Source organism: Mercenaria mercenaria, chromosome 12 (assembly GCF_021730395.1).
Source record: "Mercenaria mercenaria strain notata chromosome 12, MADL_Memer_1, whole genome shotgun sequence".
NCBI classification, from domain to species: Eukaryota; Metazoa; Mollusca; class Bivalvia; order Venerida; family Veneridae; genus Mercenaria; species Mercenaria mercenaria.
The window spans coordinates 35,256,254-35,328,342 of NC_069372.1; the positions used below are offsets into that span (position 1 = coordinate 35,256,254).

The 72,089-nt window shown below is 32.9% G+C and overlaps 2 protein-coding genes and 1 pseudogene across 2 annotated transcripts; 2 read left to right on the top strand and 1 right to left on the bottom strand.

Annotated features, from left to right (window-relative positions):
• Positions 1-5,965: 5,965 nt before the first annotated feature.
• On the top strand, positions 5,966-51,615 carry LOC128547535 (sphingomyelin phosphodiesterase-like; annotated as a pseudogene).
• Positions 42,692-43,210, top strand: LOC123540143 (uncharacterized). The gene has a single exon (XM_045324940.2). The coding sequence runs from the start codon at positions 42,692-42,694 to the stop codon at positions 43,208-43,210; it is 519 nt and encodes a 172-aa protein (XP_045180875.2).
• Positions 51,616-55,966: 4,351 nt separating the features above from the next.
• LOC123540144 (uncharacterized) lies at positions 55,967-56,479 on the bottom strand. Its single transcript, XM_053519630.1, has 2 exons — positions 56,164-56,479; positions 55,967-56,031 (listed from the first exon to the last, which is right to left on the bottom strand). The coding sequence occupies exons 1-2, from the start codon at positions 56,450-56,452 to the stop codon at positions 55,979-55,981; spliced, it is 342 nt and encodes a 113-aa protein (XP_053375605.1). The 5' UTR covers positions 56,453-56,479; the 3' UTR covers positions 55,967-55,978.
• Positions 56,480-72,089: the final 15,610 nt, after the last annotated feature.

A 72,089-nucleotide genomic window follows, 5' to 3' on the forward strand; every position in this document is an offset into this window, starting at 1 on the left:
TTTCACCAAAAGTTGAGTTTAGTGTCCGTTTAATCCACCCTAGTGTAGAAGTTGTTTTTGTTTAAGAAGAGAAGAACTTTCTTCATTCATTACACATAAACCAAACCTTTTTACCCCATACAAGCATTACTTTCCCTGCTGCCTTTGACCTAAATGACGATAATTAAATTTCTCAAAAACAATATTCTCTTTCACATTTTTAATTGAACAAATCATTTGATAATAAATGTAAACAAAAAGAAGTAAGGTTTAATTTTGCATACTGCAGCGCCCCCATAGGACATCGCTAAGCCGATACCGTAACACCAAACGCAGAATAGTGTCACTTGACTGGACGTTATTATTCGCAATGAGAAGCTGTCTATTTTTATGGGTATCAATTTCATTATTTTTTCTAAACAATTTTGAAGGAATATACGTAACTATCGAAAGGCGTCCTACACAGCGGACACCGTACTAGGCGAAGACAACAGTCTTTGCATGTATGATGTAAACATGTATACATCACATTTACGTCCTTTATTGTAAGGCATACGCAGCAACGTGTATCGTGTTCGTACTTTTTCCGATCTTCCTTGGCTTTGCTTTGTACGTCCCAGCATTTTTGGGCGATTGTTAACTATTCTCCTTGGGAATTCGCGTCCGCTAAAGCGACCGATGTATCGTCTACATATACAAATTCTGGTACATGTGGTTCGTTTGCCTATCGGCCCGAATAGTCAAATTTAGATAACAAGTATGATCTTCTTCTTTATATCTGCTTTGTATCCACCGCGTATAGTCTCGTCTCGTTGCAGGTTTGGGAGATCGCAATATTTCTTTACCTATTCTATTTAACATGTAACTTTCGCTGAGGATTCGGAAATGTCAATTTATTGGTTTGCCATCCTGTAGCATTGTAGCACTCAATACCATTTCGACAAACGGCGCTCAAGAGTGACACACTTTACATATGAATAATGTTGAATTTCACCAAATGTTGAGTTTAATGTCCATTTAATCCACCCTAGTGAAGAAGTTATTTTTTTTTAAAAATCAGAAGAACTTTCTTCATTCATTACACGTAAACCACATCTTTTTACCCCATACAACCATTATTTTCCCTGCTTTCTTTTAGCTAAATGACGATAATTAAAAGACTCAAAAACGATTTTCTTTTTCACATTTTTAATTGAACAAATCATTTGATAATAAATGTCAACAAATAAAAGCAAGATTTAACTTGGCATACTGCAGCGCCATTAAAGGACATCGCTAAGCCGCTACCGTAACACCAACCGCAGAATCGTGTCACTTGACTGGACGTAATTATTCGCAATGAGATGTTGTATATATTTATAAGTATAAATTTCATTATTTCTTTCTAAACAATTTTGAAGGAATATACGTAACGACCGAAAGGCGTCCTGCAAAGCGGACACCTTACTAGGCGAAGACAACAGTCTTTGCATGTATGATGTAAACATGTATACATCACATTAAAGTCCTTTATTGTAAGGCATACGCAGCAACGTGTATCGTGTTCGTACTTTTTTCCGATCTTCCTTGGCTTTGCTCTGTACGTCCCAGCATTTTTGCGCGACTCTTAACTGTTCTTCTTGGACATTCGCGACGGCTAAAGCGACCGATGCATCGTCTACCTGTACTAATTCTGGTGCATGTGGTTCGTTTTCGTATCGACCCGATAAGTCGTAGTTCTCTGTTTCAATTTCTGGCATGTCCATCACAAAGTCAGGAAGTGTTGCTCTGTAGTTCGTCATTTTATGAAGTTCGTTTATTTCACTTGTTACTTTAATAGTCAAATTTAGATAACAAGTATGATCTTCTTCTTTATATCTGCTTTGTATCCACCGCGTATAGTCTCGTCTCGTTGCAGGTTTGGGAGATCGCAATATTTCTTTACCTATTCTATTTAACATGTAACTTTCGCTGAGGATTCGGAAATGTCAATTTATTGGTTTGCCATCCTGTAGCATTGTAGCACTCAATACCATTTCGACAAACGGCGCTCAAGAGTGACACACTTTACATATGAATAATGTTGAATTTCACCAAATGTTGAGTTTAATGTCCATTTAATCCACCCTAGTGAAGAAGTTATTTTTTTTTAAAAATCAGAAGAACTTTCTTCATTCATTACACGTAAACCACATCTTTTTACCCCATACAACCATTATTTTCCCTGCTTTCTTTTAGCTAAATGACGATAATTAAAAGACTCAAAAACGATTTTCTTTTTCACATTTTTAATTGAACAAATCATTTGATAATAAATGTCAACAAATAAAAGCAAGATTTAACTTGGCATACTGCAGCGCCATTAAAGGACATCGCTAAGCCGCTACCGTAACACCAACCGCAGAATCGTGTCACTTGACTGGACGTAATTATTCGCAGTGAGATGTTGTATATATTTATAAGTATAAATTTCATTATTTCTTTCTAAACAATTTTGAAGGAATATACGTAACGACCGAAAGGCGTCCTGCAAAGCGGACACCTTACTAGGCGAAGACAACAGTCTTTGCATGTATGATGTAAACATGTATACATCACATTTACGTCCTTTATTGTAAGGCATACGCAGCAACGTGTATCGTGTTCGTACTTTTTCCGATCTTCCTTGGATTTGCTCTGTATGTCCCAGCATTTTTGGGCGATTGTTAACTCTTCTCCTTGGACATTCGCGTCCGCTAAAGCGACCGATGGTTCGTCTACCTGTACAAATTCTGGTACATGTGGTTCGTTTTCGTATCGACCCGATAAGTCGTAGTTCTCTGTTTCAATTTCTGGCATGTCCATCACAAAGTCAGGAAGTGTTGCTCTGTAGTTCGTCATTTTATGAAGTTCGTTTATTTCACTTGTTACTTTAATAGTCAAATTTAGATAACAAGTATGATCTTCTTCTTTATATCTGCTTTGTATCCACCGCGTATAGTCTCGTTGCAGGTTTGGGAGATCGCAATATTTCACAGAGCCCCAAGTGCAGATATAGTGTAACATTAATATTGGAAAGTTGGATCATTTTATAAACTGTATTTTGTTATAATTTTTATATATTAATATTATACTTTTTTCAGAATATTGTTGATGTCATATGGTGACTTACTAGCTTTTCGTGCAGGACGAAGACCCCAGGTGCCACTCCAGGCATTATTTCATTACCGACGGCCACCTGGGTAGGACCAGCGGCCTCCCGTTAGCCTCAAGAAGAACAGTTATTCAATTATTTTCTCTTAAGATGTTATATATAGTGTAGCACAAGCGAATCGGCAAAACACAATGATTGGTCATTTTCACATTTTGTTTCTTTCAAGGTTCTTTTATCTTATAAATGATTTAATTTTCGGGAATAATCAGATAAACGTTGATAATATCGAGGCGTTTGCCTTAATACATTAAATGTTCATTTGAATGACTTCCCTTTTAAAAGAATCCGAGAGAATAAACCCTACAGTAATAAGGTAATATTGAAAGTTGTTTACACTTTGATATGAAATTTGCTTACTAATAGTATACATTAAAGGAAATTTTAGTCTGAACTAGGTCTACATACCTATTCAATTATAGTAATTCACCTTTGTCGACTTAAACTTTTATAATTTAAATGTTTAATCAAACTAGCAGACGGTTTTAATACGCTGATTAAACTTATCTGGGAAAATTCCCACCTCCGAGACAAAGATGGTGGCTTTATATAGAACATATAAGGAAAATGATGACGTCACACTCCCTGAAGATAGGCACATGACTACTACTGTTTAATTAAGGAAAACGAGAAAACGCTAATTGACATTCCACCCGCAATGTGAAAATAACTTTTTCTTGTAACTTAGCACCGATAGTTTAACTCGCAATTAGTCAATAATGTAAACATACTTCAGCTATAAAGCGATTGACAAACTCTAAGAAACCGAGAACGAAACTGTTCGCCAATTTAGTTTCTACATATTAAACTTTCCATTTGTAAGTCAATTTTACTATTAAACTAATTTGACCGATATCATAACAAAAGTAAAAATATTATTTCTTCTTGATATACATGTAGTTTTAAGTCGTTATTTTTGTGTTTTTGGTGGCTGCAAGCTGCCACCAGTGTCAAAAAGAATACTCCGTTTGAAAAATCTTGTCAGTTCTTAAGACCATCCTAACAACACAACCAAAAATAGTTCCAAGCTTTCCAGGTAAACAATCATCTACACAACGTGCAGAATATGCAAAGCTACAATATATGCCTTAATACCATTTTTAATGTAAATTCGGCGACTTAAATCAATAAAAACTGAAGTCAACGTTTTAATTAAAACTACCACGTGTATGAATACAAATATGCAAATTTATGGTCACGTGAATAAACGATGACCTCATGCCACCTGAACTGGAGCGATGATATCGATTAGCTATTGCATAGTATACTGCCCCAGAGGTCACGTAGCTTATAACGTAGAAAAGGTAGCTGATGTATATAGAAACCTAGCCTGGGAATCCAGACTGACAATTCAAAAACGTTTCCTAACCGCAGTGTCACATGTATAACTCCCGAAATTTAAGGCTTTATTTGATTAAGAACAATGACTTCTGCTAGCAATAATCCGCGGCTAAAAATAGAAACGGAATTTCAACGGAAAAGTTTCCAAACATTTCCGGTCCATAGACAATACCAGTTTGTACCTCTGATAGCTTTTCCAGCTAGTTGTAACACTTTTCAAATATGTCAGAACAAACTTAAATGTTCGTTATAGCTATCAAATTGTAAGATATTATATTAATGCAACCCTAGTGATCTAAGAATATTACTGAATTTTCGACTGCATTGTCTCGTTTTCCGGTGTTTCAAGCACGCAAAAATATGACCACATGTTAATTACGCTATTCATAGAAAATCGATAATGATATGGATTTCCTCAGGCGTTGATACTGCCAATTAACACTAATTAGCGCAAATTTAGTGAGATGATTTATGAACAGGACAGTACTTTATTGATATAACTTGGACATGTACAGTTCATCGTTATATCAAGAACAAAATATAATTAAACATGCTTAGCAACCCGGGAGTGAAAAAAATTAAAGAACATTCAGTTAATACCACAGTCACACATACGGCGCAAATAGCTACGTCTAGCTACGGATAGAAACGTAGTAATCCGTTTCGATCCGTAACTGAGTCGTACGGATTGGTACGAAATGATACAGATTACTACTTTAAGGTACGTCTCAGGTACGTTTCAATACGGATAGATACGGATTACTACGTTTTTATCCGTGGCTAGACGTAGCTTTCCGCGCCGTATGTGTGACTGAGTTATAAAATTCATGAATTCGATATGGTTTGCAATGTGACCTGCCGTGAGAATCAAAGACATGTATGTTTTCTAAATAATATTCCCTCACGGATAATCTTCCTTCAGCAAATGTACAATATAAGATACTATATGTATGCATAGATATACATGTATTCGGTATAATTTCGTCTGACGAAACACGAATTATCAACGTGGAAACCTACAGGTCGCCCAAGCTGAGAAGTGTTGCAAGCTCGCTTTGACTAAGTGGTGCTACTGTATCACGATTTCATCAACTTGTAAGCCCGTGAAAGTGGGCGCAGCGATGATACTAATACTCGCCTTTTTGAAACGGCAATCTGTCAGACTATAGCAAGTCGTCGGATAACAGATTTGACCAACTAAAAGATTGAATTGTTTCAAGACAGATTCTGCTCACTTCAGCTAAATTCATTCGAGTCGCACCATGAGAAAAACAGCATAGTGCATTTGTGACCAGCATGGACCCAGATCAAACTGCGGATCCGCACACCACTCTGGTCAGGATCCTTGCTGTTCGCTAACGGTTTCTCTAGTTGCAATAGGCTATGAAAGCTAACAGCATGGATTCTGACCAGACTGCGCGGATGCACAGGCTGGTCTGGATCCATGCTGGTCGCAAACGCACTACACTGGTTTTCTCATGGTGCGTCTCAATATATCTGGATACAAATATATGTATAAAAGTTAAAACGGTTTCGTTTCGCCAGTTACATATTTTCGACTTTTTTCTCGGTCTGACTAAAGTTGTATGTTTGTCTAACTTAATGTCCAGCATTTTTGCGAAGCCTGCTGTTATGTCTAGCGAACTTTTGAGTATAACAGATGGAGTGATAATTAATACACATCTAAAATACACTGACTGCACAACTGACATTCTGAGGTACATTTGTGGTGCATGTTTGTGTTGTTTTCTTTCACAAAAGTCTCATGAAAACCACAGCTATCTGATACGGACTAAGTCAGTGTGTATAATAATTCATGACAGACACTGCCCAAAAGCTTTAAAAAGAAATCTTAAAAGCTGAATGATTTGAAGAAAAGGCTTATTATATTATTTATTCATAGTAAATATGTAGTTTAATAGTGTTCCGATTTTATCCCATGTCCACGAGAGCATTAATCTACATGTGAATGTGACAGTATTTATGCACACTGCCATTTCACAACCGAATATTAAGTAAGATTCATGGAAATGAGATGATTTTCAAGTATTGAGATCAATTTAAAAAATCACACACACCTATCAAATGTGAAATTAAACTATATTTTTGTTGTGTTCCTTTTTTTATTCTTTTAAGACAAAATGCTGTGAATATAGCAAGATTTCAAGAAAATAAGATAACAAAATGGTAATTTTTTTACCGTTTTTATGTCTGAAAAGCAAGCAAATACCATTTTCCAAAAAAGTGACGAAAATATGCCAATAGACTATGTACTAGATTATGGCCAGGTATAACTCAAAATTTCCTACCGTTTAATTAATTAACGTTTTCGCTCGTTCATAAATGATAGACATTTAATTCTTTCATTTTTTTTTTCAGATTCAGAATGTGTTGAGGTCGAACGATGAATAAAATCATACGATGGCATATTTTGAAATGTAAGAAAATTGTATTGATTTTTTCAAAAAGTAAAAAGTTAAGTAAAGACGGTTATCCAGTGTTAGTTTAAACCATTGATTTGTACACTTGGATGAGTGGGTTGAGTTAAGATGTATAATAAAACGTAGTTTCATATAAATGTTGTCCTATTTAGTAACAGTAAATAACATCCTTATATAATACAGCATGTTAAGCTGGAGATATGTTGTTTTTTTTGTAGTAAATAACCGGTGATAAGTGTAATGTTTATTAGCATATTTTCATTTAGGGTTGTGGAAACTATTTATTGTGTTATATTTATTTAAATATATGATCAACCTTTCACCGAATTTTATAGATCTTAACATATTATGTTTACAATATAGATAGCGGTTTTGATTATCACGTCGTATGATCAAACATCCGATAGTGAAATACTCAACAACGTTGTATGTAAACTTTATAGGCGACTGAGGAAGTTTACAAAGTGAAATTTTGAGTGTGTCATATCATACATTGCTCGTCAGACTTTGGTTGAAATGAACTTTACATTTACACAGTCAGTTATGGCGGTATCTTTAGCAACGATTTTAACAGTTCTCGCGTCGGCGGGGTTTCTGTACACACGGTCAGAGGCCAGTCCTAGTGTATCAAGACAGGTCATCGACATTAATACAAAAGTAAAAGAACAAAGGGTGGACGACGTTACCGAGTTTTACAGACAAACGGAACTTGCTAGCTTCGCTCGAAAACATCAGAATGAACTGAGGGCAGCTAGGAAAGACAGAAAAAGAGAGTGTGGATCTATAGTGAGTGTTAGTGCGATAGATTGTGATATATGTGTACTGTTCGTTATCGGACTTAGCGCTCTGGTGGATCAAAGAAAAACGCAGGAGGATGTGGTGAAGTTCTCGACAATGGCGTGTATATATCTCCAGATAGAAGATGAACGGGTCTGTCGAGCTGTGGTACAAGAATTTAAGGTAGGTCAGCTTGTATATTGACGCTATTAATCGGGGTTTGTTTTGCTTTGTATTTCAGAAGTTTCTCGAGTTTGCACCGGTGAGAGGAAGCATCGTCATCCACTGTAAGATCTAAACAACTATATACGATGTAATTACATTCGTTTATAAGAGCAGAGATCTTTGAGAGTGGGGGCAGTATTATGTTTTGCCGCCCCTCTTCCCAACCCCGCAAACTGATTTTTCCAAAGAAATAACAGTAAATAAAAGGGAAAGCATTTAGATGTTCCGGTAAGGATTTGATGCAATATCTATTTTTATTAAAGGGTAGAGCTTTTCGTTCTTTGTTGTTGTTTTTTTTGCGGGGATGAGTTGGGTGGGGGGGGGGGGGGGGTTGTTGTTGTTTTCCACAATTTTTCAGGGAAAATGTGAGTAGGTCTAACTTGCTAGTGCCATTTGGCTTTTCGCCGGCGCTGGAAAGTTAATTCGTGTATTAATATGTTAAATATGTAACAAAGCAAATATCTTGATACATGTGCATTTTTCCCTATAGTACAGTTTTCGTTGCACACACACTCACACATAACTTAATCCCTTGCATACCAAAAATATTCCCTTGCACACCTATTATTCCCTTACACACCTAAGTTATTCCCTTGCACACCTTACTTATTCCCATGCACACACACATTACTTATTCCCTTGCACATATACTTATTCCTTTGCAAATCATATTTATTCCCATAAACAATAATTATTCCCTTGCACACCTTACTGATTCCCTTGCACAGCATACGCATACTCTTACATACCATGAATTTCCCCTTGCACACCTTACTGATTCCCTTGCACAGCATACGCATACCCTTACATACCATGAATTTCCCCTTGTACACCTTACTGATTCCCTTGCACAGCATACGCATACTCTTACATACCATGAATTTCCCCTTGCACACCTTACTGATTCCCTTGCACAGCATACGCATACCCTTACGTACGATGAATTTCCCCTTGTACACCTTACTTATTCCCTTGCACAACATACACTTACCTATTCCCTTGCATACCATACATATTCCCTTTAACATCTTAGTTATTCCTTTGCATACCTTAGGTCTTCCCTTGCACACCTTACTTCTTGCCTTGCATACCTTATCTATTCCCCTGCACACCATATTTATTCCCTTGCACACACACTTTACTTATTTTATTGCATATCATACTTATTCCCTTGTACATTTTAGTTATTCCTTTTTCCACTTTAGTTATTCCCTTGCACACCTTAGTTATTCCTTTTCCCACTTTAGTTATTCCCTTGCACACCTTAGTTATTCCCCTTGCACACCTTAAACTTACTTATTTCCTTGCGCACCATACTTATTTCTTTGCACACATGAGTTATTCGTTTGCACACCATATTTATTCCTTTGCACACCATAAACTTAACTTATTCCCTTGCACAACGTACTTATTCCCTTGCGCACCTTATTTTTCCCTTGCACACCACACTTATTCCCATGCACACCTTAGTTATTCCTTTTCACACCTTAGTTATTCCCTTGCACACCTTATTTATTCCCTTGCACGGCTTACACTTACTTATTCCCTTGCACACCATACTTATTCCTTTGCACACCTTACTTATTCCCTTGCACACCATTGTGTTTTTTTTGCCCACCTTAGGTATTCCTTTGCACAACTTAATTATTCCCTTTCGCACTTTACACTTACTTATTCCCTTGCACATTATTCTTATTCCCTTGCACACCTTAGTTATCCCCTTGCACATCATAGCAATTCTCTTACACACCTTAAACTTACTTCTTTTCTTGTTAAAGTATAATTTGATCTTGTCAAGCTTTCTCACATAATAACACGCTCTGATGACAAGATCACACTGTACTTTGACGTAATAATACACTATTTAAACAAGTTAACACATGATAACATGGTATGTTAACATAATAAGACACTGTTTGATAAGTTAACACCAGACATTGAGAAGATGACATGATTGGTTTACATAATAAGATACTGTTTTGACAAGTTAACACCATACTCTGACATGATTACATGAAATTTCCCATCATAAGACAGCTGCTGCGTTCCATATTATGTACATCCTGCGAACCAGTACAACAAACGCAGTGTTCTACATTCAGCAATGTTCGTGCGTTTGGGTTTCAGTGACCTGACCCTCACATCATTCAGATATTACTCAGGCAGAAGCATGTACTTAAAACCATCCACCAAACATATTTTTGAATTTGTCAAAATCTTTGAAGCTAGTGGGATGTTAATGTTGTTTTAGGTAAGCGATTTAGGTATTCGTGGAATTGAAAAAAATCAGATCAATAGTTTCTGATTAGGTTTCCTACAAATCCTGCTTGCTAACCTAGGAAAACGATAAGTGTTCGAAGGAAACCTCATCGGAAGCACTTAACTCTTATCATGCTGGACACGACTGATACTGCCATTGCGACCAGTGTAGATCATGATCAGCCTGCACATCCGTGCAGTCGTCTGATCATGATCTGCACTGTTCGCCTTTCAGTCAGTATCTTTTGGTAAACACCCCTTTTAACAGTTAATGGTTCTATCCTTGATTGAAAGACGGACAAGTTCATGATAGAAATCTAGCAGGGTAAGAGTTAATTAAATCAAATAAAAGCGCTTCCGATTACATGGATTAGGTGTAATCGTCCTTGCTTACCGACTAGAACGACAGTATTTAACATATATCTGCCAAAGATGATGAAGATTCGCGGGAAAACTCATCGGAAATACTTTTATTATTCAATTAAAATTACCATTCAAACTGATTTCTACAAAACGCGGAGACTGGCATACTTCTATAATTTCAGTTAATATTACATGCATTATATACGATAAAATCCTAATCTTGGCGTGTTTTTGGGTCAACAGATCAGTTAAACAGTTTTATAATACATCATTCATCATATCATTAAAATTACTTGCTATTTTAGATTTATTTTTCTTGTTAATGGTTTATCTGTAGGTTTTGCATCATTTCAGCACATACTCTAATATGTGATTTTTATGCAAAATACCGTAGTCCGTAGCCAAATGTATGCATTCATAATGCACGTAATGTACTTTTTATTGGATGAAGTCATATTGTAAAAAAAAAACATATCATTTTATTCGTTGACCTTCAAAACACATTTTTATTGTTGACCTTCAGAATGACCTTGACACTTTCTATGCCCAGCAACTTTGAAAAAGGGTAATTGTTTAAACAACTAAAATTATTATTGTATTTCTTAAATAAAAGATACAAATACCAACCCCCGTCCCCTCCCCCCTTGTACAAGGCGTTGTCATTTGAAATAGTTTATGAACCAACCAAATCATATCGATATGATTGACTATAATAGTGAATTTAGTTCCATTGGGGCAAACTATTTCAGAAAACATGAAAATAGTCCAGAAAAAGAAGTGTTTTACTACGTCTTTTAACATACCACTAGTAGTGAGGAATATAAACTTGTTCAGGAATGTTGAAATACACTTTTTGCGGCCATCTTGGATTTTGGAAATTCGCAAGAAAGATTTTTGTAACAACAACTTTATTCATAAAAATGTTGGCAATTTCCCTACAGACCCAAACAAAATTATTTGTATGTCATGGGGGTACGCAAAACAAGCCATATTTGAGATAGTTGGGTCCAGTTTTCTTATATTAACATAATGTATCTATATTGATAACAAGGCAGTGTATCAGTGTATAATATTTCAAACATATTTTAACAGCTTGTGAAAATTGGTAAAAATGTATTTTGATATTAATCTTTTATTATTTTTTTTGTCTTTATAGGCTGAACTATTTGGAGTGGTGTTGCGGCTGGCCCATACCCCGAAGGAAGTATGCAGTTACATACTGAGCGCTGACTGTGGAGCACCATACAACCCGTATGCAATGTGGAATGTTACACTACCTGATGTTCCTAAACCACCAGTAGTCCCTCCGGTGTTACCGAAGGTAAATAATCGAATTCTCTAGGTAGGCTAAGCCATCACTTGTCCCTCCGGGGTTACCAAAGGTAAATTACCGATTTTTCGGTGGGGCAACCAAACCACCAGTGGTACCTCCGATGTAACCGAAGGTAAATTACTGATTCTCCGGATAAACCAAACCGCCAGTGTTACCGAAGGTTGTTTTTTTTTCATCTGTTCTCGGGACATTTTTTATAAGCAAATTTAATTAAGCAAGACAATTCAGGAAGTCAGCAAGGTAGATTTTGTTTTGTACACTGAACTTTCCCGTAATGTCCGTTACCTGTGTTGGTAGCAGTTTTCATGCTTCGCTCACCTAAATTTGATAAAGGGAGATAATTTTGTAAAATCCTTGGAGTTATAGTTCCTGTATTTTATGCGTTTTTCTTTAACAAATCCTTAAACACTTTGATAGTTATACCATGGACAAGAAGGTGTCCGGATACGGACAACAGACAGAAGAACAGACGTACGAACATCAAGTGATTACTTTATAGTACTTCTGCCTAAAAGGAGGGGTCTTATTACCGAATTCTGACAGTCAGATATAGTATTGTTATCTTTTTGCGATAGAAGTCCGTCGATTTTGTCCATTTCAGCCTGGTTCTCCAACGATGCGTATTTTACATCTCACAGACTTTCACATGGATCGTGATTATAAGGAAGGAACAAACGCTGTATGCGGAGAACCTCTGTGCTGTAGAGCAAACGATTGGTCGCCATGTAATATATTTGACACATTTCTAATTATTACATACGTATTGAGCAATGTGCTGGTCAACTGTCAGAACTGTTACCCGAGGTTCGAAGGACCTAGGGTCAATAGTTTCTGGACAATTGACTGGAAAGCTTTTCATTGAGTGATTTATTATAGGGCATCAGAATAATTTAATTATACCCCCACAAAACAAAGTTTGGGGGATATATAGGAGTGAGTTTGTCGGTCTGTTGGTCGGTCTGTCGGTCCGTTGGTTTTAATGTTTTCCGGACAATAACTCATGAAAGACTTGACAGATTTAAATAATTTTTGGTACACAGGTGTAACATCATAAAATACAGGTGAAGTTTGACTTTGAGGTCAGTAGGTTTAAGGTCAAGGTCACAATGACCCGGAACAGTTAAACGGTTTCCGGATGATAACTTGAGAACGCTTGTGCCTAGAATCATAAATCTGGTACACAGGTGTAACATAAAATACAGGTCCAGTTTGACGTTGAGGTCAGTAGAACAAAGGTCAAGGTCACAATGACTCGGAACAGTTTAGCGGTTTCTGGATGATAACTTGAGAATGCTTGGGCCTATGATCATAAAGTTTGGTACACAGGTGTAAGTAACATCATAAAATACATGTCAAGTTCGACTTTGAGGTTAGTAGGTCAAACGTCAAGGTTACAAGTACCTGGAACAGTTCAACGGTTTCCGGATGGTAACTTGAGAACGCTTGGGCATATGATCATGAAAGTTTATAGGGATGATAGGGAGGTTGGTCATCACCAGCAGATGACCCCTATCGATTTTGAGATCAGTAGGTCAAAGGTCAAGGTCACAATGACCCGGAATAGTGAAACTGTTTCCGGACGATAAATGTAGAACGCTTGGGCCTATGATCACGACACTTAATAGGGAGGTTGATCATGACCAGCAGATAACCCCTATTGATTTTGAGGTCAATAGGTCAAAGGTCAAGGTCACATTGACCCATAACAGTAGAACTTTTTTTGCAGGATTAACAGATTTCAATCATTTTTGATACACAGGTGTAACATCATCATATAGGACACGTTCGACTTTGACATTTGTTTACTTCTGTGACAAAGCCCTATTGTGTGGGTATAATTCGTCACTCCAGTGACAGCTCTAGTTTTCACAGTTTTATCTTCAAGTAAACATGTGTTGAATATGGATCAGTATGATAATTATTGCACAAACTATGGACGTTAATTTATATAGGGGAAACATGTAAAAATATGTTTTTATTATAGCGGTGCTGGCCACTGACTACTTCGAAGCATATATACATGTACCAATATTCATTATTCATGTGATATAGCTTTCCCAAATCTTGACAGTTTATTAGCTGGTGGTCATTTCCGTTTTTCGCTTCACGTTCATGTTTCGGCACAGCTACAGCAAGTAAATATGGAAACTGCAGAAATTGTAACCATACGCCAGTAATGTTTTTGTGAGTTATATATTGCTTTGCCACACCAGGTGTAATATAGAGACTATAAATGAGCCGCGCCATGAGAAAACCAGTATAGTGCATTTGCGACCAGCATGGATCCAGAACAGCCTGCGCATCCGCGCAGTCTGGTCAGGATCCATGATGTTCGTTTTCAAAGCCTATTGCAAGTAGAGAAACGCATGCGCAGGCTGTTCTGGATCCATGCTGGTCGCAAATGCACTATATTGGTTTTCTCATGGCGCGGCTCAAATAATGTAGCCGTGTTCAGTTAATGATTTGGTTAGTTATGTTTTGTTTTACAGCTGCGGGCGTACCTGGAGCTGGTAAATATGGAGACTACAGAAATTGTGACAGTGCTCCTGTGATGGTTGACAGTTTGTTCCAGCACCTCCAGTCCATTCAAGACGAAGTAAGAAGTTTAAATCGTACATTCCATTGTTCTCATATACCTTAAGCAATTTTGATTCAAACAGAAAAAAACACATTGTTTTATTTTGTATTATTCCTGTTCTGTCAAATGCTATAGAACGATACCAAAGACTATGTTGCTTTTGTAGCCTGGTTCATTTTTTAAACTGTTTCTATTACATTTTTGTATTTGTTTTCACCGTGTAGGTCAAATAAATATCACGGATTTGCACTCTAAAGAACAAGGAAAGCTTCCGGAACATAATAAACAATACTCACACTGGTGGCCATAGAAGGAACAGTTACTATAAAATCTGATGTTCACAAGTTACTGTAATAAAATACTATTCTAGATCGTTATCAAAAATGCGAATATAAAATCGTTAAAACTATCATAGAACATAAACGCCACAGTTTCGCACTTATAATAATAATAATAATAATAATAATAATAATAATTTCTTTATTTTACGAAGGTAAATGCAATCACATAAGCAGATACAAATGAAATCACATATTTACAATGAGGCCTTCAACAAGGTACAAATTATTTCTAAAAAAATGCATATTAAAACAATACAATATAAAAAAAGGTAAAAACGCATTTGATCTGAGCACCTGTAGCTGCATTTCTGATAATAACTGGTATAGAATTCCAAACTTTCATTGATAAAAATTTGAAAGATTGTTTCATATAATCTTAATTGAGTCTGAAATGAGCAATTAAACCTTGGGAATTTGATCTTAGGTTGTATGACTTGTTGTCGGAAACAGTAATCAACTGAGTAATATATTCCGGGGTGGAACCATGTAGAGCCTTTAACGTCATTACAGCTATATGTAATTTATGTCTGTTTTCGACAGAAAGCCATTTCAGTTCTTTAAACATAGCAACAGAAGAAGTTAAGAAAGGTTTTGCTAACACCCATCTAGCAATACTTTTCTGAAACACCGAGACTTTTGAAAAGTAAGTTTTTGGAACATTACACCAAATTATCGCACCGTAGTCAATAATCGGAATGATGTAGGCATTATAAAACATTTGTTTTCGTTTCTAGTGTAAGAACTTTTGAGATCTTTCGTAGAAGATGTAAATTGTTAAATATTTTTTGCAGACATTTTCTATGTGAACATCACACTTTAAATGCTGATCGATCTAAAACTTTTTGATTTGTGACAAAATATATACGACAGTTATTCACTGTTAGATTCAGAGAGGCAGAATGTCTTTATTTTATACTGGGAACCTATCAGCATCGAAGTAGTTTTTACAGGATTAAGTACCATATTGTTTGCAACGCACCATTTATCTATGATATTTAAGTCAGATTGTAAATTGGTCTCAATAAAAGAGAGTGCCCGATCAGCCACATATAAAATTGAATCATCAGCAAACATGTCAAGGTTAGAATTTTTCAAATGTAAAGGCAAATCGCTAACGTATAAGAGAAATAATAAAGGACCTAAAATTGAACCTTGAGGCACTTCTGTTTTTATGAATGATTCATTAGAAACACTAGTGTTTAATTTAACAGACTGCGTTCTGTTTGAAAGATAAGATCGAAACCAGCCAACAGAGGAGGGAAAAAATGGTACAATTTCAATTTTTGATGCAAAATTCCGTGATCGACCAAATCAAATGCTTTACGGAAGTCAAGAAAAAGACTGCCGACTACATTACCCGAATCTATTTCTTTCAACCATTTATTTACAAGGTGAATTAAGGCATTGTGACACAATTGTTTTTTTTTCTGAAACCTGACTGAGCCGCATGCAAAATATTAGTTGACTGAAAAAAGTTTTGTAATTGTAAAGCAACATGCCTTTCAAATATTTTTGATAAAGTCGGTAAATTAGAAATTGGTCTATAATGATTTGGGTCGTCTGGAGGACCAGTTTTATGTAAAGGTAGTACACAGGCTCTTTTAAGCTTTTCTGGAAAAACACTCTGGTCAATACATTTATTTATTAAACTGGTTATACAATTTATTTAGTAGTCAGAGGACATTTTTATAATACGAGGTCCTATACCATCAACACCAATACTTTAGTTGTGTTTAAAGTGTTAATAAGATTTTTAACTTCATGAACTGTTATGTGTTCAATGTTAAAAGTCACATTATTCAATTTCACATCGCAAAATGATTTAAGATCAGAGAAATTACCTTCATTAAAAGGAACCCTACCTATAATATTCGCGATAATTTCAAAGTGAACATTCATCGCATTTGCAATATTCATGTCGCCTTCTATGACTAATTGATTTTGAGAACTGAAGGGAGTTTCACTGAAGCTGAAGACTGACCAGAAAGAGTTTTAAGATTAGACCATAGATGCTTTGAATCCATCTTAGACTTAATGGCATTATCAAAGAACTGCTTTTTACTTTTTGTAATTAAACATTTAGTTATTACGCCATTTTTGTAGGAATCCCAGTCTTTCATTTGATGAAACTTATCTCTCATTCTACGTGTTTCCTTTATAGAATCTATATACCATTCTGGTTGTTTAAGACGCTTAACCCTTTTAAGTTTGAGTGGGTCATGTTTGTTTAAGACGCCATTTAATTTATAGTAAATTATATCTAGACATTTATTAGGATCTGCTACAGTTTAGCATCATCTATACCGTACAAAGCTAAGTCATTTAGGTAGTTTTCTTCGGAAAATTTACTAAACGATCTATAAGTGATGGTTTTATGCTTTACAATTTTAATGTGTTTACTGACTTTACGTATAAAACTTACAGGATAATGGTCACTTAAACTTAATTCTGAGACATTGAACTGAATATGTGTATGTGTAGTATAACTATGATCAGTAGTTCTTGTACTAGTTTTAGTAACTCTTGTTGGCAAAGTAAAGCCCATGCTTTAAAACAAAAAATTCCCTCTTCTTATTTTCAAATCCATAAGCATTTGAATAATAAATATTTATATCACCCAACATGTATATTTCATCACAGTAGTCTATAGCTTTACAGTATTGCTTTTCAAATTTATCAATCCAAGACTGCGTTCAATTGATTCATAATTCGTTAGAAAATGTGAAAGAGGCCCGGAAGCTCATTATGTAGAGTATCGGAACGGTATATCTGATGCACTAGGATAGATTCCATACTTGATATCATTTTTTACTTGTTTTGTGACAAAGATATATTTCAGTAATCCAAAGAGAAATTATAGATGCCTTTCTAATAGATTTTACTTATTGCAGTTTGATTATGTCATTTTCACCGGAGATATCCCGGCTCACAATGTCTGGAACCAGTCAAGATCGGACCAAACTTCCGCTTTGGACATGTTCACAAAATACATGAAAACCTACCTTCCAAACAAACTTGTGTTTAACGCCCTGTAGATAGGTAAGTTTTATTTGTTACTTAGGGCGCCGACGCAGTGGTCAAGTGGAAACGCATCCGACTACGAAACCAGGGATCGTGAGTTCGATCCACCGCTCCTCTAATTCAGTATCAACAACTTCCGGATTTATAAAGAGTTTAATAGGTGATATACATATATAGTAAATTTAGCTTACTTAAAACAATTGAATAGATGGAGATCTGTAAAGAATATGGAAAGGTATTTACTTGTATTTTCAGTTTTCCTCCACCGTATGTAACTGGTAACAATAGTGAAACATGGCTTTATAATGCTGCAGCAAAGAGCTGGTTAAACTGGCTTCCCTCACAAACAGAAACAACCATTAGAAAGTAAGCTACATAATCTCTTATAGGGATAAGTCGTATATTTTCTCTGTATTCGAGTTTACAAAGATTTCAGTCAAATTTTCTTCCTAACTTTGGTTAATTATAAACTAGTAGGCCATATTGAAAGACTTGTTACATAGGAAAGATTTTTAGTTACAATAATCAAACTTTTCGTAATATTTCACTTTTTGAGTTTTCAGAAAAACTGTCATCTTCTGCTTTTTTTAAATTTGTGTCGTGACAGATTTCCCGCATCAAACAAATTCATGCTTATACTCATACAGCTATAGTGTTTGTTGCGTCTGTTTTGAAAATCGGTCACAACTTTGATTAGATTTTTGTTATATTGACTACATAAAAAAATCATTGTATGACTTGTTTTCAATCCCCTTTGTATTTTTTGTTTATAACTATTTAAATGTACGTCTGTTTAACAGGGCTGGTTATTATTCAACGAAACCTTTTCTTGGCCTGCGAATTATCTCCCTCAATATGAACATGTGTAACAATGGAAACTGGTAAGTGGTGAATCTTGACATAAGTAATATTGATTTTAAACGTCAGAAAACTGTCCAACAACATGATAAAATACATAAAAAGTTTTATTAATGAAGAAATTGATATATACAAATGCAGTTCATTGAGCGCAAGTCGAAACGGCGGCACGTATGGAGTACTGTTTGAATCATAAGTCTGAAATCGCACGAGCCGTGTATAAAATATGCTATCATATGCATATATGGGATGTCTTTTTGATAATGTTGTGTTACATGCTGCACCATTATTTCAGCATGTCAATCGCATATTCAGTTGAACTGTCTATGTTGTGTTATGCTGTGATGAAAAGTATCTTTGAATATTATCTGAAGTCATAATTTACATAATGTGGTCAGTTTTAATTTCGTGGGGGGGGGGGGGGGGGGGGCGGGGGGAAGATATTCGTTTATATGGAAGCGATTTCAAAGTTTGGGAGGGCAAAGTGGGGAGGGATTGGAGGGTTGGGGCGACCCACTAAAACTACACATAACGATCTTCCTCTTTTCGACAATAGACGTGCATCAAATTCTTACCATTTAATCTAAATGCTCAAATTTACTTTTCTCCTTTTGTCTACTGTTTTATTTTCGTATAAAAAGGTTTTTGCGGGGTCAAAAGTTTGCGGGGGGTCAAAGAATGGTCTGTCTGTATATAACCATGTCTAAATATTAAATCATTCTTTGGTACAAAGTGGTTAATGGTAAAGTTTGAATTAAACATATATTTAAAAAAAAAGATTTCAAAACAGAGAGATGCTGACAGAGCGTGTTGTATTCTTGAACCTGATATTTTCAATTTTCTGTTGCTTTTCTTTAAGTTACGGCTATGCCTAGGGGACATTGGTTCATTACTAAGTACATGCAAAATGCCGAAGGAGTTTGATTACTTGACAATTGTTTTGAATATTTAATATGTACATTATAGGGAGAATATTAAATTTTCGAATTTTTTTTTTGCAAATATAGAACGGTTCCAAGTAAAATACAAAATAAACGTCCAGTTTCAAAATTGTTTTCTTATTCCTCTTTTATTTCTAGGTGGTTATATATCAACAACACGGACCCAGCCGGAATGTTGCAGTGGTTCATTTCCGAGCTTCAAGACGCAGAAAACGCGGGCGACAAGGTATGGTAGGGGGTTTTGTAGCGTAGCTTTTGAAATACTAAGAGAAAAAGTAAAAAAAATATATATATTTACGTATGTTTCAACACATTTCAGAAGTAGTATAAGAATTGTTTGTGCGAAGCCCAATTTAACCTCATTTGACCTTTTGACCCTTGGTTAGGACTGGTCAATGCCGGACAATTTAAAATCCACAGGTTTTAAACCCAGTTAAAACCAACTAAGAAGTTTTAAATACATATGATATAGATGAGTTTACAAAATAAAATATATTGTTTGAAAGAAAGAAGATTTACTGATAATATAAACCCCCATTATGTTATAACAAAAAATGGGAGAAAAATGATAAAAGCTACCTGTTCGTCTTGGGGAAAAATGAAAGCAAAATTTGTTAAAAATACTATCAAAGCAGGTAATTTAGATATTCATAAAGCAATGTTACCTTTATTACCTAAAAAAGGTTTAACACTTCCAGGATATAACTATTGTGGACCAGGAAGTCCTTTAGATAACGGACCTCCTGTCAACGAACTAGATGCAGTATGTATGAATCATGACTTTTGCTACGACTCAAGACTAAGTAAAAGTGAACGTGATAAACAAATGCTTTCCAATTTAAAGAACACTAAGTCAAAAACATTTGGAGAAAAGATTGCAAAACATTTAGTTGTAAAACCAACTATCAAAACGAAATACAAACTTGGGTTGGGACAAAAATCAAAAAACGGGAAAAGGGGGTAGAGTATACCCCCGGAATCACATGGAGTGATGAATTAGCAGAAGAATTACACAAACCAATTAAACGAAAATTTCAAAAACGAAGGGTAATAGTTAATGACATTGATGATACTTGGTCAGCTGATTTAGTTGACATGCAAGCTTTTTCAAAATATAATAAAGGAGTAAAGTACTTGTTAACCGTTATTGATATATTTAGTAAATATGCTTGGGTTATTCCATTAAAGAATAAAACCGGAGAATCTGTTACAGAAGCATTTGAAAAAATAATTTTAAAAGGGAAATTCCCAATAAATTTAGGGGTGGATGAAAAAAGTTTTTTAAAAATTAAAAAGTTTAACCCTTTTTGGGGAATAAAAAAAGATTAATATGTATCATACTTTTAATAAGGCAAAGCTGTGGGAATTGAAAGTTTCCCAATAAACTTTAAAAAAATAATGGGGAAATATTTTCCAACAAATAATACTATATTTAATTTAGAAAATTTTCCCGGGATTGGTTGATAAATTTAACAAAAAAAACATTCTAGTAAAAAAATACACCAACCAAAGCCATAAAAACTTAAATAAAGGGCTTTTTACTTTAATTTATATGGTGTTTTAAAAAGATCCCAAAAGCAAAAAAAATTTTAAAAAAATTGGGTGATCTTTTTCCCTTTAAAAGAAAAATTTAAAAGACTTTTTCGAAAAAGGAATACCCCCAAAAACGGGACAAGGAAATATTTAAAATTTAAATAAAATTAATAATACAAACCCCCAGAACAAACACTTTTAAAAGTTTTAAAAATGATGAAAAAATTAAAGGTTTCTTTTTACGGCAAAAATTTTTAAACCCCTACTCCCAAAGAATTTTTTTAGAATTGAAAAAGTTATTAAAGAATTTTTAAGAAAAAAAAAGTTTTAGTAAAATGGAAGGGGTTTAATAGCAAAAAATTTTAATAGTTGGGTTCCTTTTAGGACCCTTGAAAAAATTTTTAATTTAGAAAAAAAAATTTTTAATTTTTAAAATGAAAATTTAAAAAATCTAATTTCTAATAAAAATTTGGAATGAAACAATAGATCAATTAATTTTTTCACTTAACTAAACTAGCTGCGCTTACAAAAAAATTTTATAAATTTTGGGGGAAGTAAGTACGGGGTTAAAAATTTCCCAGCGGGTTCTTTGGTTGTTCCCCTGCTTTAAAGCACTTTTTTCCCAGCTTTTCCCCTGAATTTTTTACATTTCTGGGCTTTTTCCATCATAATTACCATATTTACTAACAAACTAAAACTTGACGACAAAAATTTTTTTTAAAAACAAAATAAATCAAAAAAATAAAACAACTTAAAAAACAAAAGCCAGTTTTGGAAAAGTAAAAAAAAGAAGATCCAAATAAAGTTTTTCAGGATTTTTTTTACAAAAATATTAAAATGCAAAAGAAAAAAATTATTCACCCCTCTTAAATGCATATAAAGGGTTTTTTAAAACTTAACGGTAAAAAAGTAAAAAAGAAAAAAGGGCTGTTTAATTTTAAAACTTTAATTACAGTTTTTTTTCTATAATTTTTTTAAATAAATTAGAAAAATTATATTTTTTAAAGGGTAATATTGCATCGGGAAAAAGTACTTTTTTAGATATTATTAAAAAATATAATCCAAATTTTAATATAATTCCGAACCAATTTCACGAAGCAAAATGTTATCCCTCTGAAAAATAATTCATAAAACCTTTTTGAATTTTCTGCTCAAAATTTCCCAAAATATTTTTTTCCTTTTTAAACAAAAACAATTTTAAATAGTAAAATAAAAATTTTTCTTCTGCTAAACAGTTTTATGGGGGTTTTCTGTTCTTGAACGTTGTTTTTTAAACAAACAGAAAACTTTTTTAAAAAAACAAAATCACGAAAACAGTTATAAATGACCCCGAGTGGGCAAAATAAAATTTTTTCCCAAACTGATCATTTTTATAAAACCAAAAACGGGAAAAAACCCAATTTGGATTTGTTTAGGGTTAAAAACCCGATCCAAAAATATTTTTTAAAAGACTTCAAAAAGAAACAAAACGGAAGAAAAAAAAGGGTTGGTTTTTAGTTTATTTAAAAAAAATTTACAAAAATTACACGAAAAAAGGGTTAAACAGAATGTCCCCAAAAAGGGTTTTAAAATTTTTTAAAAACAGTTGATAAAAATTTTGAAAAAATGCTTTAAAATCTTATTAAAAAATATAGATAATAAAAAACCCAAATTTCTCAAATCAATATAATTTTCATTAGGGGGTTTTTTAAAAAGTTTTTTTTCTATAATAATTTTTATATAGGGTTTAATAAAAGGGTGAAATGATTAGCCAAAATTATCCCCCTTTTTAAAAATCGGGAATCCAGACAAAATTCTAAAAAAAAAGTTCTTAAAAAAAGAAATTTTAATTTAAATCAAAATTTAAAATCAAAATTTAGCGTTTGAATAAAAATCAGGTCATTAAATAAATTCCAAAAATGTTAAAAGACCCTTTATTTTTTAAAAAAATTTTTTAAATTTGAATGGAACTGGGGTTTTCTTTTAAACTGAAGAAGAAAATCCCTGAAAGTTTAAAGTGATTGTCCCAACCAAAAATATTCGAAACAATCCAAAAAAATTTAAATTGAAAACCGCCTGTGATACAATAAGAAAAACATATAAAAAAATTATGCACGCTAAAGACCTTTTTATTAATTCGGGTTTAATAACAATGTGCAGAAAAAGGAGAAACCCGAGAAAAATTTTGAAATATCAAAAACAAGGGAAAAAGTTTAAAAAATTTAAATATTTTTTTTTCCTTTTAAAAAAATTTTTAAAACTTTATTTTTAAATTTTTTTTTTTTGAAATTTTTTTTTTAATTTCCTTTTTTGCTTAACGAATTTTATTTTTTTAAATATAATATATAAATGGAAATTCGGGGAAAATCTAAAAAAAAATAAATAAAAAATTTTTAAAATTTTAAAATTAAAAATATAACAAGACCCAAAAAAATAAATTATTTTTAATTTAAAAACGACTGTTATAAATTACTTTAAATTGAATTTAAAAAACAAAAAAAAGGTATAAATTAAACTTTTTTTTAAAAAAATAATTTTTTTAAAAAAGGGGATAAAACGATCCCAATATAAAACCCACTTTTTTTAAATAAAAGGTTTTTTAAAAATTTATTAACAAAAAAAGAAAAAAAAAAAAATTTACATCAACTTTTTGATGAAATATAAATAAAATTGGAAATTTGGGTTTTCAAAGGGAAAATTGGGCTGGAGAATAGAGTCTTTTATCCCCCTTATATAAATAATATAAGTAAAACCCTTTGGGCAGCTTAAAGTTTTTAAAATTTTCCCAAAAAACCATTAAAAAAATTCAAAAAAAAGGATTAAAAAATATAAAGAACGATAAAATAAAATTTTTTTAATGGGTCATTTAGCTTAAAAATTTTCCCCTGTAAAAAAACATTCTGAAAGATTTTAAAATTTATAAAAAAACATATAAACATCTTGTTATACGGGAATTTAAAATTTTCCTGTTAAAAAAAAAATCAAATCCCAAAAAATTTGAATTTTTAAAAATGAAATATCTTTTTTTTAATTTTTTTTTTTTAATTTTTGGTTTAGAAAAACCGGGGGGAATTTATCCTTGTCCCTATCAAAATTAAATACGAAGAAAAACCTGGGGACATGTTGCAAATTCTAATGAAAAAATAAATGATAAAAAAACCTGATGATGACTGTAAGGGGTTTTAAAACCACTGTAGCCCAAACCCTTCGTTTGGAAAAAAAGATTTTAAAAAATGAGAATAAAAACCCCAAAAAAAAAAATAAAAAAAGAAACTTTTTTTAAGATTTGCTTACAAAAAATTTACTAAAGAAAAATTTTAAAATTTAACACAAAACCAAATTTTTTAAGCTATTAATGGTACCCAAGGCGTAAAATTGCCAAAAGGGGGAAATAAAGTAAAATTTTAAAAATTTAATTAAATAAAGGTTTGGGCATTCCCTTTTTAATTTTCCCTAAATTTTTAATCAATAACAAAAAAATTTTTAAAAACTGCTTTACCATCAACTGAATTTTTTTTTTAAACTGAACCATATCAAAATCATATAGATTGGGGTTACGGCTAAAAAAGTTTTTTGTTCTAGGGACGTTTAAAATTACTAAACCAACCCAGTTTTTATAGAGGTCCAAAATGCAGTTTATAATTTTTAATTAAAAAAAATCCCTTGGGGAAGAGGAAAAAAAAAATTGTAAAGAAATATTTAAAGAACATTTTAACAAAGAACTAAAAATTTGTCAAAAAAAGATGAAAAAAAATTTTAAAAACAAAAGTTTTGTCCTTCTGTAAAAAAGAATAATAAAGGTGAAGTGTCAGCCCCGGGATAAATTTCATAAACGGGAAAATTCAGGGAAGGGTCCCCTCAAAAAGTAAAATTAATTTAGACTACACACAAAATTCCTGTTTTTTTTCACAATTTAAGGGGGTTATGACGGTCATTTTATTTGCAAAAAATGGGGAAAATTCAAAAAAAAATTAATTTTATTCCTAACAAAGGGAAAATAAAAGGGCCCTTTTATTTTTCTGCCCTTGGGGTTTTTAAATTAAATTCCCCTTTTTTATGCCCAAATCATTGGATAACCTAGTAAAAAATTTTCCCAAAATTTTAAAAAACTTATCTCAAAAATTTTTGATTACATAGAATTTTTAAAAACAAAAGGGGGTTTATCCATAATAAAATGATTCTTTTAAAAAAATTTCCCAAAGAAAAAAAATTACCTTCAAAAGAAGATTTTTTTTAAATTTTTAAAAAAATGAAACACCCCATACCCCTGACAACAAATATAAACTCAAAAAATATCGGGAAAAAAATTTGAAATTAAAACAAGGGGAGAATATCATGATTTTTTATTTAAAAACTACGTATTACTTTAGCTGAGGGTTTTTCGAAAATTTTAAAAAACTATTTTTGGGTATAAAAATTTTTTCCTGAAAATTATTTTAGAGCCCTGGCTAGCTTGGGATGAAATTTTTAAAAAATACGGGAATTTTAAGTTAGTTTTAATAACTGAAAATTAAATATGTACTTTTTTTAAAAAGGGGTTTGAAGGGAATAAGTTATTTTTCCCAAACAAATACAGAAAAAGAAACAAAAAATATTTTAAAGATTATGACCTAAATTTGAAAAACAAATACATTAGTACCTCGAGGGCCAAAAACCTTTACTTTGGGGGCCATGTGTAAAACCTTTTACCCTCGGAAAATTTTTAAATTTTTTGAAAAAAAATTAAAGTTTTTAAATTGCAAAAGGAAAAACAAAACTTTAAAAGTTGAATGTGACTTGTTTCCCAAAAAGGGAATTACATAAAAACCCAACACTTTTCCCCCTTTTCCCCTTTTTAAAAAATTTTGAAAAATAAAGAGGGAAGGGTTTTCCAAATTTAGAAAAAAATTTTTAAAAAAAAAAATTTGAAATAGGAAAAAGAAATGAAAAAAAATTAGTTCCAATTTTAAATGAAAAAAAAAAAAATTGAAAAAAAAAATTCTTTTAAAAATCTTTGAACATATACCCCAATTAGGGTTAAAAGTAAAAAAAATCCCCAAAAAATTTTAATTTTTGGACAAAAGTCCTTGGTTAAAAAATTATTGATTTTAATACTCCAAAAAAAATCAAAAGGAAAAAAATTTTCATTTGAAAAAGACTTTTTTAAAAAAAATTAAAAATTTCCCGTTTTCGGTAAGACGATGGGAATTTAGGGCAAGAGGATTAATTTAAAATTAACTCATGATGAAAACCTTTTTTTAAATTTTCGCCAAACCTTCATTTGGTAATTTTCAAACATTTTAAACCTCTAACCTTTTTGGGGGAATTAATAGGAAATAAAGAAATTTTGTTATTAAACAGCCCTTTTGTTATTTTTGGGAATTGCATTTTAGATTTATAAAAATTTTAAATGTAGGATTTTCATAAAATTACATTAAGGGAAAATTTACGAGGGAAATTGTAAATTATTATTACCTGACACGTTCATTATTTTTATAAAAATTAAAAAACCAAAGTTTGCATATGAGGTTTTTTTTAAAAGGGGAAAAAGTTTTTATTTGATAATATTGATTACGAAACAATTTTAAAATTTTTAATTTCGAAAAATAAAAAAAATTTTTGGAAAATTTAAAGATGAAGCCCCGGGCATTCCCCTTGTTGAATTTGCCCGGATTAAGAAGAAAAATGTTTTTCATATTTTTTTAGAAAACGAAGTTAATTTTAAAAAAATGAAAAGGGAAATTAAAAAACTTTTTTGTTAAAAAAACCCAAGTTCTTTAAAAATTACATAATACTTTGTTTAATTAAACCCCCAAAGTAATCCCCTTTTTAAATTTTTTCTTTCAAATAATCTTTCCATTTTATGTTATAAAAAAAACATTTTTTTATCATTTTATGATAAAAAAAAGGGATATTTTCTTGAAAGGGAAATTAAATACATTACTTTTAAAAAAATTAATTTTTAAAATTTAAACTCTTAAATTATAAAACCCATAAACTTTTTAACTAAAATTTTTTTAAACGTTTAAAGAATTAATAAAAAACCATTTTTTTAAAATTTTTTAAAGCATAATTAATGAAATAGATTTTTTTTTTTTTCGTTTTTTTTTCCCCCTCGTAATTTTGGGAAAAAATTTACATTTCTTTTTTTTTATTTGGGTAATTTACTTCTTCTTTATCTTTTTTAAAATTGCATCAAAAAGAATAAAAAAATGCAATTAAAACTAATTCTTACATTTTTTCCATTTGAACAAAAACCAGGACTAGCATTTACATTTTTTCCATTAAAATTTAATCCACTAGGGTACCCGGGTAAAAATTTTTTAAGAAAAATGGGGGTTTTTCTTATTAATTTTTTTTCTATTTGTCTTTCAAATTTTTTTTATTTTTTTAAATTATATTATTAATATTCCCTTTTTATTAATTATTCCATTTAAAATAAAAACAAAGTTTTAAAAATTTTTTTAATTAAAACAATTTTTTTAAAAAATTTTTTTTTATTAAAATAATTTAAAAATTTTTTTGTTCATTTACTTTTTGATTTTTAATTTTTAGTTTTTTAAATACAAAAAATCATACAACGGAAACTTTTTTTCCTGTAACTTTTTAATGAAAAATAAACAATAATAACCAAAATTTAAACTTGTTTTGCCCTTTGATGGGGGAACCTTGTTGTTTTTTCCCCTTTTGGTATAAACTTTTTCTTTCTTCCCCCTTTCGGCGGGGGAAAGGGCCAAAGGGGATCGAAAATCCAAATTATTTAAAAACCGACCCAAAAGTTTTCCGGGGCCCCCCCAACAGAAGTTTTTTCTTTTAATTTTTTAAAAAACTTTCCACACCTCGTTTTTTAATTTTTAAATTTTTGGTAAATTTTTCTAAAAACCCCTCCCCAAAAATTTTTTAAAATTTTTTTTTGGGTTTAAAACCCCTTTTTTAAATTTTAAAATTTAGATTTTTTTTGGTTTTTTTAAATTTTTAAAATTTTATTTTTTTTTACTTTTTTCTTCTTTAAATTTCTCCTTTAAAAAACCCCCTGAAAACCCCCCTTCCCATGCCCCTTTCCCACTTTAAAAAAAGTTTTGGTTTAATCAAAATTTATCCCTAACACGCACCAAACAAACCAAAAAAGCCCCCCAAATTTTTTTTTTTTTTGGGGTTTTTTTTAATTTAATCAAATCCCGGATCCTCCCCTATTTCTTTCTTTATTGGGTTTTAAGATTTTTGGTTTTACCCCAAGATTTCCTCCTTTCATTAGCTTTTAAATCAAAAACCATTTCCCAAATTAACTTCTAACACCATACGGGCCCCAGTCCAAAAGGGGGGGGGGGGGGCCAATCCCTTTGAGGGCAAATATTTTTGGAGCTATTTTTCCTGCCATTGGAAGAATTTTTTTTTTTTTCCCCAAAAAACCACCAAAAGCTCCTAAAAATCCGCCTTTTTAAACCTTGACGGGAAACATTTTTTTTTTTTAAAATTTTTTAATTTCTAACCCCTTTTCTTATTTGCAACGGGGTTTTTTTTAATTTTTAAATTAATTTTGTTTTTTTTAAAAAAGTAAAGGAAATTTTCCCCATTAATTGTTCATGTTTAATCTGAATTATTGGAATTTTATTATTAAACCCTTGTGGAAATTTTTCTTTTCCCCAAACTGTTGGTTAACTTTATATTCAATAAAAATTTTGATACCATTATTTTAAAATTTTAATTTTTTTATTTAAACAATAACAAGTTTAAATTTCCAATAGTTTATTTCAATAAATTCCCTTTCATTAATAAAAATTGCGTAAACCCCGAATATAAGCGCTGGTGGAATTTTAATTTAGCTGTTAATGAAAAAAGCTTGGGATCTTCTGTTATTATTTTCTTTTTTATATTCCAATTAAAATAAATAAACCCAAAATAATCTAAAAAATTTAAATCTATTTAGAAAGTTTCCCCGTAGCCTTATTTTTTGTTTTAAAATAAAAATTTAAATTACATCATCATATATTCTGATATCTTGTGTATTCTGTTTCTGGATAAAAAACACCATTAAAACCAAATTCAAACGACAAGGGGGCCCAAAATGCAATTTTTATTTTTCTGCATTAACTTTAAATGTTCTAAAAATGTGGGTTATGTTCTTGTGAATTACTTTTTCAGGGCGTTTTAAATAAATACATGTTGTGGTTTTTTTTAAAACCAGCTGGTTTTTCTAAAGGTTTTAATTTTTTTTTGTTTACAGTTGATTTCGTCACCATTTCCCCTAGGTATGACCATCTTTTCTTTTGTAAAAACTTTTTAGAAATTAAATTTAATCCAAATTCATTGAAAATTTAAAAGGGAAAACCCCTAGAAATTTAAATTTTTTCCCAAAACCTACCAGCATCACACATTAGCTCTAAAATTTAAATTCATCATCACTGTCACTGCAGTGTTATTTGAATTTGACTTGGGGGTATAATATTAGTTTCTAAAAACCCCGAAAAAATGAATAATTATTTTGGAATTTTAGCATTTACCTCCCCATTACCACCTTTGGGTTAATAACTTCCTATAGCAAAAAACCCTTTTTTATATCAGCTTGGCTCCCTACTTTCAGCAACGCAGTAGTAAACTAAAGAATAAAAATTTATTTGTTTCCAGTTTATTTTGCCTAAACTTCAGATAGTTCAACCAACCTTTTCTTTTCCCACCTTATATAAATTTTTTACAATCATAAACAATTTTTTTTCCCTTTTGTTTAAAACCCCCAATTTTTTTAATTAATGAAACTGCATTATTTAATTTAAAACAATTTGAACATTACCATCATAAATTTTTACCATTAGCAAACCCTTTTTTTACTTTTAAAAATTCTTCAAAATAACCATTAAACCAATCAAAAAAAGCTTCTCCTTTTAATTTTAAAGTGAATCCGTTTTTTTGTTGCTTAAAAATTTTCCCCCGACAGTTTTTAAGGCTGTATCTAATTGAAAAGGGGTTAAATTTATACTTTCACAATATTGGTTTTTTTTCTAAAAAAGTTATATTAAATTTTAATTTTTTTTTTTTATTTTTTTTTATTTTTATTTTTTTTTAAAGTTAAAACTTTTTGTTTTATTTTAGTTTTTTAAATTTTTTTTAAATTTAAACTGTTAATACTTTTTGGTTTAGCTGAAGTTCCCGATCCGACAAATTCATTTTTTCTCATTAATATCCTCCTCCTTAAAAAATTTTTAAATTTTTTTTTCCCGTTTTTCTTTTCTTGGGAATTCCTTAGCAATTAAATTACCAACCCGCTGGGCCCGGGGTTTTTTTTTTAAATTTTTTTAAAAATTTTCGCTGGGGCTAAATTTTTCCCAAATTCTTTTCCAAAACCTTTTTTTTTCCACTTTTTAGTGCGCTTTTTCCCGCTGTTTCCAAAACTTTTTTTTTCCCCTGTGCTAATTTTAAGATCCTCCTTTGAAAAAAATTTGGGTTTAAAATTTCCCAAAAATACCTGTTCCGGTATTTTCTTCTTTTGGTCTGACATCAACATAAAAAATATTCCTTTTTTTTTGTCATAAACTTTTTTTTGTACATTTTAAAACAAAAATTTAAAAATTTTTTATAAATTTAAATTAAATTTTTTTTTTAAATTATGTAAAACTTGTTTTTTAAACCCCCATTAAAAAATTTAATTTTTTCTACCAAATACACTTTAATAAATATTCTAATTGATTTTTAAATATTTAAATTTAAAAATCAAATATCCCAAATCCCTTTGGGGGGTTCATTGTAAATGGGTAAGCCCTTTTTAAACGGGAGTCTTAAAGCATAGATAATATCACGAAATTACCATCAAAAAGTTTAAAAAATCAATAAATCACAATGAATAAAATTGTAAACCACAAGTTGGTTTTTTTGGTTTTTGTATTCCCCATTCATTTTTTTTCCATTTTTTTTTTCCCCCTTTAAAACCAAGCAAAGTCTGAAAATTGACATTCTTAAATAAAAATAAAATTTTCATGAATTGAAATCAAAAACTTTAAAAATACTTAAATCAAATTCCAAACTTTTTGGAGGGAATGTCTGATTGAACCCAAACCCAAAACACCATTACTTTTTAAAGTTTCCCCCGAAAAATTATTAATATCTGTGTAACTGGAAAAACCAATTGTAAATATAATATCTTTTCCCAAACCTTACCATTATTTTAACGAATTCTTTTTATCATATTTATCACTAAAATTTATGCCAAGAATAGGGCATTTGTTAAAACTATCCAAACCAACAAAATAATTTTTTTTTTTTTATCTAAAAAATTAAAGAAAGACAAATCGATTGTAAAATCACTCGGAGTTTTTTTTTATCTTTAACTGTTCAGAAATTAAAAACTATTTTAAGTTTCCCTTTATTTTTTAAGAAAAAAAATTTTTTTATATAACATTTCATGTTCTTTTTTTTAAGATTTAATTCATTTTTAATAGTTTTATCAATTATCTAATACCTTCATTTTTTAGTTTTTCATTATTATTTTTCCCGCAAACAAACGAACCACAAAATTAAAATCCAACTCATTAACCAAATTTTTCTGGATTACCTGGGCAAACTTCCCCAACCTTGGGCCTCAAAATTTCTTTTTTAAAATTTTATAGATCTTTTAAAGGGTAGGTAAACCTGACTTTTTTGTTATTTTTTAAAAAATTTTTTTTAGAAAAGAATTGAATTTTTTTTATTATTGTTTTTTAAATTTTTTTTAAACAAAAATCAAATCAAAATTAAACACTTCCCGTATTAATTTCTTCTTTTTTCCCGTTCTTTGATCCCTTTCAATTAATTTTTTTTGACCATAAATTTTTTTAAGTTAAAAAATTAAATTACCATATTGTCCATTTGGGGAAAATTTATATGGATTATGATTTTTTAAAAACCCCTTTCCAAATTAGGAAACCCAAAACAAGAAACCCCTCAAAACCCCCTTTTTTTCTTTTAAATTCATCTCGTTTATATTTTAATTCTTTTGCTTCTTTTTTGCTTATTTTTGGGCTTTTGATCTGGATTTTCTTTTATTGGACCCTTTAATTTTTTATCTTTAGTAACCTCATCACTGTACTTTTAAATACGTCTTTTTTAAACTATTTATCTGGGTTAGATTCATCTGCATAAAAAAGGGCAAACAATTTTAGACGGGTTTTTAAAATTTATTTTCTTCTTTTAAAACATTATTTTTCCAAAAATCTCTAAATCTATGTAGGGATTTTCTTTTCTTTGGTCTTGCCCCAATTTCCCTTTTATTCTTTAACTCATAATCATCTTTTACATCCAAACCCCTATATTCAGGGGAATTTTTTTTTTTTTTTCTGCTATTATAAACTTTCAGTTTTTTTTAATCTTTTTTTCGGGCTAGTTTTTTTTGGTAAATGGTAATAATGGTTTTGTAAATTTCCCCAGGGGGGGTTTTTTTTTCCAATAAAACTTCAATTTTTGTTGTTGTTTCTCTTTTTTTATTTTATCAACAAAACCCTTTTTTGGGAAAACGCTAATTTTTCCTTAAATTCCCGGAAAAAGCTTTTTAAATGCTTTATAATTGTTCTTTTTACTTTTTTATTTTTCAGTAATTGGGGTTTTTAAAAAATTTAGTAACAAAGGGCCCGTTTGTAAATTTTTTAATTTTTTTTCCCCATTATTTTTTTCTCTAAGATCTCTCATTTTTTGGGCCCCCCCAATTTTTTTTCTTTTTCTTATTTTTTAAATTTTGATTCATTTTTAAAAAAATGAAGATAAGGGAAGATAATGTAAAAAAAGTAAGATAAAGTATTAAATTTTATATAAATGGAAAAATTTCCCAATTTTGATACAAAAAATGTTAAAACCAATAACCCTTTAAAAAACGTTATCCTTTTATTTCCGGATTTTAAGTTTTAGAATGTTAATAAGTGGCCTTCGGGCTAAAAACAAATACATTTTAAAGCAAAACTTCGAAACCTCTTATATATTTTGAAAATTATACTTATTTTGCTAAAAACCCCGAACAATCTAAAAATCAAGATTTAAAATTTAAACCCAATTAAAATCCCAAAATTTTAAAAAAAATTAAAAATAGATCCAAAGAAAAAACTTTAAATTTGCTGATCCCAACCAAAATTTAACCTTTTGAAATCTTTTAAACAGAAAAACAAAAAGTAGTAAATTTTATGATTTTGTATGTGAAATAAAAAATTCAAAAAGAAAAAACAAAAAACTTTATTCCAAAGGAAAGGCACAAAAAAAATTTTTTGTTATTTTTTTAAACCAATTTTTAAATATAAAACACCAAAATTCCAATTAAAATGTTCACATTAAATTTTATTTGAAAGTCCAAGGGAAAAAGAGAAAAAGATATGATTTTTAAGGGAAAAAAAAATTAAAACCCCAAAAATCTTTTCTAATGGGAAAAAATCAAAAAAAAGAATTTTTTTATAAAAATTTTACAAAACCCAAAGGGAATTTTTTAGAAAAAAATTTAAATGGTTAAAAAATAATTATTAATGGGAGTTTTTTTAAAAATTAAACAATAATGAACCCGAAGTATAATTAAAAATTAAAATTTTTTATTGGGTTTAATTTATTATGCTACTAAAACAATTCAAAAACTTAAAAAGGAAAAAACCGGTCGTATCTTTACAGAAAAAAGGAAAATTGATAAAAAACATGAACAAGCAAATTTGATATGGAGGTAAAAACCTTATAAACCTAGAGAAACCCGAAAAACCCCCAAAGATGCAGTTTCAAAAAAACGATTTTTTTTTTAAAAAAGTTCAAGTGTAATAAATGACTATAATCTTTAAGATATTAAAAAAATAAAAAAGACATTTGAAGAAGAAGTAAAGAATATTGAAGAATTAACCAAAAAAATTTTAAAAAGAATTCATTATTAAAAGGTTTAATTACAAGAAAAAATTTAAAAAGAATGAAAGCTATGGTTTTATTTTAAAAAGAAATTGAAGAGAAAACCCGTTTTACAGATACAAAAATAAAAGAAGTATTTCGATTTAATTTAAAACATTTTTTTTCACTCAAATTCAAAAATTAAAAAATAGTATGGGGTTTAAAAATGAAGAACAAAAGAAAGATTTTTGAGGCTGAGAAAAAGTTACAAAAAATGTATCAGTTAGAAATCAGAACAGAAAAAAATAAACTTAAAAAACCCGAAACTGAAAATAAACATAAAGATTTTTTTAAAAATTATTTAAAAAAACTTGCAGAAAATTTAAAACTGAAAATGGAAAAAGGGACTTCAAAAAGAAAGGTTTTAAGATCATGACACAAAACATTAGAAAAACCCTTAAAAAAAAAATTTAAACTAAAATAGAAACTTTTAAAAAAAAAATTCGAAACTGGATTAAATATTGTTTGGGCCAAAACCCTCAAATTTTTAAAATATCAGACCCTTTAAATAAAATTACAAAAAATTACAAGAAGATATTAAAGAAATTTTAAAGCTAAAGTTTTAAAACATAAAAATTAACCCGGACTTTTTAGGAAAAAATCAGGGTTAAAAAAGGGAATCAATCACTGCTAATGCTAAAGGGAATTAACACAAATTTAAAGACGCAAAAATTTTTAAAAACAACTTCGGAAAAATTTTTAGTACCCGTTGCACACTCACAATTTTTAAAATACGCGGAAATTTAATACACTTTCAGGGTTTAAATTTCAAAAAGATATTAAAGAATTTTAAAAATAAATTTAATGAAAAATTAAAGATGAAATTTAAAAAAAAAAATTTAAAAGATCTGGACTCTGTAGTTGAAAAATCCGCTTTAAAAAAGGAGAATTTAACCCCTGCCCATAAACCCCAAATAATTTCTACAATACCCAAGAAAATTTCCAAAAATAAAAAAAAGCTTTTCTAAAACAAGAAAAAAAATTTTCTAGAAAAAAAGGGGTTGTTTTACAAATTTTTTTTTGTTCTGAATTCTAAACAAAACGACTTGTGATTTTGCTGAAATAAATTTTTCAAAAATTAAAAAAAAAGACAGGAAAAAAAAGAAAGGTTAGAGGGGAAATGGGGCATTAAAAATGTTTCTCTTCGAATACTATAATTAAAATTTTTTTTATTACAAAAAAAAAAAAAGTAATTTTTAAAAAACCTCATGGTCCTGGATTATTCCAAAAAATGAAAAACTGATCGGGCTGAACCTTTTTAAATATATTTTAATTAAAACCGGGAATTTTTGTAGATTTTTAAGATTTTAAAAGAAAAAAACCAAAAACATAAAATAGCTGTACCAGATTGCTTTTGAAAAGGGGTGTTTTTTGGGCGAAAAAAACCGGAAAATTTTTATAATAAAAATTAAAAATTTTTTTTAACGGGGTTTGAGCCCTAAGGTGGGAAAGGGATAAACCCCCCTAAAAACCCCAAAATCACATTTTAAAATTTTAAGGGGGGTGGGTATAATGATGATCTAAATTTTTTTGTAAAAATTATCAATACTTAAATATAGGGAGCTGAGGACTATGACACTGATCCCTTTAAAACTATTTTTTAAAAAAAAAATTAAGGGTTTATTTAACCAAAAAGGGCAATTTTTGATTTTTCATCCTTATACGATTCAGCATCTAAAGAAGTAACATTTACGCTTAAGAAGGATAGTTTCATCAAAATTCACATATCGGATAACATATTTTATGAACCTAATTTGAAAAAAAACTTTTAAAATTAAAACTCTCAACGATTGAGTGTTTTTTTATAACAAAAATTTTTATATATTCAAACATTTTTTAACCTAAGCATACCAAACGGTTGGGGTAATTTTCAGTTGTTTTTACTTAAATCTTGTAATCTTGTTTTAAAATAGTTTTTAAAAAAAGCAAAAGCCGTGTTCCCTTTTCATTTTTTTTAAACCCCACGCCGGTAGAATTTTTACGTGCACACCCGACGGGCCGGGGGGAAAACCCTTAGTCTTTCCCAAAGACCCCCATCGTTTGGCTCACCATAAAAGCCGGTTTTTTCCCAAATCATCAAACCTTCCCGGTTTTTCAGCCAGAATCACCTTCAACCCCATTTTTCTTTCCTCCCGAAACCCTTTGAAAATGAGACAAGAACGAATTTAAGGGGAATTCTGCTATTTACAAATTGACGGGAAAAATTCTTTAATGGCCCCAACCAGCAATGTCATAACCAGGGTGTAAACCTTAACCCAAAAAGGATCCAGTACAAAACCCTAAATGAACAAAACCTTTTAAAAAGACAAGGAAAAAAAGGCAGATCGCCTTTTCCGGGAAATAACATAAAAACACGACTCAAAGGGTATAAAAGTTTCAACCGGTTATATATATGTATATTTTTTTTAAAATATTTTATGGTTTTTTTAAATTATCATAATTTTATTTTTTTGTGTTTATAATTTTTTTCAAAATTTCTTTTTGTTTTTTTAAAAAATAACAAATCCTAAAGTAATTTTATTCTACCAATATTAATTAAAAAATTTTGGGATAATTTCAAATTTTCAAAGGGAATATTACTTTTTTTTAATTTAAAAAAAGGGATAGATTTGTAAAAAACCTTACCTTAAAATATTTGTTATATTTAGCCCTTTGGTTTTTCCCCGGGCTAAGTTTTTTTTTTAGTTTTGAAAAATTTTTTTTTTTCCCTATAATTATTAATGATTTATTGGATTGAAAAATTTTTTGCCCCTTTCTAATTCCCTTTTCATTTTTTTTTCTATGTAGAAGGATTACAAAACAAGGGAATTAAAAAAGTGATTTAAAAAAAGAAAATAAAAAATGGTCTAAATTCAAACCCCATTATATTTTTCTTCCTGTAGTTATATTAGGGGCCCAAAATTATTCTACAATTTTTTCTCTCGGGGTAATGGTTTTTAAAATTTTTTTAAAATGGGAAAATATTTTTTTAAAAAAAGACATTTTTTTCTTCATTTTAAAACCCCCTTTAATTAAAACTCTTTTGTTTAAACCGGGTTTAACTGGGTTTAAAACCGTGGGTTTTAAATTTTCCGGCCTTTACCAGTCCGACCAAAAGGGGCAAAAAGGGCAAAGAGGTAAATTGGGGGTTTGCACAAAAAATTCTTTACTACTTTTTTTAAAATTTTCAAAAATTTCAATTTCTTTTCTAAAAGGGCATTTTTTAAAGAAAAAAGGTCATTAAAAAACTTATCATAAAGACAAAAGTGCCAAAAGTATGGAAAGTTGTTGCACCACAGATCAGGATTATCTATTCCTCAGAAACTTGCCCACGCTAAACATTCACTTAGAATTATGTTTTGCGGTGCTTCTCCAACTTTTCTCTTCTGAAAATCCCGAATGTTCTCAACACGACGTTTTAGTTAGCCAAGGGTGTGTTCAACGTAATACGACCAGTATGTATTTTGCCAAGTAGATTATGCTGTATTAGATCTATGTATGACCTTTCGTTCCAGTTAGTAATATATCCGTTATATTCTTCGTACCGAAGGGCAGCATTGTAAAGCGGGAGTTAGTTTGTGTTCTACACATTTACAGAAAAATACTGTCAGACATCACACGATATTTCCACGTGCAGCCTTACTTTACCTTAAATAAAGGTCTGTAGGAGTTTTAGAAGGCGATTTAAGCCTGACACCGATTAAACTCCAACACAGTGCTACTTCTCCTTATCGGTACAGTGGATGATTGATTGAGAATATTCCAGTGCGGTGGTTGGACACCCATGTGATTAAGTCTGTATTCATTACTTATTTCAGGTTCATGTAATTGGCCATATATACCCCGGATGTAGCTGCTGCCTGAAGCCATGGAGTTGGAATTACTACAAAATAATGAACAGGTATTGATGGTTAGATAAAGTAAATTCTTGGTATCCGGCATTACACCATGTGACATATGGCATTCAAAGTTTTAATCTTTGCAATGTATGCGACACGTCCCAGCATTTATCAAATGTCGCAATGTGATCGGACATGAAACTCCCACTAAGTCAGCCGAAATGACGAACGAATGTGATCATACTTTAGCTTCATGTCCTTATCCGCCGCAATAACCACTCCAGAATCTAACCAATGATATGCAGTCCTCCAACAATGACATCCCAGAATTCTATTCCACTACTTTTGTGATATATGTACATGTTTTATGTTTTCTTCTGCAAAACGATAAGTACAGTGTTCATTTCACCCTGGTTGATAGGTACGAAAACACAATAGCCGAGCAGTTCTTCGGACACACCCATGCGATGACTTACGAAATGTTTTATGATGAAAAGACCTCAGAGCGCCCTCTAGGTGTTGCCTACATGCCTGGAAGTATAACTACTTACTCGAACTTAAACCCAGGGTTCAGAATCTACGAAATTGATGGTAACTACGCTGGCTCCTCATGGGTACGTCCTTATTTAACATTTTAGGGTTCAGTAAAGTAAGGTATTTATTTCGTAAAACGCAAGTTTCGTAGAGAGTTGTTTAATATTATGTTAAAGGTGAGTGCACGGCATAAAATATATATCTCTTTGTGTTTTGTTTGCAAACTTATTTCTGGTCGCCAACAGAAACCCATATGGACGTGTCCCCCGGAAGACTGATAGTTATTTTAGTTGGAAGAAAGTAAGAAAGTGCATGATACAGAAAAACGCTTCAATTCCAGAAATTTTGCTGGTTCTTAAGCTTGGTGTAAAACAACCGTACACGGGGCTAATCCCAATGTTTGTAATTTTACTTGGACCTCGAACCCATGACCCCTGGTTAGTCAGACAATGTCTCTGTCAGACGACTGCATCCGCTTATCCCACCGCCTGTCCAATGTTTAATCTTCTTGGTCAGCTTTGTCTTTTTTCTGTTTTCAGAGAGTACAGGATTATACAAACTACTTTTTAAATATCACACGTTTCAAACATGTATGGAGAGGTCGTCTGGCAAAAGGAATACAGCGCTAAAGTATGTTTTGATATTCAGGCCTTTTCTGGAATTAAAGACAATTGATATTAAGCCGACAATTTTGATTTCCTTTCAATTTTCATGCTCTGTTTGTTGAGAATTTGGATATCCTGCTGCGATGTTTCAGCTAGCATCCAATCAATTCGGGTATATCATAAACAAAATAACATGAAGCTGCATTTTGCATACTTTTTTTTCTAAAATTACAATAAAACAATTATGTAAACATTTTTTTTCCATCATTCCTAAAATAAGAAGGGATTATGCAGTTTTTTTCTTCCGTGTTATTACATCTGGAGAATCCCGAGGCAACAACATATCCCGAAAGACTCAGATTCAGTTGTTAAATCGATTTCTAGAAACTTAAATTATTGCCTCTCAGACTAGTTTTATTTATTCAATATAGGGCCGTAATACGTGTATGATTGCCATGGAAAACGCGCATATTGTAATATAAGGTGTTTGAACAGCTGCACATGATCTTCTTGAAAACGATTAATAATGGCAATGATTTGCTATATAGATTTAATGATAATTTAAAAACATTTGTATGCATTTAGAAATTAGCTGGTTAACATAATTATCTAATTTAATGTCCAATAAACAGTTTGTGACGTTTGGCCGATTGTCATTCAACGTTGTATTGCTTATTTCCAAACAAAATGTAACATTTCTTTAAGGATGCGTATAAAATGACGTCATTATTTCCAAAAGACTGGAGTGATCTTATATACAAAATGAAAGCAGACGACACTTTATTCCAGACATTTTGCAGGTAAGAATTTTAAATATTGCGTCTTGGAGGCCGGCCTTGCTCCCAGTCTGAATTGTATTTTTTAACATTAATTCACTGAAAAACACAGGTTCATCCGACGGCTGAACCAAATAGTTTTTGGAGCAAAGTGCATTAAAAATCAGAATTAAAAGAACCTGCTGGCGTAACTTCCGCTTTTAATGAATAAAACTTATATAAGAGGATTATGAAAATAAAAACAACATAAGAATGGGTAGGCTTTTACCTTGAATTTAGTGGTAGTTCTGGGAAGGGCCAGCCCGCTAATGTTGTTAAAACTTGTGGCCCAACCCTTTTGCTTTTATAGGTAATCTGTATATTCATGCATTTATAATATTCTTAAATTTAGTTCGACTTTTGTATGCATGTCTTGTAAATTTGTATTGAAGAGATCAATAAAATATGATTAAACTAATTTAGTGCTATAATAAAATGAACAGTGTGGGATTAAACAAAATACTTCAACGGTTTGGTGAATGGATACATGTAAATGTGTAGAGATAAAAAAAGTTACGCTTTAATGCATAATGCAAAAAAAAAAATGCTCAAACATATTTTAATCTTGTCCTGGGCAGGTGGTAAAAATTATGATAAAGAGAGATTTAAAAAGAATATAGCTGAATAGTCATTCCTGTCACACAATGGTCATGCTTGCGTATGTTTTCCCTCTATAAATCAGTTCATTATTTTGACTACTGCAACAAATGGAATAGTTCACGGATTATTGTCCTGTAAAATAGAAACTATGCATCAAACTTAAAAATGTGATGTTGAAATTTCTTAAAGAGAACTCTTAAAATGATGCCAAAAATGAATTTATGTAATAATTACGGAAATGAATTTTTAGCTCGACATGTTTGGCATGTTTGATCGACTCAAATTCGTTTATTTTTTGGGTTAATAAATGATTCTATTTCAGACACAGTTCTAAATCAGCACCGAACACGTGCAGCACGTGCACTGGGGACTGCAAGAAGAGTTTTCTATGTGGTCTGAAATCTGGACGTAACGGCGACCCTGACATTTGTAAAGATTTATAGAAACATATCATGTGATATATCTAAATATAAAAGTGATATGTAGGCAATAAGTCAGCAATTTAGTGTGTCGTGTCTTTGTTAAACATTGAAAATGCTTGACAGTGATGATGTCATTACAATGTGAACTGCGTAATACAAGCACTGCTTTACCATTTGTAAAAGTAGTGCGGTCGGTGGTAGGAAGTTCTGCTGAATGTTCAGCGCGTTGCGGACAACACACCGCCTGGTTCGAACTGTTTCAACCAAGAAATCACGGGTAACAGAAATATATATCAGTAGATATTAATTTGATGTATCGTTTTTAGTATGCACGTGTCATGGGTTGCTTTGGTAGGACCGTACCGGCGACATTTGTCTGTACGTGACGGTTTATTTGTATTGTAATGTCAGAGGGTGCTAACAAGTGCGACAGAAGGGCTGTAAAATTAATGAACAATATATCATAGATATGTGATTATTTATTATAATGCAAGATATTGTTCAAGTGTGCATGCACTATTCTTGGTAGCGATTGCGACTGCACGGATCTGTCGCTGATGTTTAAGCGTTAGATGTAAGTGAATTTTAGTTGAAGGACAATGCAATTTACAGAAGACGCCCCTAATTTAAGAAGCTAGGCTGGTTATTTAGCGTGATAGCTCAAAAAGTATTTGATATAGATTCATGAAACCTTGCATGAGTCTTAATCATGATATGAACTTGCGCACCTCCTATTATTCATCTGGCTGTCCCCTATTTTCATAGTTATGGCCCCTGAAATAGTCAAAAATTCATATTTTCACCTTGTGACACGCCTTGCTCATAAAGTATTTGATATAGATTCATAAAACCTTGCATGAGTCTTAATCATGGTATAAACTTGCGCACCTCCTATTTTTCATTTGGGTCAGCCCCCTATTTTCAGAGTTATGGCTCTTGAAATAGTCAAAAATGCACATTTTCACTACAGACACATTCTAGTTTCTTTACAAATGACATTCATTTTTAAAGGGGTTAAGTATCCATAGTACGGAAAGTAGGGCAGAGCATGTAATGGGCAGGTAGATTGTTGGTAAAGATGTTGTTCGTTTATCAAATATGTCTGTGTCTTGATGATATACTCATTAACCTTAAACTTACAGGCACATTTAGTGTTTGTACATTTTTTGTAGCTGTAAGTATAAAACTGTAGCCCCTCCAGGTACATTTTTATTACTACTCTGTGTTTTTCTTTAATTTTGACACAACTGGAAAGTCATAGTTACCACTGGACCACTATGCTTCTGCTTTGATGTGTTGAGATTTATTAATCTAATATTAGTTAACATATATACAGTCACACAATGGAATAATGCATCTATAGGACGATATAGGAGATAGGGCCAATAGCCTTAAATATAATATTCGACCCTACGGCTTCATTATGCTTATCAGTATTGTCATCACATGAATATTACATGCCTTAATTTGAAAACCTAAACTTGAAATGAAACAACGCAGCCGAGTTTTAATTTCTGACTCAGGAATATATTACATACATCCCGGAAGCGTACAGTAGTAGTAGTTTTACCAAAATGGGATTTGAAAAAAAGTCGAATTGAAATGGATTTTCGTGTGGGCAGGTAGGGTGTTTTAGAGTGATTTTTGTGCGGGAAAAAGGTAAAAAATGACTGGAAAAAAGACCCCGCCCCCCCCCCCCTATAAAATGGGGGGTATTTTTATGGGTATACGTTCATTTTAGTGAACGCTTATTGCTTCGAATAAACCTTGAACAGCGGTAATATACATTGGACCAGAGATGAATGGGATGGTTGAAAGTTTCAACCAAAGATAAAAAATAATTTTTGCATAAATTGACTTATCGTAAGTATATAAAAAGCAGTGTGTTGCCTTCATTGAGATCAAACAACATGGGTTCAGTTTCCTATCAACACGGCGATATTACTAGCATAAGAGGTGTGGATGCTATTTGTCATCAGGTGAACTGTTTGACTGTAAAAGCTCATGGCCTGTCATCACAAATAGCTAAGAAATATCCGTGGGCTGATATCTATGCGAAAAGAAAATCGATAGGAAATAGAAATCTAGCCACGGTGGAAACGAGAGGAACGCCAGGCGATGTTGCTATATACGGAGACAATTCGGGTTTTCACGTTGTTTGTTTGTTAGCCCAGTGGGAATACGGCAAATGCTTTCGATCTCGCAGAGAGGAAATTTCGCCGTACAAAGATACACCAGAGAAAAGGTCGGAATGGTTCAAGGAATGCTTGGACAAACTAGGAAAACGCGATGACATACAAACGATTGCCTTTCCAGAAAATATCGGATGCGGCTTGGCTGGAGGGAATTGGAAAATCTACTTGGAGCACATTAAAAACTTTGCAAAAGATTACAATAAAACGGTGCTCATAATAAAGTATGACAACTGAATGCATGAGACTCGCCTTACTTACTTGTCCAATGCGATGCCCACTGTGTTCATTTCTTTCAGGAGAAGTTTGGCATACCACAGGGCGATGTTTCGAGACCAGATTTATATTTTTTATGTATTTAGGAAAATGCACTATATAAACAGCTTGCGCTTCTTACCATTTTAGTAAAGTAAAAACAGGTTGTCATTACAACAATATGTTAGACTGTAAAGATAAGAAAAGCTATACTCCAAAGCAAACATTGACTCATGTTATCAATTGGAAGAAGTTGATGAATAAAGCATCAAGCAAACAGGAAAAGATGGCGCTTACATTATTGATGACCGTCCGCATGATGAAAGATCTGGACAGTCTGAAGTGGTTATGCGAACTGTATGACTGTGACATTGAAAACATTAAAATGGAGTGGTATATGCATGACAAGATAGAAGACATGTATTTGTTGAATAACTGTTAACTGTATTTAGTACTGAGTAATAAACATGAAAAATAATGAATGTTTCTAGTAGCACTATCCCTAAAACAATAAAAGTAAAGTCAGAAGAGCTGTTATATGTTCTCAGACATTAATACACAGTCAGAGCGATGCCAGTTTCGACGCACAACTGTGTACTATATCAACAATGAATTTTCCTTTGTCTCAATGACCCATTACGATTTGAACATTTAATTCAGATTAAGAAATACTTTATCTGTCTTTATATACAAAATATAATAGCAGAACTGCTTCTTTTATGATTTACAAGCAAATCCTAGAGCTACAAAGATATTCCACATTGTGCACATTTTTGCCTCAAAACAGCGCAGTTCAATGAATGTACAGCTTCAAAGCCCTATCAACTGCATGCTATAGCTTTGATTTGGAATGTACAAGGCGTAAGCAATGTACCTGTAACACTTTACCGTCAATAAAACAGACTATTTTCTGAGAACATGCATTTTTTTGCTGCCAAACACGGTTGCATTCTGTGATCTAAAGCGTTGTGCACATTTGTGATACAAAACAGCTTATTTGAAACACTGTACATGTTCAAATTCCTGTAAAATACTCAAGGTTTCGATAATTTAGTGTGTGCAAGGCTTTTAGCACCATAATAACAGTAAAACAGAACAGTCTGCGAAACAACTGTGACGTTCTTCATCAATTTACAGCGTACACATACTGACAGTGCGTGGCAGTCACAACTGCATTGAACAGAATGAAAGTAAAAAGTTCTCTCTGAGTTTTGGAGCTTTATGGAATTATTTGGAGGATTTGGAAGTAACAAAATGAAAAGGTAGGTGGATTTTATGTCAGTGAATGACATTGTCTTGCTTTGATAAGTTTGTAGTGGGAATAAACACTTTATTTTGACTTTTTTCGCGCAACGACATATGTGACGCACCATGACATTTTGGGTCCAAATTCGGCGTTACGTCATTTGAGAAAACATCGATTAAAGTTACGTCACAAAAAATGATGGACGTTACCACGTGTTCGCGCAATTAATGCATTTCTTGTTTTCAATAATACTCTACCTGCCACAAGAAAAAAATGAAGTGACATTTATAAACATTTCCGTGTTTTGCAATTGCGTTTCTTTAAAAATTTAAATGATTGATAATTTATCGCCCTTTGAATCGACGCGCCATTTGTAAACATCGAAGGTCGCGGGAAAATGAAACTACCGAAACAATTATTTGATGATTTATTTCGATTGTATAAAGGATGACAGTTAGCGAATCTCAAGGTAAGTAAGTATTTAAGCGATATGTAGTGTTAAAAATATATTTGAGTTTATATCGACGTTTTGTCCAATATCTTTTCCAAAAATAGCCCAGAATTTGACACTAATGACAGATTCGAGGTAGATTTCGCGCAGTTCACATTTTATTTACAAGTGTCAATATATGTAGAACTATATTTTATATACTAAATATGCCATGAATTCAACTTTTTTTAAATCGGGTTTGACTCTTATTCAGTAGAATCTGTATGCAAGACAATTACAAGAAGTATTCGGTAGAATCAGTATGCAAAACAGTTACATGAAGCCTTGTGATTCTGGTGCCAGACAAAATTACAACAGTCAGTCATAATGTTTAGTTACATATTAAAGTTAAAGCACTGACCATTTTATAAATATAGCCATGCCATGAAAGTGACTGATTAGGTATAGTTGAAACACATCTATTGTCAGCTTCAACCACTAATTTCTTACATGTATGTCAAATCAGGCCATACATAAAACTTCTACAAGGCATAAATATTGTTTTTACTTGGAAAGAGACAGTTTTTTTCCAAAGCTTTTCATGATAAATTTGCATACTGTTCACTTGGCCATTATTGTACTGTTTCTGGCAAGTGACTAAAAAACACTTTGTAAAATAAATAAACATTAGATACATTGTGTTTTGAAGCCTTACCAGGAATTCAAACCTATACTCTTTTATATAAGTCTTTGTGCTAAATATATACTGAGCTAACTGCCAGACATTTTTTAGATCTGCATTTCAGCCTTTTTGAGTATTTTTTTTTTCATTTTTACAGATCAACCACTGAGGATTGTTTGGCTTGATGCAGTGACCTTAAACATGTTAAATGATTTTCCAGGAAGGTCTATACACAACAAGCTGAATTTTATGGGGGTTTGTAAATTTCTTCATACATTTTTACAGTTACTATACTGCTATTCTAAGAAAGATAAAGACATAAAGTAGCATAAACATAAATGACTATTTCATCCATAACATTTTAAGAGAAATGATTTTGATTATAGACCAATTCAAAAATATGTGTAATATATTAAGAAGTGAATAAGTAATGAAATACAATATTGAATATATCATGTATGTATTTTTTCATATTTTCAAAACTATTTCTACAGTATTGTGTTTACATTAAGTTTGATTGCATGAATTGTATGTCTAGTCTGTAGGAATCTTAGCTAGTTTATGTATTCTTGAAAAGCTACTTTTTCTGCATGAATACTGTAAGATTCTTGGATGAGTTTATACTTATCAAATCTGCTTTCATTCAGCTTTTAACAAAAAGACTCTCTTAAGCTTAAAAAAGTGCTTTACAGTCTTATATTGTAACATTATACTAATCCTATTAAAATGAAGTTCTAATGTTGATGAATTTTTGTTTTGCAGTGATGAAAGAACTATCAATATTTAAATGGAATGAAACAGAAGGATTTAATAATGTTCTACTGATCATCCAGCTGAAATCATGCCTGTGGAATAGAGTGCATGTCACAAAAACTGATATGAGCAAATAACTCCATATTGCACAAATAAGGTCATGTTTCCTGCCTCATGGCCTGAAAAATTAAGATTCTAGTTCAAATTACAAATGTGTTTCAAGAAATGTAAAACTTAGTCAACTGTGAGAAATATTGGGTTAAAGTAGTGTTCTGATGTCATGACAGCTGTGAAGTTGTTTGAGAAGCACTATCCTAATTGTTCTAACAATACAGAATTTAACTTATAAATTTTCCAAAACTGCATGCATGAAATACTAAGACATGTCTATTGAATGAATCCTAGTTGTTTCAAAACTACAACATGTGTGACATTAAAGCACAACCTTTGGAGGAAACATTTTTACAATAAAAACTGCCTTGCCAGTGTGAGTGTAGGAAGGATTTTTCCAGAAACGGCAGAAAACTACCAGTATAGCAGAAAATATTTGTTACTGGCTGAATATAATATATTTTATTTCAAGAATTAATCATGTTAATCTATGGTTATAATTGTGTTAAAAGATATTTTTACATGACATGACCTTTGCAGAAATAGCTAATTTGTTTGCAAAACATTGTGAGTTGCCATGGTAACACAAATTTGACTTAAATTAGATTTGTTTGATTATGTAAACATCATGTGTCTTGTTTATATTCTGCTAATCAGACTATGTTCTGCAAGAAAATATCTTTTATGTGTAACCATCAACAAAACATGTTATAACACAAATCTGCCATAAAATGGCAGAGCTGTAATGCAGGTAGGCATATCAGGAAAATATGTAGTTCTCAAAGACAAGTTATATTACATAAAATGATGTTTGTTTTTTATAAATGATAATAATTGACCATTTGTGGTGTAAAACAAATGTATACTGAACAGATGCTAAATGAATGTTCTGATTCTTTCTGGAAAATTTCACAAAAAATCTATTATTTTAAGAAAATAGTGCATTGTTGCCATGGTAACATTAATTTAACTTTTATCATCATATGTAAACAACATCTTTCTTGTTTATATGTTATATATGTTAAGCTGTATTATGTTAGTGAATATATTTTCATATGTAATAATTGCATCAACAAAGCACTATGTTATTACACAAGCCTGCCTTAAAATGGCAATAATTGTAACTGAGAGAGGTGTATCTGCAAATTATGTATTTCTCAAACCATATTACATTAATTTTCATGGAATGAGGTCTACTCTCTTACTTTTAAATAAGAAAACAGACAGCTTTTGATGTAAATATATGGAAAAACACTTCCAATATATATTCAATATATTACAAAGAAATTGCCAAAAATGTTAGTATTTTTGTAAGAAAATACCACATTGTTGCCATGGTAATGTTAGTATTTTTGTAAGAAAAACCACATCGTTTGCCATGGTAATGATTCACTGATCAGTATATCTAAGTCTTTTAAAATTTTAGCAAACTCACAGTTGATAATAACAGTCTAATTATTATATTTTCTTGCCTGATTTTCTTTCTTACTGTTTAATAGATAAGGTGTCTATAATAATAAGATTAATGTCCTAGTTTTTTGGGATGTTGTCTAATTTGATATCAAATAAATAATTCTGTATCTTGTTCAAAAGAATGTCATAACACAGTTGTCTGTAAACTGTTTGCACACTAGAAAAAGTAAATTGTGTATTTATTTCACATTCTATGTATCTGTTGCTAGATTCACCAAGAGACTGTTTAACAGAGGTTAACCAACGTGTTGCTATAGAAACGATTTTAGAACATAAATATTTTTATACTACAGAAAGAAAGAGACAAAAGAAACACATTCCATTAATTGCATGTTGCTTTTGTTATTTATCATGTATTTAATCTTGATATTATTTAAATATGGTGTCATTATTAAGATATACTGTCTCAATTTTGATACAGTTAGACAAAAACATGGTGTCCGAAAAGTGGTAATATCTTCATGACAACGACTGATTTTTGTTCTCAAATTGAAGATTTTTACTCAGAACGTGTCAGTCTGTCAGATTAGCCCAAAACCCCATTTTTGATCAAAATTGCATTTGGACCCAAAATCTCATGCTCTGTCACATATGTGCAGAATGATGCAATTTCTGTCAAATTTTGGGAGCTCATATTTTGTTAACGCATGGATGTAAAAAATATCTCTTTTAGGACAAGAAAGCCTGTTTGCTAGCGTAATGAATGCATGCAAAAATCTTGTTCTGAAACACTTGTTTATGTATTTTTTTTACTCTGAAAAATTGTTGAAATTCATGTGAAATGCTCGCGAAAATGAGTGATTTTGAAACGTAAATATCTTATTCATTTCTCAATGTAAATTCATGATATTGGTCTCATTCGAAAGCTAAACCCTTTCTTGTTTTGATGTTAAAATGTCAGAATTTACAAAAGTGTGGAAATATGTGATTTTTAGCTCAGAAGTGACATACCGTATTGTCAACATAACAGTAATGCGCCATTTGCAAAGTTGCAAGTTTCGACCCTCGTAGTTTTCTATTGCATAGATGTAAAAAACATTTCTTTTAGGACAAGAAAGTCAGTTCGCTAGCGTAATAAATGCATGCAAAAATCTTGTTCTGAAACACTTGGTTATGTATATTTTTTACCATGAAAAATTGTTGAAATTCATGCAAAATGATCGCGAAAATGAGTGATTTTGAAACGGAAATATCTTATTCATTTCTCAATGTAAATTCATGATGTTGGTCTCATTCAAAAGCTAAACCCTTTCTTGTTTCGATGTTAATTTGGCATAATTTACACAACAGTGTAAATATGTGATTTTTTGCTCAGAAGTGACATACCGTATTGTCAACATAACAGTAATGCGCCATTTGCAAAGTTGCAAGTTTCAACCTCCGTAGTTTTCTATTGCATGGATGTAAAAAATATCTCTTTTAGGATAAGAAAGCCTGTTTGCTAGCGTATTGAATGCATGTAAAGATTTCATTCTGGAACATTTGGTTTAGCATATTTTTGAACATGAAAAATTGTCAAAATTTGTGTAAAATGCTCGCGAAAGTAAGTGATTTTGAAACGTTAATATCTTATTCATTTTTCAATGTAAATTCATGATGTTGGTCTCATTCGATAGCTAAACCCTTTCTTGATTTGCTGTTAATTTGTCACAGTTTACAAAATTGGGGAAGGACCTGATTTTTTGCTCAGAAAATGACACACCACGGTAAACAACAATGGCCGCGCCGTTACAACAGAGGTGCAGGTTTGGGCGATAATTTTGCAAAAAGTAAATAAGATATGAAACTGAAAATTTAATACAATAAGGATAAAAGTATTGGCTTTTAAATGAGACCATTTTCATCTTTCTGCGATCAGAAATAAGTTCAAAACATTGATTTGAAATGACCCTGTCATTCACCATTTCTCGTCTTTTTTTTGCATTTTCAGAGAATAGGGTCACGTAAGGTCGCTACGTCATCACTCACGTCATTTAGGAGCTGGACATAACAATAACAATATGGCTTTCAACGGTCACAAGTATTTCTCTGAAATAAAATCATTTTACTGTGTTTGTAGATGGAGGATCGGAAAAAAACTTTATGAGAAAATACATCTCAGAATGACTGCCGTTAAAAATTACCAAGGATGGAGGCGGATGCATGATACAGGAGCTGAAAAAAAGGTAGGTGAATGTTTTCATCTGTCACTGCTCAGTATGTTGATTGTGATTTGAACTTTTGAAGTGGCTTAGCTTTCTTAGATGCTCAGTTGTACATATTAAATATACTTATAGACCAGATTCTGTCTCATTTTATGTATATAAAAAATTAATAAGTACTTTGACTGAATGAATCTTCAAAAAATCAATGATAGAATGATGTTTTGCTTATTTTTTTTTTTTCAGAGCAACATGTCCAGGCCTGCCAAATATTTACAAGCATAGACTGAAGAAGTGTGAAGCATACTGAAGTGATGTGTGTGTGTGTGTTCCACAGCTGTAAATTATGGAAAGAAAAGCAGGTATTTATTTTACAAAAATTCTCTATTGAATTTTAGCAGACATAATGCCTTTTCAGCTTCATCACAGTGTAAGGCTGTAGAAACTTTGTAATGAATTTATGTAAGGCAGAAAACTTGAAAATCTAACACTGTTTGAAGATATATGAACTAGCTCAGCTTTCAGAAATGTTCAGAAAATATTTCTAGACTTAATTTTATCACATTCATTGTGTGTAAAAATACATAAGCACTTTTGCAGAATGAGTTATCAAGAAGCACAGATTTTCTAATGTTTTGCTTATTGTTTTTTCAGAGCACTACAGTGATTTGCACAGGCCAAGATGTCTCAAGTTGTACATTCAAACAGAAGTGATGGGTGACAGGCTTTTACTAACAACTTGTGAAGAAAAATCAGGTAGCTATTCATTTTACAAATATTGAATTAAAAAAAAATACAATACCATTTCAGCTTGATGCTTGAACTTTTTGTTATATTTTCTGTACTGGAGGCTGTCAGTATCAAGTGTCATTTTACATTTGATTTTGTGTCATGCACAAAAAAAAAAATATGAACAGTGAGTTACAGATGCAATGATAGATTTTCTTCAGCATATTTCTTGAGAGAGAGAGAAAAAAAAAAATTTTCATTTCAACAAGCATAATTTCATTTCAGCTTCATATGTTTGCATTGAATTACTTTGTTAGAAAATTTGAAATGCCATTCAGTCTTATAATTTTTTCTGTTACAGATAGCTAGAGCAGAGACCAGATGCTGTGATTGATGCAAACAGAGATAGACGTTTTACAACTGAAATGATAGACTCTGATATTTGCATGTATTGTTTTGTATGATGAACTTTGTCCGTGCAAGTGGCTATGCCCGTAAAAGAGGCACACTTTTGCTCATTGAGTTTGTTATCTTTTTAAAAATATATAAAGTAATGGTAGGCTCCGAGATGAAGGTTTAGTGTTGTTTGTCTGTATTATAAGAGTCTAGTAGCCTGTCCTGTCTGTCCGCAGTCAATACTTTGCCAGCTTGTTTGCTAAGTACACTGTCCCTATGAAACATTAAGAAACACTGGCATTCACCAGTGTGAGTAAACATGTTCACTCATGCTGGTAGTGCCTTTGCTTATTATGTGTACTTGGTGGACAGGTATGGTCTATCACATCTCGGAGATCAAGCAAGGGTCGTTGGCAAAGATGAAATGAGACGTGTTATACTATTTAACAATACTTCTGAGATAGATGGTCCTTCAAAATTTCAACACTTTGAACAACAAAATTCTTGATTTCTGACTGATCATTTTTCTTGAACGTCTCATTTTATCTTTGCCACTGTGCCCTTCATATATCCAACCGCAGGCTACTGCATCGAAATTGCAGTCAAATCTCTGGTACTCTTGGTATTGAAAATATATAGCACTTACAAAGTATAGTCTCAATGCGATAACTTGAACATTATGTAAAATCATTACAAAATCCTAGAGATGTCTCTTATCAAACTATCAAGTAAGTTGTAATGCAAAATCATTACAAGACTAGTATCAAGCTATCGGAATGTCAAAACATGACCATAAGGCTATATCAGAGATTTGAAATGCTTTTCGATGCAATAGTATGATGTTGGAATTTTATCCTACATCCAACCGTAATCCTACATGATGGTATAATTGTATCATAGTCCTTACCTGATGTTGAGCATTTTTTTCCTCCTTTATTTGGATTTCTGATCGGCATGGGTTAAGTGTTAATGCTGGTTGTCATGACCCGACTCTATATTTGGCGAGGCAGCGAAGCCGGTATAGGGAATTGCTTAACCCGACGCTGCGAGGATTCATGGACAGGGATTAAATGCTCTTGCCCCGCCAAAGGGAAGCACGACGTTCCTCTAATGAGATGTGCGAATACACTCTTTGGTTGCCTAACAGTCTAGCTGATACATGATAGTGTCAGGTATGATTTTGTCCTATTACAACATGATGATACATTTGGAATGTCAAAGCATTGTATCTTTGAGAGACATTCAAGGCTTTATAGTATTACTAGCAAACTTGATGCTCATAGTTTATAGTATTACTTGCAAAGTGATGTCCCGCAGCCCAGTGAACCCAGCCTTTAGGATCTGATAGGAGAAACTACTCCTGAATGTCAAAGCAATTGTGTCCTTGTATGCCCATTGCCTTTGGTCAATACTGTGTGCTTGAGACATTTAATTCGTCGTCAAGTCTTTCACAATAGAGAACATGACCGCCCTTTTCTACCCTATCGAACTTGTGGCAGCTAAAGGGCGACCTAAGTCAGATATGATTTTGTCCTCCTATTACAACGTGATGATACATTAGAAATGTCAAAGCATTGTATGCTTGTATGTACGGGACAAACTTTCCAAAACAGCCCATCTTGAGAGTTTTACATTATATGTAGGATTTCATGTTTGGTCAAACAGCATCAGTGACACTATACGAATCTGTCTAATGTGGGAGAGACAGATCTCCTAATATGGTCCATACACGTTCTTTTTAAGTATTTAAGGAAAACTTGGCATTGGCCATTTCAAGTACTGTGAACATACTTTGGGACCTAGGACTATGTCAATCTTTGCCAGATCAAACCATTTCATGTTGTCACAACTAGCGAGAGCAATGCAAAAACACGTCCGCTCTCGACGGCTGTACAATTGGTCATGTGACCACTTGCAACTTGAGGAAAAAATGCTCGACGCTGATTGGCTAGTTACTTTTTGTGTAGACTCGTCCTGTGGGACAAAACTAATTTCAAAGCTATCAGCCAATCAAATCGTTCGTGACGTCACAGTTTGTTATTTTTCGGCAGGCGAGCCTTTAAAAGCGGCTGCACAAGCTCAGTTGTTCAGTTGGCCGGGCGGATTTCACCAAAATTTCAAGGTGTTTCCGCGTCAGTTTTTTTTTTAATTTTTTCTTGTGTTAAAATGTTCAAGTATGGATTTGAAAGTGTTATTCGTGTATGTGCAGTACAAGACAGATGAAGAATGCCTGGGTGAGTACTATGGCAAAGTCGCGTCGCTCTCGAAATGCATATGTTAGGACTTGGTTAGGTCATAAGACTGGCAACGCACATTGGCATAGCGATGCCAAGTCTTGGTTCGGCTAGAACTTGATCCGGGGTTTCGATCAATTGAGAATGTCCAGTGTTCGGCGTAGTTGGGTTAGGGTGAGGAGACTCGATATACCGAAAATGGAAAGACGGTTGAGCTCCTGTCCCCGTCATCCCGACCAATATCTTTCCAGCTTAAAATAGCTGGAGTTCTCTCTTGATTGAAATGACACTCGAGTTGATATACTTACTCTCGAGGTCGTCTGAGTGTCTACTGTTTGAGTCTTGCATCATGTTGATGCTGCTTTCCGATATTGACGGTAGACATGGTCACCTGTTGATCGTTCAGTGCTTTTGCAGATCGCCAGAAAATGCGATAGCCAATTAACGAACCACATTTTTTTCCTTCAGCTTTTTTGCATGTTAGGAGCAATGACAAGTTGTTTGAAACGAGAGCGACGGGACCTTTGCAACCTTAGTATAAGAATAGTGTTAAGATGTTTAGATATGATAGTTATGTCTTAGATGTTAGTTGTTAAGTCTTAAAGTTGTGCACAACTTATTGTAGCTATTGAATGTGTTTCACAAATCTCTTTTATATTTTCTAACAATCAAAATCAAAAACACTAATGGACCGAACGGCAACCGAAAGTTCTCATTCAGACTGACTTTTCATAGATCAGCGCGGGTAAACTGTCAATGCTGGCTTCGGCCCAACTCCGCACTTGGTAGGCAATGAAGCCGGTGCGGGGAATTAGTTTGCCCGGCATTGCAATGACTGTCTGCAAGATATAACATGCCAGTGCCACGTTCATTGGAAGGGCGACACTTCTCTATTGAGACGTCCGAATACACCTTTGAATAGCCTTGTCGTCCGAGTGTTGCGGCAAGTATCGGGGACTGGCATGACAATGTCTTGTGGAGATACTGATCTTGTCAATTTGAAAGTGAATTTGGCTTTTACTTCTTCCTATATTTTACTCTTTAACATACTATTTGGCATTAAAACGATCAGCGTGGGTCAAGCGTTAATGATGGCTAAAGCCCGACTCTGTGCTCAGTAGGCAATGACGCTAGTACAGGGAATTACTTGGCCCATCATTGCTACGATTGTCTGTCAGATATAACATGTGCGTACCACGTTCTTTGTGATGGGCGACGCTTCTCTATCGAGATGCCCGATATCACCTTAGAATAGCCTTACCGTCCGGGCGTTGCGGTAAGTGTTCGGGGACAAGCATGACAATGTCTGGCAGAGATACTGATCGTTCAAAATTCGAAACACTACTTCTTCTCTCTGTTTCTTCTATCATTTGGCACTCTATCCCAAATTTCTTTTAATGCGACCATCTTTCGAAACCCTGTGATCAAGAGTTTCTCTTATGTCACAGTGGTCTCGAAACATGCCAGTGACAAGTCTGGACAAACGCAGAGTCAAAGAAATTTGGTACCTTATTTTTTTAAATGTCATATTGCAATGCTGAACGAATACGTCGGCTAATACCTCAGGCCGATGTCCGATTAGCTTAATATTGAAAAACGAAATGTCAATTCAAGCTTGTAATTTGGACACAATATTTTTACATGCCAAAGAGCACAGATGCCTAATTAAGAAAAGCTATATCCTAATCGACATGATTTAATTGTAAAGCAAAAGCAATGGTCATTTTTGAAGGTATTCATGTAAAAGGCTTGTAACGCCAAGTTTGCACAAACAAGTCCTTCTGTTAAGGCATACAAATATCCAGCATGAACTGATAAATGCATTTGGTTTTTCATAATGTATCTTTTCACTAAATTCTGAAGAGCGAAATCATAGTGACTTTTTACTATATGCTAGTATACTGTTAATGAAAGTATTTCAAACTGATGGTCAATTGTCTACTCTGAGATCAAATTATAAGTCTCAAGTTTGAGATCGCATAGTATCATGATAAGTGTAGGGAGTAGTGGTTAAACCTGAATTTCAGAATTAGTAAAAACAAAGCAAAGTGATATGTTAGCATTTTATTGCCATCATGATAAGACAAGAAGGAATAGCATCTGTCAGTCATTTAGTCTGTCAGTCTCATTTTTACACACGATTTTACTTTGGCCATGCAAAAGAAGCACTTTCCCTTAGCTTTACTCTTATGTGAACAGTCTTTGCAAAAGGTGTGTCCGCAAGGCACTAGTGTGTGATCTTTCTCGGCTGACAGACATATAATGCATAATAACAGTTCGTCCCTTGCCTCTTGCTTAGCTTTAGACAGTTGTCTCCGATGAGCCACCAGCATCTCATTTTCCCTCTTTTCCCAAGCCGTTTCTGACAATGTATTGCTTGTGCTGCTTGCACTTGTAACACTTGATGTAGGCCTTGAGTACGGTTTCAGCCTATGCAGTCCTTTGATTCCTTTTACGGGACTTTTTGATTTCAAAGTACACGTAGGTGTTCTCATTGGAACCAAATTATATCTGGTAGATCATTCATCATTCATCTTCTTCTGCTTCATCACTATCTATGCGATAATATCTGTCGGAAGCAACTGTCTCTTTACTCTGTCACTATTGTCTGAAACAAATAAGAAAAAACACGAATTTCAGTTAAACCATTCTAAAAATGTTACATGGTTATTTCAAAAAAGTCAATCACTATCAGCTAAAACAAAACAAGTACAAGTTCAATTCGAAAGTGTCAACTCACCAATTTCATCCATCAGCAAGCCTTGGTTTTCCAAGAGAAACCTCGCAGCTGATATGATGTCTGGCATATCTTTGTCATTCGTTGCCTCTCTGATCTCGTTTTCCCACAAGTTCAGTTTGGATAGCGCCGACATGCTACTCTTGAACAAGGAAGGATCTCGTCCTCGATCCAGGTTGATGCAAGTAACGACGTTATCGATGTTTTCGATCAAGTTCTGAGCTCTTCTTATGAGGCCTCTTCGCTTGTATAACACAAATGTTTCCATTGCTTGTTGACGGCTCTTTGTCATTAATGTGCTCAGTAATTCTGCGGCTGATCTGTTCATCATTCTCATACAGAATGAGAGTTTAGACCATCCGCGCACGCCATATCTAGCTCAAAATGTTTTGACCAATCAGAATGTCGCATTTAAACCACGCCTACTTTGTACTGACCAATCAGAAAGCAGATAGATTCAAAAAGTTATTTTTTCGGTACAGTACCAGGGAAATAGACCATCGAGATTCATTCTATCGAATGCAATCAGACTGTCAACACGCTTACAAACTATCATACAGCTTATAAATTCCAGAAGATGAAGGTGAAAGTTTTCAGCATCGAAACACTGAGACAGAGGTCTCAAACTCTCGACATGCTGTTAACGCACAACGATATATACAATAAGACAGAGAAGATATTGTCGCTCGGGGAATGTCATGAACAGTACCTGCGAGAGCAACTTGACGGATTTCTGAAAGAAGGGGACATTGAGCAATATCACAAACAGTTCGTAGTGGACTTGTCGAATCCAGTGGTGAACTTTGATATTGTTGTGTCAAGGATTGATACTAGAATTCTACTTGTTCTACTAGACTATTATGCTGTAGACACATGGAAAGACGAATTCGTAAACTTTGTTCTAAGAAGTGAGAGGGCAAACTGGATTGTCTTCAATGCACTTTTACTCTTATCATTTGCAGATCATGGCATTGTTGATAGATTTAGCACAGAAGTAGATGAAAAGCAGAATTGCAGACCGATGCCACCATTTCGGTTCAACGAAAGGCCACGAAGAAATGCAACCAGTTTCGGGGACATTTATGCAGCGATTGGCACTCGTAACCGCAATAAAAGTACATAAACTTGAATATTTGCCTTGTTGTATTTTTAACGAACAAGACTGATTGTCACAGTAATTTGCTCAATGTTGAATAGTCAATAGCCCTCATATTGTGTAAAACAAGGTGTTACTTAAGTTTGTAAAATAGTCAAAGCCCTAACCCTAACTTCACCTAACCTTTCCTAGCCATACACCTGGGACCAGACACCAGCAAAGCCGATTTCGTTTTGGAAAATTGATCAAGACTGTAGGTGAATGCCAGTAATTTTCCCAAGGTTAGACAGTTAATGCCCCTCGTTACATGTTGTGAAAAAACATAAAGCTAGTTGATAATTAGCCTTAAGTAAAAGTAACGGTACATAATTACTGTGTTTATTGTTTTATCACTTAAATAAATTTAGACCAAACTCACAATTTTAACAAATTTTAACAAATTGACCTCGAACAACTTGTCCTAGCCCTTCGTCAAGGACCAGATGCATCAAGAGCCGATTTCACTTTGGGTTTTATATATTATTATTTATATCTTGTTTTACATGTTCTGTTGTAGTGTTCACGATATATTGTATATTTGTGCACGTATATGTCGAAAGTTCTTCATAACTGAGTTAGCTGTTCTGAAAACTGGATATCTAGATCCAAGTCATTCCGATTTTTTTCAAAGAAATTCTAAAATTCACAAGGGTAGTTACAGGACGACATGTTCACTTGTGATAAATATAATTATCAACACTTTGTAAAGCAGGAGTTCGGTTGAATTTTCTTTCTTTTTTTCTTTTGTTGTTGTTGTTTTTGCTTGGTTTAGAGTCACACCGACACAGTTCATATGCAAGTATTAAGACTTTTCCACCTTTTCTTGCTTAAGACCCCAGGTGCCCGGGTATAATTTCAGGCACGATCGGGCATTTTGGTAGAATCACAGACATTCTGCTTCCAGTGGATGGCTTCCTCACATGAAAGAATTCTACAACCCCAAGCGAGGTTTCAACCCCACTACGGTGAGGGGTAAGTGACTTGAAGTCAGTGACCTCAACTACACTGCCACACAGGCCCGTGTTTTCATTTGTACGCTGTGTTATGATCATTGTATCGACGAATTAAGAACAAATAGTCCATGACGTGGCCGTCGACGTCACTTTTCATCGTTGACAATTTCTGACGTTATTAAAAGCTTCTCCGAATAAGCTTAACCTGGAATGTTCGAAATCCTCGAATTATTTCATATGACGAAAATCGAAAAGGTTACCTTTCAGTATAATTGCCCTCTAGTTAAGAAATAACAAGTTCCCAAACGTGATTTATCGTAGAATAACCCGTGTTTTGAGTTCTTATGCGTAAGAATATATCACGAAGGTCGTAGGCCTGAGTGATGTATTGTTTCGCATAAGAACGAAAAACTCGGGTTATTCTACGATAAATCACACTTGGGAACTTTTTATTTCGATTCTAACACGACATACTAGTATCAACAGTGTTAGAAAAAATGGTAACTACTTTTTACGACCGAGCTACGCACCTGGATCGGATGACGTCATTGCACGCGCGTGGGTTATTGCAGAATAACCCGAGATAGATTTTGCTCTACATGTATGTAGGTTATTTGCTGGTCGTGTTAGAATAAGTGATATATCTGATTTTTCGTCATTATTTTGATTAATGATCGTTCTATTATTTTACTGATTACTCGACGCGGAAGTTTTGATTCTGTGTATTTTGTGTATCATACTGGCTGAATCAGTCCGGTTTACTTTCTTGACTATGACTGTCTTTGTATTTATCTTTGTCTCGGGTTTTTCGTTGACCCACTCAACATAATTTAATCCTTGCATCCCAAAAAATATTCCTTGAAACCCTATTTCCCTTACCACCTAATTTTCCCCTTACATTTTATTCCATGAAACCTTATTATTCCCTTGCACACATATTATTCCTTTGAAATCTATTTACCCCATAAACAAAAATTACCCTTTGCACCCTTAATTCCTTTGAAAAGCTCGCTACTTACATCCTGAATTTCCCCCTTGCACCCTTACGTTCCTTGCACAGCATACCATCCCTTCATACATGTTTTCCCCCTTGAAACCCCTATGTTCCCCTTGACGTACGCAACTCTTACAACCATGAATTTCCTTGTACACCTTACTGATTTTGCCGAACGAAACCCCTTTACATCCATAAATTTTCCCCCTGTACCCCTTATTTTTTTTTGCACAACATACACTTACCTTTTCCTTTGCTCCATCATATTCCCTTTACATTTTAGTTTTTCCTTTTGCCCCCTTAGGTCTTCCCTTGCACACCTTACTTCTTGCCTTGCCCTTATCCCCCCGCACACCATATTTACCCCTTGAACACACACTTTATTTTTATTGCATATCATACTTTTCCCTTGTGCATTTTAGTTATTCTTTTTCCATTTTAGTTTTTCCCCTTGCACATTATTATTCTTTTCCATTTAGTTTTTCCTTGCCCCCCTTAGTTACCCCCTTTGAACCCCCTTAAAAAATTATTTTTCCCTTGCGCAATTTTTTTTGCACAATGGTTATTCTTTTTGCACACCATATTATTCTTTGCCCCCTAAATTAATTTATTCCGACAACGTCTTTTCCCCTTCGCCCTTTTTTTTTCCTTGCACAAACTTTTTCCCCAATGCACACCTTTTTCCCTTTTCACACCTTAGTTTTTCCCCTTCCCCACTTTAGTTTCCCTTGCACGGCTTACATTACTTTTCCCTTTTGAACCTACTTTTCCTTTGCACTCCTATTATTCCCTTGCACCCTTTGGGTTTTTTTTTTTCCCCATTAGGTATTCCTTTGAAAACTTTTTTTCCCCCTTTCGCCTTTACATTTCTTTTTCCCCTTGACTCATTTTTTTCCCTTGCACACCTTGTTACCCCTTGCACTCATACAATTCTTTACACACCTTAAATTTCTTGTTAAAGTAAAATTTGTTTTTGTAAGCTTTCTCACTAATACACGTCTGTGACAAATCACCGTACTTTGAATAATTAAATTTTAAAAACAATTAACAAATGAAAAGGGTTTTTTAACAAAATAAGACATGTTTGATAAGTTTACCCGACTTGAGAAGATGCCCCATGTTTGGGTTTTCATAATAAATCGTTTTGCTTAAACCTTTTGCATGATTACATAAAATTTTCCCCTCTAAAAGCTTGCTTTCCATATTAGTACATCCTGCGAACCAGTACAACAAAGCGTGTTTAATTAGGCAATGTTCGTGCTTTGGGTTTCGTGACCTACCCTCACATCATTCAGATATTATCAGGAGAAGCAGTCTTAAAACCATCAAAACTTTTTTTTGTTTTTAAAAAGCAGGGAATTAAGTTTTTTTAGGTAAGCGTTTAGGTTTCGGGGAAATTGAAAAAAATAACCCTAGTTTTTGATTAGGTTTTACAAACCCGTTTGTCCCCAGGAAAAGAAAAGTGTTAAAGGGAAAACCTATAAACCCTTCCTTATTGCGGGCCGACTGATATGCCTTTTCGACAGTGTAGTCATGATCAGGCACATCGTGCAGTGTTGACATGATCTGCATTTTGGCCTTTGTCGTTCTTTTGGTAAACCCTTTTTAAAACAGTTAATGGTTTATTTGATTGAAAGAGGAAAGTTCATGATAGAATCTAAGGGAAGATTTAATTAAATAAAAAAGCGCTTCTTTTCCCAGGAAATTAGGTGAAATGTCCTTGTTACCGATGAACGCAGTTTTAAAATATTTTCCCAAAAGATGAAAAATTTCGGGGGGAAAACTATCGGTACTTTTATTATTCAATTAAATTTCATTAAAGACTTTAAACGGGGAGATGGAAATCTATAATTTATTAATATTACATGATTATATCGTAAAACCCAAATCTTGGGTGTTTTGGGCAACGTAGTTTAAAAAAAGTTTTATTCATCTTCATAAATTAAAAAATTTCTTTTATTTTAGATTTTTTTTTTTGTTAAAGGGTTTAATTGGTTTTTTATTTTTAGCAAATCTAAAGGATTTTTTTGCAAAATACCCAGTGTAGCCAAAAGTAGATTCATAATGCCGTAAGATTTTTTGGGGTGAAGTCAATTGTAAAAAAAAATTTTTCTTTTATTCGTTGCCTTCAAAAACATTTTTTTTGTTGACCCTTTGAATGACCTTGCCTTTCTATGCCCCCAACTTTAAAAAAAAAGGGAAATTGTTTAAACAACTAAAATTATTTTGTATTCTTTTAAAAAAATCAAAACCCCCCCCGTCCCCCCCCCCCTTTTTACAAGGGGTTGTCATTTGAAATTTTAGAAACCCGCCCAATCATTCATATGATTGGGTTAATAGTGAAATTTTTTTATTGGGGGAAACTATTTCAGAAAAAATGAAAAAAGTCAAAAAAAAGTTTTACTACGTCTTTAAATACCACAAATAGGAGGAATATAAACTTTTTTGGAATGTTTGAATCCTTTTTGGAAATTGCAAAAAGATTTTTGTAACAACAACTTTATCATAAAAAATGTTGCAAATTCCCCCCAGACCCCAAAAAAAATTATTTTATGTCAGGGGGTACGCAAAAAATATTTGAGATAGTGGGAGTTTTTTATTTAAATAAGTACTATATTTAAAAAGCAGTGATCAGTGATAATATTTTAAAATATTTTAAAATTGTGAAAATTTGGGTAAAAAGTATTTTGATTTAATTTTTTATTTTTTTTTGTCTTATAGGCTAAAATTTTTGGGGAGTGGTGTTGGGTGGCCCCCCCCAAAGGAAGTATGCAGTTAAAAAAGGCCTGATGTGGGACCAAAAAACCCCGTATGAAGGGGAAAGTTACACCCCCTGATGTTTCCAAAACCACCAGACCCCCCCGGGTTCCGAAGGTAATAATCGAATTCTCTGGGGCTAAAATAGTCCTCCGGGGTTCCCAAAGGAAAATTGATTTTCGGTGGGGAAACCCCAAACCCAAGTGGGGTCCTCGTGTAACCAAGGAAAATTACTGATTCCCCGGAAAACCAAAAACCCCCAGTGTTCCCAAAGGTTGTTTTTTTTTTCTGTTCGGGGACTTTTTTAAAGAAATTTAATTAAGCAAGACAAAAAAGGAACCGCCGGTAATTTTGTTTTGTAACTGGACTTTCCCCTAATGCCCCTTTTGGTTGGTGCATTTTCATTTCCCACCTAAAAATTTAAAGGGAGAAATTTTGTAAAAATTTTGGGGTTATGTTCTGTTTTTATGGTTTTTTTTTAAAACCTTCAATTGGGAGTTAAAGTGGGAAAAAAAAGATGCCGGGTACGGCACCGCAGGGACGTACCTAAGTATTATTTATAACTTTTGTAAAAGGGGGGTTTTTTACCGAATTTTGCGTCAGTATGTATTTTTATTTTTTGCGTAGAAGTCCTTTGATTTTGTCCATTTCAGCTGGGTTTTCCAACGTGCGTATTTTAAATTTCCGACTTTCAATGGATCGGGTTTAAGGGAAAGGGAACCCCCAAAGCTGTTTGCGGAACCTCTGTGTTAGAGAAACGGTTTGGGGGGCCCTGTAATATATTTGAACCTTTCAATTTTTACAAGTATTGAGCAAGTGTGGAAATTCCGAACTGTTAAAGAGGTTCGAAGGACCCAGGGTAATGTTTTGGACAATTGTGGGGGGCTTTTCATTTAGGATTTATTATAGGGATCAGTAATTTAAATCCCAACCCCCCCCCCAAAAAAAGTTTGGGGGATATATAGGGGTGGTTTGTCGGTTGTGGGGCCGGGGTTGCCCGGGCGTTGGTTTTAATGTTTTTCCCGGGAAAAAACTCCCGAAAGACTTGGACAGAAATTTTAAAAAAATTTTTGGTACACAGGGAAAAATCATAAAATCCCGGTGGTTTGCCCTTTTGGGGAAAGGGAGGGGTTTTAAAGGGCAAGGTCACAATGACCCGGGAAAAGTTAAACCCGGGTTTTGGATTTTAATTGAAAGCTTGTTTCCCAGCATAAATTGGTCCCCAGGGGTAACAAAAAATCCCGGGCCGTTTGCGTTGAGGTCCGTAGAACCCGGTCCAAGGTACAATGCGGAACCGTTTAGGGTTTTTGGAGTAACGAGAATGTTGGGCCTATGATCATAAAGTTTTGGTAAAGGTGAAGTAACATCATAAAAAAACATGTCCCGTTCACTTTGAGGTTAGTAGGTCAAAAATTAAGGGTTTCAAAAATTTTTGGAACAAATTCAACGGTTTGGGGTGGTAACTTGAGAAAGTTGGGATTTGTATTTAAAATTTTATGGGTGAAAGGGAGGTTTTGGGCATCCCAGAGATGACCCCCATCGAATTTTTAATTTATTTGGGCAAAGGTCAAGGGACAATGGGCCCCGGAAAATTGAAAAGTTTCCCGGGAAAATGTGAACCCCTTTGGGCCCTTTTATCACGAAACTTAAAAAGGGAGGGTTTATCATGACCAGCGATAACCCCCATTGATTTTTAGGTCAAAAGGTCCAAAAATTTAAGGTCCCAAAGGGAACCCCAAAAGGATAATTTTTTGCAGGATTGGGAAAATTTCAATTATTTTTGTTAAAAAGGGTAACATCATCATATGGGCACGGGTTTGACTTTGACATTTTTTTACTTTTGTGAAAAGCCCCCATTGTGTGGGATAATTCGTCATCCCTGACGTTTAAATTTTCACAGTTTTATCTTCAAGTAAAAATGTTTTTGAATAGGTCAGTATGATAATTATTTCCCCCTAAGGACGTTTAAATTTTTAAAAAGGGGAAACAAGTAAAAAAATGTTTTTATTTTAAGCCCCGGGGGCCCCACTAACTTCGAAACCAAAATTTAATTCCAAAATTCATTAATTTTAAAGTGTATAGCTTTTCCCAAATCTTTTAAAATTTTTTTAGTGGGGGGTAATTTTCCCTTTTCGTTACGTTCTGTTTGGAACTAAGCCGTTTAAAAATGGAAACCCGCAAAAAAAATTTTAAACCCTAGCAGTATTTTTTTTTGTGAGTTATATTTTTGCTTTGCCACACCCCCTTTATTGGGGATATAAATGAGCGCGCCCTGAAAAAAACCGTATTTGGGCATTTGCGCCGCATGGATCCCGAAAAGCCTGCGAAATCCCGCATCTGTCAGGATCCATGATGTTCGTTCCCTATTGCAGTAAGAAGCATGCGCGGGCTGTTCTGGATCCTGCTGGTCGCAAATGCACTATATTGGTTTTCTCAGGGCGCGGCTCAAAAAATGTAGCCGTGTTCAGTTAATGATTTGGTTAGTATGCTTTGTTTTAACAAGCTGGGGGCGTACCTGGAGCTGGTAAATAGGGAGACTACAGAAATTGTGACAGTGTTCCTGTGATGGTGACAGTTTGTTCCAGCACCTCCATCCATCAAACGAATAAGAAGTTTAAATCGTATTTTCCCATTGTTCTCATATCCCTTTAAGCAATTTTGATTCAAACAGAAAAAACACATTGTTTTTTTTTTGAATTATTCCTGTTCTGTCAATGCTATAAATTAAAGAACGATACCAAAGACTATGTTGCTTTTGTAGCCTGGTTCATTTTTAAACTGTTTCATTACATTTTGTATTTGTTTTCCCCGTGTAGGTCAAATAAATATCACGGATTTGCACTCAAAGAACAAGGGAAGCTTCCGGAACATAATAAACAATACTCACACTGTGGCCATAAAAGGGAACAGTTACTATAAAATCTGATGTTCACAAGTTACGTAATAAATACTATTCAAGATCGTTATCAAAAATCGAAAAATAAAATCGTTAAAACTATCATAGAACATAACGCCATAGTTTCGCCTTATAAATAATAATAATAATAATAATAATAAAAATAATTTCTTTATTTTACAAAGGGTAAATGCAATCACATAAGCAATACAAATGAAATCACATATTTACAATGAGCCTCAACAAGGTACAAATTATTTCTAAAAAAATGCATATTAAAACAATACAATATAAAAAAGGTAAAAACGCATTTGACTGAGCACCGTAGCTGCATTTCTGATAATAACGGGTATAGAATTCCAAACTTCATTGATAAAAATTTGAAAGATTGTTTCATATAATCTTAATTGAGTCGAATGAGCAATTAAACCTTGGGAATTTGATCTTAGGTTGTATGACTTGTTGTCGGAAACAGTAATCAACTGAGTAATATATTCCGGGGTGGAACCATGTAGAGCCTTAAACGTCATTACAGCTATATGTAATTTATGTCTGTTTTCGACAGAAAGCCATTTCAGTTCTTTAAACATAGCAACAGAAGAAGTTAAGAAAGGTTTTGCTAACACCCATCTAGCAATACTTTTCTGAAACACCGAGACTTTTGAAAAGTAAGTTTTTGGAACATTACACCAAATTATCGCACCGTAGTCAATAATCGGAATGATGTAGGCATTATAAAACATTTGTTTCGTTTCTAGTGTAAGAACTTTTGAGATCTTTCGTAGAAGTGTAAATTTGTTAAATATTTTTTGCAGACATTTTCTATGTGAACATCACACTTTAAATGCTGATCTAAAACTTTTTGATTTGTGACAAATATATACGACAGTTATTCACTGTTAGATTCAGAGAGGCAGAATGTCTTTATTTTATAAATGGGAACCATCAGCATCGAAGTAGTTTTTACAGATTAAGTACCATATTGTTGCAACGCACCATTTAAACTATGATATTTAAGTCAGATTGTAAATTGGTCTCAATAAAAGAAGTGCCCGATCAGCCACATATAAAATTAAAACATCAGCAAACAGTCAAGGTTAGAATTTTTCAAATGTAAAGGCAAATCGCTAACGTATAAGAGAAATAATAAAGGACCTAAAATTGAACCTGAGGCACTTCTGTTTTTATGAATGATTCAATTTGAAACACTAGTGTTTAATTTAACGACTGCGTTTTTTGTTTGAAAGATAAGATCGAAACCAGCCAACAGAGGAGGGGAAAAATGGTACAATTTCAATTTTTGATGCAAATTCCCTGATCGACAAAATTTAAATGCTTTACGGAAGTCAAGAAAAGACTGCCGACTACATTACCCGAATCTATTTCTTTCAAAACCCTTAAATTTACAAGGTGAATTAAGGCAGTGTGACACAATTTTTTTTTTTTCTAAAACCGACTGACCGCATGAAAAAATATTTTGACAAAAAAAAAGTTTTGTAATTGTAAAAAACATGCCTTTAAAATTTTTTTGATAAATTCGGTAAATTAAAATTGGGTCTATAATGTTTGGGTGTCTGGAGGCCCAGTTTTATGAAAAGGGTAGTACACGGGCTTTTTTAATTTTTTTCTAAAAAAACACTCTCAATACTTTTTATTTATTAAACTGTTATACAATTTATTTAGTAGTCAGAGACATTTTTATAATACGGGGTCCATCCCATCACACCAAACTTTAGTTGTTTTAAAGTGTTAATAAGATTTTTAACTTCATAAACTTTTTATTTTTCAATTTTTAAAAGTCACTTTTTAAATTTTCACTCGAAAAATGATTTAAATCAAAAAATTTCCCCTTCATTAAAAAACCCTACCTTTATATTCGCGATAATTTAAAAGTGAAATTACCCCATTTGAAATATTCATGTCCCCCTTCTATGACTAATTGATTTTGAGAACTAAAGGGGATTTTTCCAAAGCGAAGACTACCGAAAGGTTAAGATTAACATAGATGCTTTGAATCCATCTTAGATTTAAAGGGGCCTTATCAAAAAACTGCTTTTACTTTTTGAAATTTAAACATTTAGTTATTACCCCTTTTTTGTAGGAATCCCATCTTTCTTTGATAAAACTTATCTCTCTTTCTACGTGTTTTCTTTAAGAATCTATATACCATTCTGGTTTTTTTAAGACGCTTAAAAACCCTTTTAAATTTTGGGGTGGTCATGTTTTTTTTAAAGACGCCATTTAATTTATAGTAAATTATATCTAGACATTTATTAGGACTGCTACAGTTTAGCATCATTATCCGTAAAAACTAAGTCATTTGGGTATTTTTTTCTTCGGAAAAATTTCAAAACGATCTATAATGAGGGTTTTATGCTTTAAAATTTTTTAATGTGTTTACGACTTTACGTAAAAACTACAGGATAATGGTCATTAAACAATTCGAACTTAAACGAAAACTTTTTCCCATATGTGTAGTATAACTATGATCGAGTTCTTGTACTGTTTTAGTAACCTTTTTTGGAAAAGTAAACCCCAGTTTTTAAAAAAAAAATTCCCTTTTTTATTTTCAAATCCAAAACATTTGAATAAAAATATTTATATCACCCAACATGTATTTTCTACAGTAGTCTATAGCTTTACATTTTTCTTTTAAAATTTATAAATCCAAGACGCTTCAATTGATTCAAATTTCTTAGAAAATGTGAAAGGGGGCCCGGGAAGCTCATTATTAGAGTATCGAAGGGTAAAAATTGATGCACTAGGATGATTTCCATATTGATATTTTTTTTTATTGTTTTGCAAAGATATATTTCAGAAATCCAAAGAGAAATTATAGACCCTTTCTAATAGATTTTACTTTTTGCATTTTGATTATTCATTTTCCCCGGAATACCCCGGCCTAAAAATGTCGGGAACCATAAAGATCGGACCAAATTTTCCGTTTTGGACATGTTCAAAAAACTGAAAAACCTCCTTCCAAAAAAATTTGTGTTTAAAGCCCTGTAGATAGGAAGTTTTATTTTTTACTTGGGCCCGAGCTGGTAAAGGGGAAACGCACCCGACTCGAAACCGGGGATCGGGGTTTCGATCCCCCGCTCCTCTAATTCAGTATCAACAACTTCCGGATTTAAAAGATTTTATAGGTATAACATATAAGAAATTTAGCTTACTTAAAAAAAATTAAATAGAGGGAGATCTGTAAAGAATAGGAAAGGTATTTTACTTGTATTTTCAGTTTCCTCCCGTTGAAAGGGTAACAATGGGAAACATGCTTTTAATGCTGCAGAAAGACTGGTTAAACTGGCTTCCCTCACAAAAAAAAAACAACCATTAGAAGTAAGTAAAATATCTCTTTAGGGATAAGTCGTATATTTTCTTGTATTGGGTTTTACAAAGTTTTCAGTCAAATTTTTCCTAATTTTGGTTAATTAAAAAACTATGGGCCCAAATTTTGAAAACTTTTTCATAGAAAGTTTTTTTATTTACAAAAATCAAATTTTTTCGTAATATTTCACTTTTGAGTTTCAGAAAAAACCGTATCTTTGTTTTTTTTAAATTTGTGCGTGACAGTTTTCCCCCGCATCAAACAAATTCATGCTTATATCTACAGCTATAGTGTTTGTTGCGTCTTTTTTGAAAATGGGCACAACTTTGTTTTAATTTTTTAATTGATACAAAAAAAAAATCATTGTATGTTTGTTTTAAATCCCCTTTGTATTTTTTGTTTATAACTTTTAAATGTACGTCGTTTAACGGGGCGGTTTTATTCAACAACCCCTTTTTTTTCCCGCAAATTTATCCCCCAAATAGAACATTTTAAACCAGGGAAACTGGTAAGTGGTAAAATTTTCACAAAAGTAATTTTGATTTTAAACGTCAGAAAACGTCCAACCCACATGAAAAAATACAAAAAAAGTTTTATTAATGAAGAAATTTATAACAAAGCATTCATTGGCGCAAGTCAAAACGGCGGCACGTTTGGAGTAAGTTAAATCATAGTCTGAAATCCACGACCGTGTAAAAAATATGCATCATATGCATATATGGAGTTTTTTTGAAAATTTTGTGCAGTGCACCATTTTTCCAAAGTAAATCGCTATTCTTGAACGTCTAGTTGTTTATGCGTGATAAAAAGTATCTTTAATTTTATCTGAAGTCTAATTTACAAAATGTGTTCATTTTAAAATTTTTGGGGGGGGGGGGGGGGGGGGGGGGGGGGGGGGGGGGGGGGGAAATATTCGTTATAGGGAAGCGATTTCAAATTTTGGGGGAGGGCAAAAGGGGAGGGATTGGAGGGTTGGGGCGCCCACAAAAACTACACATAACGATCCCCCCTTTTTCGACAAAGACTGCAAAAAATTTTCTTCCCTTTAATCAAATCTCAATTTCTTTTTTCCTTTTGTCTACTGTTTTATTTTCGTAAAAAAAGGTTTTTTGCGGGGAAAAAAATTTGCGGGGGGTCAAAGTGGTTTTTTATATCCCATGTCTAAATTTTAAATCATCTTTGGTAAAAAGGGGGTTAATGGTAAAGTTAAATTTAAAATATATTAAAAAAAAAAAGATTTAAAAACAGAAGATGCTGAAGGCGTGTTGTTTTCTAAAACCCTGATATTTTCAATTTTCTTTGTTTTTCTTTAAGTTACGGCTATGCCTGGGACTTTTGGTTCATTACTAATACATGCAAAATGCCGAAGAGTTTGATTATTGACAATTGTTTTAAATTTTAATTGTAATTTGGGAGAATTTTAAATTTTCGATTTTTTTTGTGCAAATTTTGAACGGTTCCAAGTAAAATACAAAAAACTCCAGTTTAAAAAATTGTTTTCTTACCCCCTTTTTTATTTCTTTGGGGGTTTATATCAACAACAGGGAAACCACCCGGGAATGTTGCAGGTTCATTTCCGAGTTCCAAGACCAGAAACGGGGGCGACAAGGTATGGTGGGGGTTTTTGTTAGCGTACTTTTAAATCAAAAGAAAATAAAAAAATTATTATTTACGTATGTTTCAAACACATTTCGATTTACTAAGAAAATTTCAATTTTCGTTGCAAAAGGGCTTTTTTAAGAAAATAGCCCTTAAAATTTTATCATAAAGACAAAAGTCCAAAAAGTAGGGAAAAAGTTGTTGCACCACGTCAGGTTTATCTATTCCCCTCAGAAACTTGCCCCGCTAAACTTTCACTTAGAATTTTTTTTTGGGGGTCTTCTCCAACTTTTCTCTTTAAAAACCCCGAAGTTTCAACACGACTTTTTAGTTAGCCAAGGTGTTTAACTAATACAAACCAGTATGTTTTTTTCCCAAGTAGATTAGCTGTATTAGATCTTGTTGCCCTTTCGTTCCATTAGTAATATATCCGTTTTTTTCTTCGTACCAAAGGGGCACATTGAAAGGGGGGAGTTGTTTGTGTTCACACATTTACAAAAAAATCTGTCAAAATCAACGATTTTCCACGTGCAGCCTTTACTTTCCAAAAATAAAGGTCTGTAGGAGTTTTTAAAGGCGTTTTAAGCCTGACCCGATTAAACTCCAACCAGTGTACTTCCTTATGGGACAGGGGAAATTGATTAGATATTCCAGTGCGGGGGGTTGGACACCCATGGGATTAATCTGTATTCATTACTTATTTCGTTCATTTATTGGCCATATATACCCCGGATGACTGTGCCTGAAGCCATGAGTTGGAAATTACTACAAAAAATGAACGGGTTTTGGGGGTTAGATAAAGTTTTCTTGGTACCCGGATTTCCCATGTGACATATCGCTTTCAAAGTTTTTAATTTTGCAATCTGGCGACACGCCCCAGCATTTTCAAATGTCGAAAAAGTGATGGGGACATGAAACTCCCACTAAGCAGCCAAAATGACGAAGAATTTTTGATCAAAATTTTACTTCAGTCCTTACCCGCCGCAATAACCACTCCAGAATCTAACCAATGATATGCAGTCCTCCAACAATGACTCCAAATTCTATTCCCACTTTTGTGATATATTACATTTTTATGTTTTCTTTGCAAAACGATAAGTACAGTGTTCTTTTTTCCCCGGGTTGATAGACGAAAACACAATACCGAGCAGTTCTGGGCACACCCTGCGATTACAAAAAGTTTTATGATGAAAAGACCTCAGACGCCCTTATTTTCCCCTACATGCCTGGAATTTTAAACATTACTCGACCTAAACCCGGGGTTCAAAATCTACGAAAATTGAGGGAAAACTACGCGGCTCCTCATGGGAAATCCTTATTAACATTTTGGGGTTCGTAAAGTAAGGTATTTATTTCGTAAAACGAAAGTTTCGTAGAGAGTTGTTTAAATATGTTAAAGGTGATCAGGAAAAAAATATCTCTTTGGTTTTTTTTTGCAAATTTTTTTTCGGGGTCGCCAACAAAACCCATAGGGCGTTCCCCCGAAGACTTAGTATTTTATTTGGGAAAAAGTAAAAAATGATGTACAAAAAAACGCTTAAATTCCCAAAATTTTGCTGGTTCTTAATTTGTGTAAAACAACCGTACCGGGGGCTAATCCCCAATGTTTGTAATTTACTTGGACCTCAAACCCCAGGACCCCTGGTTATTCAGACAAGTCTCGTCAAGACTGCACCGCTTTTTTCCCACCCCCTGTCCTGTTTAATCTTCTGGTCAGCTTTGCTTTTTTCGTTTTCAGAGAGAAAGGATTATACAAACTACTTTTAAATACACCTTTTTTCAAAAATGTATGGAGGGTGTCCCTTTGGCAAAAGGAATCAGCGCTAAGTAGTTTTGATATTCAGGCCTTTTTTGGGAATTTAAAAGACAATTGATATTAACCCCCCAAAATTTTTTGTTTTCCCTTTCAATTTTCAATGCTGTTTGTTGAGAATTTGGTACCCTGCTGCGATTTTCAGCTAGCATCCAATCAATTCGGGAAAATTCAAAAAACAAAAAACATGAAGCGCATTTTGCTACTTTTTTTCTAAAATTACAATAAAACAATTAGTTAACTTTTTTTTTTTCCATCTCCCAAAAATAAGAAGGATTACGCATTTTTTTTCTTCCGTGTTTTTTTAAATTTGGGAAAATCCCAGGGAACAACAACCCCAAAGATCGATTCAGTTGTTAAAACGATTTTTAGAAACTTAAAATTTTTGCATCCAGACTAGTTTTTTTATTTAATATAGGGCCGTAATACTGATGATTGCCTGGAAAACGCTATA

Bases quoted from the DNA above. Each gene is read 5' to 3' on its own strand.
- LOC123540144 (XM_053519630.1), bottom strand. From the start codon at position 56,452: ATGACAAAGAGCCGTCAACAAGCAATGGAAACATTTGTGTTATACAAG. The intron at 56,032-56,163 runs GTGAGTTGACAC...TATTTGTTTCAG, and splicing joins CTTGCTGATGGATGAAATTG to ACAATAGTGACAGAGTAAAG.
- LOC123540143 (XM_045324940.2), top strand. From the start codon at position 42,692: ATGGGTTCAGTTTCCTATCAACACGGCGATATTACTAGCATAAGAGGT.